Source organism: Mustelus asterias, chromosome 7 (assembly GCF_964213995.1).
Source record: "Mustelus asterias chromosome 7, sMusAst1.hap1.1, whole genome shotgun sequence".
Classification (NCBI taxonomy): Eukaryota; Metazoa; Chordata; class Chondrichthyes; order Carcharhiniformes; family Triakidae; genus Mustelus; species Mustelus asterias.
The window spans coordinates 72,220,628-72,292,716 of record NC_135807.1 but is presented as its reverse complement, the minus strand read 5'-3'; the positions used below and the strand labels follow the sequence as shown (position 1 = coordinate 72,292,716).

At 41.0% G+C, this 72,089-nt stretch overlaps 1 protein-coding gene across 3 annotated transcripts; it reads right to left on the bottom strand.

Moving 5' to 3' along the window:
* Positions 1 to 20,435: 20,435 nt before the first annotated feature.
* Positions 20,436 to 58,435, bottom strand: ythdf3 (YTH N6-methyladenosine RNA binding protein F3). Of its 3 annotated transcripts, XM_078216255.1 has the most exons (5): positions 58,114 to 58,435; positions 57,832 to 57,856; positions 52,613 to 52,692; positions 30,620 to 32,185; positions 20,436 to 21,395 (listed from the first exon to the last, which is right to left on the bottom strand). In XM_078216255.1, exons 1-5 carry the CDS (start codon positions 58,135 to 58,137, stop codon positions 21,375 to 21,377), a joined length of 1,716 nt encoding a protein of 571 aa, XP_078072381.1. In that variant the 5' UTR covers positions 58,138 to 58,435; the 3' UTR covers positions 20,436 to 21,374. The 3 variants fall into 3 exon arrangements, with proteins under 3 accessions (XP_078072381.1, XP_078072382.1, XP_078072383.1); XM_078216256.1 differs by lacking the exon at positions 57,832 to 57,856; XM_078216257.1 differs by lacking the exons at positions 52,613 to 52,692; positions 57,832 to 57,856; positions 58,114 to 58,435 and adding an exon at positions 42,278 to 42,380.
* Positions 58,436 to 72,089: the final 13,654 nt, after the last annotated feature.

Below are 72,089 nucleotides of genomic sequence, written 5' to 3'. Positions count from 1 at the left end.
GAAAGGAATTCGGTGAAAGTAAGGATATGGGCAGCAGAGGTTTGGATATGCTCACATTCATGGACCAATAACCTATTCACAGTAAATTTATTTTCCATTTCATCAAAGACAGGGCAATTCCTTAGCTAAACATTTTACTAATGTATTTTATTTAAATTTCTAAGTCCGAAGAATGCATCAAGTACAAGGGCATACGTTCAAAATTAGGCAGTCAGATGGAATTGGTAGGATATCTTTAGCTAAAAAAGCTAACAGACATGCAGATAAGTTATCAAATATCATTGAAACAAAGTATCACTGATTTGAGAAACAGTTGAAAGTCAGCAGAGTGATGCTAATATAGATTTTTACTGTAATGTCAATCAGGGAGATATTGTTGTGTGATTGATCACTTTTCCAATTTTTCACCTATTGTCAGCATTAATCACTCGGAGGTTGGGTATAACATGGGCTATGTGCATTGTAATGCTAATTGTGTTACACAGAAACTAGAAACAAAGAAGATAGGAGCAGGAGGAGGCCATTTGGCCCTTCAAGCCTGCTCCGCCATTCATTACATCATCCAACTCAATAGTCTAACCTTCCATTTTCCCCATAACCTTTGAACCCATTTGTTCCAAGTGCTATATCCAGCCGCCTCTTGAATACATTCAATGCTTTGGCATCAACTACTTCCTGTAGTAATGAATTCCACAGGCTCACCACTCTTTGGGTGAAGAAATGTCTTCTCACCTCCATCCTAAATGGTCCACCCTGAATCCTCAGACTTTGACCACTGGCTCTGGACTCCCCCACCATTGGGAATATCCTCCCTGCATCTACCCTGTCTAGTCCTGTAAGAATTTTATAAGTCTCTATGAGATCCCCCCTTATTCATCTGAACTCCAGTCAAAACAATCCTAACCTAGTCAATCTCTCCTCATACATCATCCCCGGAATCAGCCTGGTAAACCTTCTCTGCACTCCCTTGAGAGCAAGAACATCGTTCCTCAAAAAAGGAGACCAAAACTGCACACAATACATTAGGTGTGGCCCAACCAAGGTCTTGTATAATTGCAACAACACATCCCTGCTCCTGCACTCAAAACCTCTTGCAATGAAGGCCAACATGCCATTTGCCTTCTTTACCACCTGCTGCACCTGTATGCTTACCTTCAGTGACTGGTGCACAAGGACACCCAAGTCCCGCTGCACACTCCCCTCTCCCAATTTACAGCCATTCAGGTAGTAACCTGCCTTCTTGTTTTTGCTTCCAATAACCTCACACTTATCCAAATTATATTGCATCTGCCATTGATTTGCCCACTCACCCAACCTGTCCAGATCATTCTGAAGGATCTCTGCATCTTCATCACAGTTCACCCTCCCACCCAACTTGGTATCATCTGCAAATTTTGAGATGTTGCATTTTGTTCCCTCATCCAAATCATTAATATATATTGTGAATAGCTGGGGTCCCAGCACCGATCCCTGTGGCACCTCACCAGTTACTGCCTGCCAATTTGAAAAGGACCCATTAATTCCTACTCTTTGTTTTCTCTCTACCAACCAGTTTTCTATCCATCTCAATACACTTCCCCCAATCCCATGCGCTTTAATTTTGCACGATAATCTCATGCAGAACTTTGTTAAACGCTTTCTGAAAGCCCAAATATACCATATCGACTGGTTCCCCATTGTCAACTGGGATGAAGCTAGCAAAAGCATTTTGCTGAGAATCTGCAGTGAGCAGATTGACAGAACGTTCAATCTCACAGACCAAGATGGATCAAACTGAGATCTCAGGAGGTGAAATGATGGCATCCACTTCATTGCAGGCTTTCAAATTTAGAAGTAAAACAACTTTATATCTCAGGGCAATCATTAATAGATGTATAATGCTGGTCCGTAATTGAATCATTGTTTTGTTTTTGATTTTGTTGCACTGAAACATTTCTTTCAGCGAAACATTCAGCAATGTCAATTTGGCTCCCCCCTGTGCTGTTCTTGTGCAATTACATTTATAGCACTGAAAAGTCCTGATCATGTCCCACATTTGAGTACATCATGGATGAAGGAGGTGAATCTTTTCTGTTTGAATGCCATTTTGTACCAGCAATTGAAGGTCAAGCATCGGAGGCTAAGAAATATCACCACTAACACTGTTACATCCTTCCACAAAGCAAGCAATTAGTTTCCCTCTTCATAAAACAGCCAGAAATAAAAACAGAAAATGCTGAAATACTCAATCGGTCTGCGGAGAGAGAAACAGAGTTAACGTTTCAGGTTGATTGCCTTTCGTGAGAACTCAAGATCAAATAATCAGATTGGTCTGGGGCATTTGAGGGGAATTAACCAGAAGCCCTCTTAACACAGTTGAACACATCACCTGTTCTCTTTTGACCCTATGGGCTCACTACAAAGCAAAAATCCCACCCCTCACACTGCCTCCAATATAACTACCCTATCCCACCTGGGAGAAAGAGAAGTCTCCCAGTTAAACCAGCCTTCTCCTTATTCCCAATCTATATGCCAAGATTTAGTTTCCCTGTTCATCCATTTACTCTGTGGTACTGCAGTGAATTTAGCCCATTTAGCAATTCCCTCCCTAGTAACTCCAGGGACACCACATCTCTTGCTGTAGTGTTACAGCCATCCCAAAATGATAGAGCAGTATGATAGACCTTCATCAGTCTATCCAATCCCCAAAAGCTCTTCCAGTTTCTTATGAAGGATTTACATTTAAAACATAAATTCTATTTTTTTTTCAGATGCTGACTGACCTTCTGTTTGATGCCTACACTTTTTTTAAAATTTCAGATGATTTCTAATATTTGTGCTTTTTATCTAAAATCTATATACCATCCAACTTTGCAAGTAATTGCAGGGGGGGGGGGGGGGGCGGTGGGGAGTGGAATCAATATCCCATAACCGAGAGAAAGGTTTGATGTTTCCTCTGGGCAGAAAGATCTGGTGTAATATCTGTAACTGAAAAATGTAATTATGTCCATTGAACTGTTAGCAGTTTGTGTTATCATAGGAGATTCCACGAAACAGAGTTTGATAAAAGCCAAATCTGATGCCTTGCTGCATTGTTTAATTGGCGAAATAGTTCCCAATGTTGTTTTGGTTTAGTTCTTCCATGTTATTATTCAGAAGATGAATGAAACTAGACATTTCAGGCAAGACAGTGGGTTGGGTTTGGTGTCCAGCTGCCATGCATGTTATAGATAGAGGACGGGCGCATGTAAAATATGTAAGTGCCCAGCCCACCACCTTCCCACCGACTCACAACATGGTCCCCAAACTCTGGGAGATCAGTAAGGCTATCTACTAGGCTGCCCGCCTTTAGGTCTATTGACGTCCTTAACTGCCTAATTAAGCGGCAATTAAGGATCTCAATCTTAAAACGCTAGGCAGTGGCTTGTGGGACCGAGTGCTGAAATGACAGGGAGGAAAGCGGTGAATAAATTTCTCTATTCGTTTTTAGATCCAGAACCAGATTTTCACAGTAACTTCATTGCAGTGTTAATGTAAGCCTATTTGTGACTAATAAATAAACTTAATAAACATGGATTAAAGGTGGTTGGTAAATGAAGCAACAGTGAGATGCGGGAAAAACATTTTTTAATGCAGAGAGTGGTTAGGATCTGGAATGTACTGCTTGACATGTGGTGGAGGCAATTAAATTGAGCCCTTTGAAAGAGAATTGGATAATTATCTAAAGAACATGTTTGCAGGGGTACAGAGCCAGCACAGGCACAATGGACTGTATGGTCTTCTCCTCTTCCATTCAATCATTCAATGATTCTCCTATTGCTAAACAAATAGATCTGATACATTCCCCATATTTATTTTTGCCCAGAATAGTTTAAACTGTAGTATAAGGGTTTGGCACTTAAAGGGGTAACGTGGGCTCAGTTGCAATACCGCTCACATTGGAATAGTTGAATCTAGAGGTAAGAAAGGCACGTTTGAAGGTTTCAGCAGATAAACTGAAGCATAGAATGAGGTGGAGGTAGGCAGTTTTGATATTGTCACATAAACAAGTCCAGAAGATTGTCTCAGAATCAAATACAACACAAAGGTTGCAGGCAGTGTGGCTCACACTGTCTGAGAGATACCATCCACTGGACTATGATGGAAAGGGAATCACTGCTTAATGAATAAACCTCACCAGCTGCTATCGGCTGAAAATCACTGGTTCTAGATAAAAATTCTTCCAAAAAAAGCATTCAGTTGCCCAAATGCAGGTATTCATCTGTTTTTTCCCCCAGAATATCCAGTAGTATGCCAACATCTCCACTCAGTAGGAATTGATTGAGAACAACATCGAGGGAATCAGCAATCTATTGCTCCTTGTAGCATTGAGTGGTATTTATGCAACTTTTTATTAGAATGTTTGTGCCCCCTGGAGCTTGCAATTTAATATCTAATGGACAAAGAGGCATTGACAAAAACCATTTCCAATGATAAGTTAGATTATCAGCTCCAGTTTAAAAGTTGGTGTCAAAGCCTTTAACTTGCACTGTAACTGACCAATAGTCATAGATAAGATCATTTACTTCTTCTAGAAACTCTAATTTTTTCTGTCATTATTTCCATTTTCTTGAATGGAATTCATGAAATGGCTTTTCATAAGTATTCTTTTGTCTTCTTCCTCTATTAACATTGTTGTACTTACAAACGTGCTTGAAAACTCCAAACTTTCTGCACCGGAAGCATTCTGCCCCCTGCTGGGCAATCCTGGGATCAGTGTTGTTTCTTTGCATCACAGTGCAAGCATCTAAAAATAGCTGCTGTGGGGGTTTCCCACCATTTAGGTGGACTTCTGAGTGGATGATGCTGCCCTTGGGCCTATCCAGTTAATAGTTATCTAGAACAGTGGTTCACAAGCAGTGTGCCAGGTTACACAGGTCCCATAGAATCCCCACAATGCAGAAGGAGGCCATCCAGCCCCGTCGTGTGTGCACCGACTGGGCAAAAGAGCAAACCACCCAGAACCCACACCACCTCCCCAAAGCGTGCCAAGAAAAATAATTCAATAAAATTTAGACTTCCTGTAATTAAACTAAAACTAACCTTCATTGTCAGCTCTGTGGTCGGCGTCCCCCAAGGCCCAATGAACCTCAGGCCTCTCACGCATGCACTGGCTGGGAAAGAGCCGCAGACGCATGGTTTAGATTTTTTAAACATTGGTCAGGCTCATGCACCATGCTCTCTGACAGCAAACGCAGGCTGAAAGTTGCCCCACAAAAGCTTTTTGCTAGAGGAAAGTTCAGGGAGAATAGGAGGTGTGCCTCCATTTTGTTTTTGCAGCGTAGAGATGTGTCGTCGAAAACTCAGCGGCATGTAGGAAGCTGCCACAAACAGCATGTGATGACGACCAGTTAAACTGTCTTTGTAATGTTGAGGGATAAATACTGGGCGGAGATAAAGGATAACATCCCTGTTCTTCTTCGAAAATAGTGCCATGGGACCTTTTATACCGACCTGAAAGGGCAGATGGCTTCAGTTTAATGTCGCACCTGAAAGATGGCATGGCTGATATTTCAGCACTCCCTCACTACTGCACTGGAATGTCAGCCTTAACTGTTGTGTCCAAACCTGGAGTGGGACTTCAACATGCCGTAGCTGATATACAATTATATTATATGAAGAAAATTAGCACCCACCAATTTCCTGACACAATTGAGACCTAGATACATTTTCAATTTTAAAAAAAAGGTAAAATTGCTTTATCTGCATGCCAAACAAGATTTGATTGATTCACTCAAAAGTATGCATGAAAAAGGTTAGCAAAATGACAGTGTGAGCATAAAAGAATTAAAATCACACACATACCTCATGCAAGGTAGTCAACATGATGGTAAGCTGATCCAGAGGTCCTGAAATCCTCCATCTTTTCAAACTTGGAAAATAAACCAGAATAGACATTACAAATTCCTGAGACAGATTTGGGGATCAATATTAAGTTAGAATTAATATTGTGACCTTAACTAGACATCCTAAATCTTAGAAATCTTAATTGGAAATCAAGAGCATTACCTACCATGTGTTTCAAGAGAGGCAAATGTGTGTATTCATATCTATAATTTAACCAAATCAGTGGGACTTGCAGCATTGAATATTAGATGGCATAGATTCATTATAATTAAATACAACAACAGTACTCATGACAAAAACATTGAGAGTTTAGTCAGAGGCTCTAAACTAAGGCTACTGGAGAGACTTTAAACTAGAAAGGTTGGGGGGAGGGAATCGAAATGAGGGGACTGAGAGCGAGGAGGTTAGCTCGCAAATAGATAAGGAATGTAGACAGGGTAAGAGGGAGGTTAGACGAGTGATGGAGAAGGGAAGTGCTCAGGCTGAAGGTCTGAGATATGTCTATTTTAATGCCAGGAGTGTAGTGAATAAAGTGGATGAGCTTAGAGCGTGGATTGCTGCTTCGAATTGTGATGTGGTGGCCATTACGGAGACTTGGATGTCTCAGGGACAGGACTGGGTGCTTCAGGTGCCGGGTTTTAGATGTTTCAGGAAGGACAGGGAGGGAGGCAAGAGAGGGGGGGGAGTGGCACTGTTGATCAGGGATAGTGTCACGGCTGTAGAGAAGGTGGACGCCGTGGAGGGATTGACTACGGAGTCTCTGTGGGTGGAGGTTAGGAACAGGAAGGGGTCGGTAACTTTGCTGGGTGTTTTCTATAGGCCGCCCAATAGTAACAGAGATGTTGAGGAGCAGATGGGGAAACAGATCCTGGAGAGATGTAGGAATAACAGAGTTGTCGTGATGGGAGATTTTAATTTCCCAAACATAGATTGGAATATCCCTAGGGCTAGGGGTTTGGATGGAGAGGTGTTTGTTAGGTGTGTCCAGGAGAGTTTCCTGACACAGTATGTGGATAAGCCTACTAGAGGAGAGGCTGTACTTGATCTGGTGCTGGCTAATGAACCTGGACAGGTGGAGGATCTCTCGGTGGGTGAGCATCTTGGGGATAGTGATCATAATTCTATCTCCTTCACGATAGCATTGGAAAGAGATAGGATCAGGCAGGCTAGGAAAGTGTTTCTCTGGAGTAAAGGGAAATACAGTGTCATCAGGGAGGAAATTAGACGGGTAAATTGGAAGGAGGCATTCTTGGGGAAAAGTACCGAAGGAAAGTGGAGGATTTTCAAGGAATGTTTGTCTGGAGCTCTGCATGACAACGTTCCGATGAGACAGGGGGGTGTTGGTAGGGTACGGGAACCGTGGTGCACGAAGGTTGTGATGAACCTGGTGAATAAGAAAAGAGAGGCGTACAGAAGGTTCAGAGAGCTAGGAGGTGTTAAGGATTTAGAGGAGTATACGGGATGTAGGAAGGAGCTTAAGAAGGAAATTAGGAGAGCGAGAAGGGGTCATGAGAAGACCTTGGCGGGTAAGATTAAGGTGAATCCCAAGGCTTTCTACAAATATGTCAAGAGTAAAAGGATGAGATGTGAAGGCATAGGACCCTTAAAAGGTGAAGGGGGAAAAGTTTGTGCGGAACCGTTAGAAATGGCGGAGGTGCTTAATGAATACTTTACCTCGGTATTCACGGTGGAAAGGGATCTGGGTGGTTGTACTGCTGGTTTGCGGTGGACAGAAAGGATCGAGCATGTGGACATAAAGAAAGAGGATGTGTTGGAACTATTGAATGGCATCAAGGTTGGTAAGTCGCCGGGACCGGATGGGATGTACCCCAGGTTAATGTGGGAGGCGAGGGAGGAGATTGCGGAGCCTTTGGCGATGATCTTTGCATCGTCGATGGAGACGGGAGAGGTTCCGGAGGATTGGAGGATTGCAGATGTGGTCCCTATATTCAAGAAAGGGAACAGGGACAGCCCGGGAAATTACCAACCGGTGAGTCTAACCTCAGTGGTTGGTAAGTTGATGGAGAGGATCCTGAGAGACAGGATTTATGATCATCTAGAGAAGTTTAGTATGATCAAAAGTAGTCAGCACGGCTTTGTCAAGGGCAGGTCGTGCCTTACGAGCCTGGTTGAGTTCTTTGAAAATGTGACCAAACACATTGACGAAGGAAGAGTGGTGGATGTGGTCTATATGGACTTCAGCAAGGCGTTCGATAAGGTCCCCCATGCAAGACTTCTTGAGAAAGTGAGAGGGCATGGGATCCAAGGGGCTGTTGCCTTGTGGATCCAGAACTGGCTTGCCTGCAGAAGGCAGAGAGTGGCTGTGGAGGGGTCTTTCTCTGCATGGAGGTCAGTGACCAGTGGAGTGCCCCAGGGATCTGTTCTGGGACCCTTGCTGTTTGTCATTTTCATAAATGACCCGGATGAGGAAGTGGAGGGATGGGTTGGTAAGTTTGCTGACGACACCAAGGTAGGTGGTGTTGTGGATAGTTTGGAGGGATGTCAGAAGTTGCAGCGAGACATAGATAGAATGCAAGACTGGGCGGAGAAGTGGCAGATGGACTTCAACCCGGATAAGTGTGTGGTGATCCATTTTGGCAGATCCAATGGGATGAAGCAGCAGTATAATATGAAGGGTACCATTCTTAGCAGTGTAGAGGATCAGAAGGACCTTGGGGTCCGGGTCCATAGGACTCTTAAATCGGCCTCGCAGGTGGAGGATGCGGTCAAGAAGGCGTACAGCGTACTAGCCTTCATTCATCGAGGGATTGAGTTTAGGAGTCGGGAGATAATGCTGCAGCTTTATAGGACCCTGGTTAGACCCCACTTGGAGTACTGCGCGCAGTTCTGGTCACCTCATTACAGGAAAGATGTTGAAGCCATTGAAAGGGTGCAGAGGAGATTTACAAGGATGTTGCCTGGATTAGGGGGCATGCCTTATGAGGATAGGTTGAGGGAGCTTGGTCTCTTCTCCCTGGAGAGACGAAGGATGAGAGGTGACCTGATAGAGGTTTACAAGATGTTGAGAGGTCTGGATAGGGTAGACTCTCAGAGGCTATTTCCAAGGGCTGAAATGGTTGCTACGAGAGGACACAGGTTTAAGGTGCTGGGGGGTAGGTACAGAGGAGATGTCAGGGGTAAGTTTTTCACTCAGAGGGTGGTGGGTGAGTGGAATCGGCTGACGTCAGTGGTGGTGGAGGCAAACTCGTTGGGGTCTTTTAAGAGACTTCTGGATGAGTACATGGGATTTAATGGGATTGAGGGCTATAGATAGGCCTAGAGGTAGGGATATGATCAGCGCAACTTGTGGGCCGAAGGGCCTGTTTGTGCTGTGGCTTTCTATGTTCTATGTTTTAAACAGAAAATCATAGAATCCTACAGTACAGATGAAGGCCATTCAGCCCATCAGGTCTGCACTGACCACAATCCCACACAGGGCCTATCCCATAACCCCATGTATTTACCCTAGCTAGTCCCCCTGACACTAAGGGTCAATTTAACATGGCCAACCCACCTAACCCACACATCTTGTTACAGGTCTGAGCTGTATACAGGTTGCACATGACTATAAAACATACACAGCACAGGAACAGGCCATCCAACTTGTCATCTTTCTTCATCTAAATTGAGCATTGTGACTATCTTTTTCCTTCAATTACTTTTCTAGTTTCTGCTTAAATGTATCTATAATTATATATTCAATCACTCTTTGTGGTGATCAGTTCCACATTCTTAGTCTCAGTCTTACTCTTTGGGTAGGCTAGTTTCTTCCAAATTCCCCATTGGATTTCTTGGTGACTAACTTAGATTGATAGCTTTGAGTTAGGCTCCTCCCACAAGAAACATTTTCTCTACATCGACTCCATCAAAAGCTTTCAGAATTTTAAAGACCTCTATTAGGTGACCCGTCAGCCTTCACTTTTCAAGAGAAAAGAAACCCAGCCTGATTGATATGAATTGCACGTAGATATTTTCACACTTACTTTATGCCTTTCCCTTCCCCCTTGTCACCATATGCTTCTGCATTACCTAACACAGCTGAATATGAAGAAGAACTTTATTGATCCTCTTCCTTTGTTAACAGCTTATTTTTCCATCTTTTTATCAAGGATGACTTGCTTCCACACCAGTTGGTAGGTTTGGAGATGGCTGATCAATCCTATCCACAATCTGCAGATTCTGCCACACATGGGACAAGTAGTGCTTGAAGAGTTACACCATAGAAAGCATTCTTTCTGGTTGTATCACAGCTTGGTATGGCTCCTGCTCTGCCCAAGACCGCAAGAAACTACAAAAGGTTGTGAACGTAGCCCAATCCATCACGCAAACCAGTTTCCCATCCACTGACTATGTCTACACTTCCCACTGCCTCGGCAAAGCAGCCAACATAATTAAGCACCATGGACATTCTGTCTTCCATCTTCCTCCATCGGGAAAAAGATACAAAAGTCTGAGGTCGCGTATCAAGAACAGCTTCTTCCCTGCTGCCATCAGACTTTTGAACGGACCTATCTTGTATTAAATTGATTTTCTCTACACCCTAGGTACGACTGTAATGCTACATTCTGAACTCTCTCGTTTCTTTCTCTATAAACGGTATGTTTTGTCTGTATAGCGCACAAGAAACAATACTTTTCACTGTCTACTAATACCTGTGACAATAAAAAATCAAATCAAAGTTGGGTAGATGTGCTGTTTGGAGGTTTGTGCATTCCCTCTGATGGGAATCTGATGTCTCCACTTCACCTCTACACATTCCTGACAAAAACGCTCTTGGTATTGTTCTGATTCCAATTATGCGAATACTGGCCAAGTTGGACCCTTATTAAGATCCAGCTTGATACATCTTAATCATTTGTAAAATATAATGCATAGAAGAACCAAGGATAAGGAAATAATAATAAAATTGAAACGCCAAAAGAATCTTTACTATACAAACTTGAACAAACAAGCAAGCATAATGATTAAATGTGTACACTGAGAAAATAAGATAGTGATTCAAAATGATGTGAGCTTCTACCTTAAATTCAGTCCAATAGACTTAGCCTAGTTTAACCCTTTTAAGGTGGCATTTACTCTGATATGTTTTTAAGCATATTTATATCCTTTGCCCCTTTCCGCCCTTTATATTATCACCGTGCCAACCTACATTTGGGTAATTAAAGTCCCCTATTATAACTACTCTGTTTGCATCTGCAGATTTGCTCTACATCCTTTCCACTAGTTGGTGGTGGATAGACTACACCGAACAATGTAATTGCACCCTGATTTTTCCTTAGCTCTAACCAAATTGATTCTGTCATTGGACCCTCTGAGACATCCTCTTTCCCCAGAACTGCGATGCTCTTCTTAACCAATATCACCACCTCTCCTCCTTTATCTTTTCTGAACACCTTGTACCCCGGAATTGCTCTTCCTTTAACCAGGTCTCGGTTATCACCACAACATCAGATTTCCACAACACAATACACGCCTGCAATACCCCAATCGTATTATACTCTGTGCATTCACATACATGCACAGTAACCCTGATTTAGATATCATTACTTTCTCCATCTATTAACTTACTATTCTCTACACTAGTGCTATTGGTCCCTCCCAGAATTTTGTGCAACCTGCTATTCCTCTGATGTTTCCTCTTTGTTCCCATACCTCTGCTGAGTTAATTTAAAGCCCTTCCAATAGCAATAGCAAAATGTCCCACAAGGAACTCATTCTGAGCTCTGTTCAGGTGCAACCCATCTGACTTTACAGGCACCATCTCCCCCAAAGCCAATCCCAGTGTTCCAGGAATCTAAAGCCCTCCTTCCTGTAGCATCTTTCTGGCCACGTATTAATCTGCCATATCCTCTTATTTCTGTATTCACTTGGCACTGGGAGTAATCCAGATATTACTGCATTTGAGGTCCTGCTTGCTAACTTTCCACGTAGCTCCCTAAATTTTGATTGCAGGAACCCATCCCCTTTCCTACCAAAGTAATTGGAACCAATGTGGACCACAATCTCTGGTTGTTCACCCTCCCCCAGAAGAATGTCCTGCAGCCATTCTGTGACATCCTTGACCCTGGCACCAGGGAGGCAATATTCCATTGTGGAATCATGCGTATGACCGCAGAAAAACACCTGTCTGTTCACTTAAATCCCCCAGCACTATTGCTCTTCCCTTCTTCCTCCCTGCCTCTCCCGTACAGTTGACCTACTTGTGGTGCCACAAACCTGGCTCTGACTGCACTCCTCTGAGTAATCAGTGCCCTCACCAGCTTCTAGCTTTGTGAGCAAGACCCCTTCATGGGGACTCCTTCATGACCTGCCTAGTTCTCTGGACTGCCTAGTGGTCACCCATTCCCTCTCTCCCTCCAGGCCCTTAAGCTGCGGTGTGACCACCTCTCTGAATATGCTATACATAGCTCTCAATCTTGCTGATGTGCCAGTGTCTCCAGTCACCACTCGAGCTCGGAAACCCAGAGCTCAAATTTCTGCAGCTGGCAGCACTTCCTGCACAAATGGTCAGCTAGGACACTGTTAGAGTCCATGACTTTGCACATATTACACAACACACATTCCACTTCACTGAGCTGCCTTGCCATGTCTTAACTTTACTTCTCAAAGTAAACTCTATTCCATTTTGGATTACTTGTATTACCTTGCTATGATGGTCCTAACTTTCCCCTATTCCAGACACTAGTTTTTCACACACTGCCCCTTACACTGAGCACTTACCAACCAGTTTCCTGTGGCATCACAGTTGTTTATTTCCCCCCTCCTCTGCAGCCCATGAAATACTCACCAAATAACCAGCCTCTTCTCCTGCAGCATGCCAAGACCACTTCCTGAAGGGTGAAGTTAGAAAGCAAAAGAGCACCCCTTTTCCCCCTATGCACTAAGTTCCCACTTTGAACCAAATTCCCAAATATACTCACTCAGGATGAGTTTATTTCCTTCTGGGGTCTAGTCTCAGGCAAATTAACAACATACTCCAACCAGTGAACTGGAGCATTTTGATGCTGAGCAAATTGGCTTGGGAGAGGACAATGAGGAGCATAGACAAGGTAGATAGTCAATATCTTTTCCCAAAGGTAGGGGAGTCTAAAACTAGAGGGCATAGGTTTAAGGTGAGGGGAGAGATACAAAAGTGTCCAGAAGGACATTTTTTTCAGAGAGGGTGGTGAGTGTCTGGAACAAGCTGCCAGAGGTAGTAGTAGAGGCTGGTACAATTTTATCTTTTAAAAAGCATTTAGACAGTTACATGGGTACGATGGGTATAGAGGGATATGGGCCAAATGGGGGCAATTGGGATTAGCTTTTTAAAGAAAAAGGGCGGCATGAACAAGTTGGGCCGAAAGGCCTGTTTCCATGCTGTAAACCTCTATGATTCTATGACACTGCTCTTTCCCTGCCTTTCTTTCCACCAGATTTGAAGGATCTTACAAAGGCACCAATGGTAATACTTCTGTGCTTCTAGGTGCCTGCTGTAGGTTGTCCAAGTTTCCAAAGTATATAGGAGTGCAGAGATCTTTATTGCCTGGTAAAGCATAACTTTAAACTTGGTTTTCAAATACTCTTTCAGGCAGTCAAAGATTTAGGTGGCATTGCATCGTTTATGTTTGCCTTCTTCAAGAGGAGGGTCCCAAGATACGGAAAATTGAGCAGTCTTGGATTGAAGTTTCCCATCTGTTCTGTGGATTATTCCCACACTTGCGGATAATTTGCTATCCAAGATGGCTCAGCTTCCAAGGGAGCTCCTTGCCATGTCTGTCCATCCATGACCATCTGATGTTCTTTCTTGCCTCTTAAATCCTCACTTCTGCTGAAGTACGCCTCATGCTATGGGTGCATTTTAACCAAAACATCAAGTCTTTAACAGCTCCGATAAAATTGATTTGATTATTGAGGTCTCAGGCACTCCCCACCCCCAGATTCAGAGTCGGCATCCCTCCCCCACCCCTCTGCAAGCAGAGCAACTGTTAGTTTGAAGAGCCTGATCCTGATGGTTCAAAGTCCATTCCCTGATCTAGCTGGACAGCTTTGTTAAAAGATCTGGAAAAAAACTTGGCCATGGATTTTCTCTCAAACCTAACTCCTGGACTACTGGAAATTCCTGGACTACTTCACACATCTAGACCATGATTCTGTATTGGACTACATTGGGAAAAAAATACCCTGCTTCTGCCCAAAATCTGTAATTTTTAAAATGTTTCCAAATCTGCAACCTCTGGAAAAACCTAGATGTACATCTGCCTTCAAGCTTGGTTTCTAATTCCTAGATTCCTCTCGACAAGAAGATACAATTCTCAGCTCTTTATTGCAATGGCTAAACCACAAGACTGAAATGCTGCCTCTATCTTGCTGATCTTTTGTGATATTCCCCCACTCAATGATTCAGAGAATTCGATCGCCAACTGAGTCTGTGTCTGGTTACTGGTTTTTCAGCTTCAGTCTGTTCCTGTCCACAGATGACATACATGTGTGTGTGATTGTGCATAGAACATGCTGATGTTTCACAGCACAGGCTGGCCTCCAATCATTTTGAAACACCCTTGCCATTGGACCAATGCTATGCTCTGCCAAGACTATGTGGCAGTTGGCTTGCAACGACATCTCCACTCAATTCCACACAACAAATTCTCCACTCATCAAAATGAAATTTGGAACCTGAAACATCAAGACCCTCGTGGACAACCCCATTCGGGCACCTCAACCTTGATATTACCACTCTAAGACACAACATACAAAAGGCCAACTGAAGGGAAAAAGGCATCAGGTACACCTTTTACAAGGACCTTCCAAAAGAGGATCGACACCTCTAAGAATGAGCTTAATCATCAAAAATGAGCTTGTCTGGCACTTCAGCAACTCCCTCAACGGGATATGTGAACACTTCATAATTGCCTGGCTCACTCTAACAAGGAATCAGCATGCCACTGCCATATGCTCCTTGATGAGCTGGAGAAATCCTTAGCTCAAGACCTAACATAACAAACTGAACCCCCTCAGATTTTTCCACGGACCACAAAATTCACTTGTTCTGAGTTTACCATGTGGAATTTATGATTTCAAATCCATACCATTCCACACCAAACTCCTGCTTCTAAAAATGTGTTCAGACCTATCCTTTGCAATAAAATGGAGCAGATTTATCTGCAGTATGAAGTGGAAAATCAATTAACTTTGAACTGACCATGGCGGTTCAGTCTTCATACAACAGGTCAATGTTCAGTGAATCTGATTTGCCTTGCACCTCACCTTGTTAAGCATATTTCAGAAAACATTTTATGCAGCAATGTGCACAAACCCAGGTTATCCAAAATGTTTTACAACCAATATCACTTATAATAAACAGCGGCCAATTTACACAGAGCTGTCTCAACACAGTAATCTCTAGATCACGTTATTTAATGATACTAGTCAGGTGTTCCAGCAAAATTTAAGGTAGCATTTCAGCTAGAGAACAATCTGAAGTATGGGTGTGGAATTGTCTTTTGTTCTTAGTGCCCGAGAACAAAGGGAGCTTTGAGATAGAGAAGGCTCAATTTCCCTTTAGCTGCAACTCTCAGGTTAAGGTAACCCTTAAGCTAGTTGCTAGGAGACCCATATACCCAACATGCAAACCTTACTCTCATTTGTAGCATTCAGGCAGGTGTATAAGTCTATATCCCTCAGATATGTTCATGACTATCCCCAGCCAGTATTAGAGAATGAGGCTACCGCCATCTCATCGTCTGGAAAGTAGAGCTCGAATGATGTACTAACTTAATCCAGAAAGCAATAACAGATCAGTACATACATCCAAAGGCAGCCCAATAGTACAAACATCTCAAAGTTTGAATTCTCCAATACTTGTAAGTCCATAGCCATTGCAGGCAAAAGAGTGAAGTCTGATCAATCATGAGCCAGGTTGCATTATTTGCTTGTCATTGAATGTAACGGTGCAGAATAATTATACAAGAATTATTGATTTAATCTGTATAGAAGTTTTTGACTAAACCACTTGAGCCTGAATCACGTGGAAGCTATTGTTGAATGGCTAACAATCTTTCTTGTGCAAGAATAACCACAGTGCCTTTATCAGCTATCAGGCAAAGGTCACCATAGCGACAAAAATGAGAAATCAATAGCAGTGTGACATTAACAGGTTTCAGAACATTCTTATTAACCATTTTTTCAAAAGTACACAGCCAGAAATTGGGTGCAATGTTTCACTTTTTGCAATCAATTAAGGTTGAAACACAAGAGGAAACTGCAAGGGTACTTCCTAGTCTCAATGAAATAATGAACTAACAATTCAAGCCTTTGAAACAGGTAGTCTTTTGTCATAACTCCACTGTCAAGACTTTAGCCCTGTTTTTTTTTTAAAAAGTGTAATAAAGATTGAAAAAAAATGAGATGATTAGTATGATCAAGGCGTTCCAATATAGGAAATAAATTAGAAGGCAGGATTGGATTTGAAAATCAAGCAATCTGGACGACCGCCCCATCATTACTGCAGTTTGGGCAGGGAACATGGTGAAATGTGAAGCAGCCTCAGTAAATGAGGAGTTATTGGGATGAAACCAGGTTTTTAATGGCAGGACGTGTTGATACTCTCCCAAAGATTAAGTAATGGATGAGTTGAATGGCAAGACAGAAGGGAAAGAGGACCATAATTTAAGACACTGCACAGGTGGTGGTTAGGGAACTTGAGGACCTTGGGTGTTGATAGTAGGCTGCCTGCACATACCAAAAGACCCAGTGAGGATATACAGTATAGATTAAGACAGAAACTCCAGAACTCAGGTTGGCAAAAAGGCGCTCAATGTGAAACAATAGGAAGGTATAATGGAAAGGAGGAAGACAAGGGGAAGAAGTGCCAAGGATGGGTAAATAGTTGAGGAATTCAAAATGACATGCAAGTGTAATAAGAGGAAGGGGCTATAACATTACTTTTGACAGTTTCTGTTAGCCTGCACTCAGTGCTGAAATTCACTTCGGAATGGCAAAGGGATGAATACTGGTCTGATGGAAGGAAGATTGAAGTTGAAGTGCAGGAAGTGTGAGTATTCAGAGAATATGCATCCACAATCACATCTAGGCTTGCTAATTTTAAAATATGGTGTACTTCTGTAATATAATGAAGAATGAGAGAAAGTTGATGCCAAAATATTGTAATTTGTATTCTTAGCACTTGGAACAAAGATCTCCTGTGGAATTCTATAATTGCAATAAGTAAAAATTGACAGCCAATAAATCTTGACACACTGCTCAAGCTACCAGTAAGCAATTAGGCTTCCATTTTTATTCTTATTTTTCATTTAAGATTTGTCAGAAGCTTCTCATTTTTAGGACCAAGAGGCAGAACTGCCCAACATCAGAAGAATACAGCACTGAAATAGGCCATACAGCTCAGAGTCTATTCTGGGTCTTCGCCAATGCAATCCAGATAGGTCCCCCTGACACCCTTTCCCTATATCCAGGCAATTTTTTCTTGAAGTATTTATTCAATTACTTTTTAAAGGTTACTATTAAATCTACATCCAACACCTTTATCAGGCAGTGGATTCTAAATCCGAGCCACTCATTGCATAAAAATATTCCATCACCTCTAGTTCTTTTGTCAATCACCTTAAGTCAGTGCCTCTGCTAACTGACCCTTTAGTTATGGAATCATTTTCTCTTTATTTATGCTATCTAAACACTTCACGATTTTAAATACCATCAAATCTTCTCTTAGCTTTCTTAGAACATTCGTACCACACAAGTGCCAGGCAATGACCAGAGACTCTAACCATCGACCCTTGTCATCCAAAGGCATTACCAATGCTGAATCCCTCACTATCAACATCTTGGGGGTTACACTGACCAGACTTAACTGGACTAGCCATATAAATACTGTGGCTGCAAAAGCAGGTCAGAATCCCACATCTTGAACATTTTTTAAAAAATGCATGTTTTTCCAGTCTCTCAACAGAAACTGCAATCTCAGCTCTAAAAGTGAAGTATCAACTGTACACAATCAGCCCGTTCTTGCGAAACCCAAATCCAATATTGTTATGTTTTGAAGACCTGAAGTTTAGACTGAGGGGTTTCAACCTCATCTTACACCGGACATAAACATAACGCACTCGGCTGCCTGTATCTAAACTCACATTAAGTACAATTCAGCCTTCACCACTCTGACCTACACTGGTTCATGCTAGTGTCCAAATCCCTTCATGACCTTACTCCTCCCCACCTCTATAACTTCCTCCAACCCTATTACCCTTTCAGAGAACTCTGCATTGCTCCAATGCTGGTCTCGTGCTCTTTCAGCCCATGACTGATGAACACGCTTTCTGATATCTAGGGCCGAAAGTCTGGAAACACCTATTGCTCTCCACCTGTCGCAAGGTACTCCTTTAAAGCCACCTCTTGGACCAAGCTTTTGTTGGTCCTACGATGATAGCATTAGGTGTCAAATTTTGTCCAGCAACACTTCTGCAAAACACCTTGGCACATTTTATACTATGATAAAAGGTGCTTTGTAAAAGTAAGTCGAAATGAGTGAATACTTAACAGTAGAATGCACGAAGGTATGCAATCTGTATGGTGAATTCTTCTGAAAGTCTGACAAAACTATGTCTTGGACTGGTAAATTCAGCCCACTTCCATCCTCATACAACATTGGATATTAAAATAGCTTTCTTCTATAACTTAACACACTAACCTGCACATGGAACAAATCTGTCTATATACTATAACAATTATGATAATTCTGAATTCTCCATGTCTATCTCAATGTTAAGATATTCAGGTGAACTTTTCATATATACAACTGATAAGCTATGCACAAAAACTATGAATTAGATAGACAAAATTTATACAATCCAATCAGCACAAGACAAGATACAGGTTTTCCTGAAAGGTGAAACATCAAATAGCCATAAATTAATGAGGCAAGACACTTTGATCTTTTGATCTTTAATTAAACATGAAACAGCAATTCAAAATTTGTGATAGAGATTGGGAAGTGATCAATGGTGAGTGGGAGGATAAAGTAAATGGAGTAACATGTAACTTATGGTTTATTAAAGCAAGCAGAAAACAGCAGTGTGTGTTCTTTTTTAAAAGTAGTATAATAGCACAAGGCCAGTTTTTAATCAAGTTGCATATAAGAAATATCAGAAATAGACCTTCTAAATATTATGCAATTTAAATTTATGATTGCAATATTCTGTTTCTTGGATAATGGCCTGAATAATAAAAGTTCAGTTTTATAAAGCCATTCCAAAATTATCTTTACTGAACAAAAGTTATATCAGCAGTATATTAGCATAAGGGTTCCCATCAGGATTTTGAAAAGCTTCCAAATTTGACACTCATACGATAAGTCCGAGATTTTAAAAAAAGTATTGTTTTCTAAATCAAATCGTGTATTTTTGCATTCATGCAATACCTTCATTTCCTTTAATCATATGCACTTTTTAAAAAAACATTCCACTTCAGTTTGAAATTTTAAAACACTGTTACAGATCCACAATTAAAAAATAGGATTGAAGTAGATTAACATTTAAATTAAATTATTCTGACTAAAGTACACTCAATTCTTTTAAATCAGGGAACAGAACTGCAACATTAAAGCTCCCAGTTGAATATTCTTTTGCTGCCATTTAAAGACAACTGCATTGATAATTACTTTATAGAGATCTGCAAAAGATGCATTACTCCATGCAACATACAGAGTGAAAGACAGAGGTGCATGCAATGCTTTGGGTAATAAGGCTACTGTTCTAATAAAATAGTTTCAAAAACTCATGAAAGGAATCAGGAAATCACACTTTGCCCCAAACACTGGCAGTCTAATAATTTGGACAAGGAAACAAATAGACTTACTAAATCAGAGGGAAATCAAAAACAGTTCATAAAAAAATGCTGTTAAAAGACGACAATAAGAAATAGCTTGAATGGTTTACTAAATGTTCTATCTTTACAGATAGCTATTTTAGCCAGTAATGCACCACCTGATACCAGTATGGTAGTAAGAAACAAAATGTGAAACTTGAATCAGGGAACTCCATGATGTAAATGCATAGGAGCTAAACATATTAAGGCTAACTTACACAATTGTCTTTATACTAGTTCATTTAATTCAAATGGATGCAGGACTAAAAAGCAAAAGTAGCAATTTGTTATTTAGGCTTCAAGTACACAATACGGTTTAAACTACTTGGGGACCACAAATTCTAAATATGAAACCCTAACTTAATCTGATAGATTTAATTGACCTTGGACATTACAAACACACAACAAGATCACATTAGGCTACTACCAAATTTAAATACATTGAAAAAGTGTGCTAAAATAAATAGACTTCAAATTATGAACAATGATTTTAAGTTCTGTGCTTATAAAAAGTCCATTTTTCTCCTATTTATTAGGCTAATGGTACCTACTGAACATACATATTATAAATTAAGGCAATCATGTCGGAGACTCAATATAGTGGTCTACGTAAACAGGAGACTATGGGTTCAGTAGCTCCTAAGTTGGTTGATTTCCTGTGAAGTAGTTTGTGAAGATGTGAAACGCCATAAATTAACTCATGCCATAACACCTGCTAAACAAGTATTGGATTTATTAAGCTAGTGAATCACCTAGAGGAGAAAATTTTCCACTTCCATGATAGTAATCTGCCAGAAAGGCAAACGTTCAAAGCTAGGAAGTTATATTTAAAAGACATTACAGAAGTCTAAAAAGTTAAATGAAACCGAGGTACATTTACTTAGGACAGTGTCATCAATGTTTGTATCAAACATCTAGTATCTCCTCCATAGACAAATGCACTTTCTGAAGCCTATGTAATACATAGTACAAGAAAAAAAAGCATTGCATTCAACTGGTTGCACATACATTTTTAAAAATTATATTTCAAAACCAGGAATAATTTGGGGAAAGAATCTTGCATAACTTCTGGTTCGTTTCACATTTGGCAAAATATTAATTCCATTTATTTGCTTTATTTACTACAATAGTTTTCACATAGGTATTATATTGGATTTATTAGTTTGAACTAAAAATTACATGATATCCAAATGGTTTCTGCAGAGCAAAAATTAACTTAAAAATAAATCCTACAACACAAAAAGTATGTTGAAGAGCTAAGCACTGAAATCTCAGATCATTGACCAAACTACACTCATTAATTGTTAGTATTAAACAAATCCAAATAAAAGATTAATTGGTTTCTCACATTCATTCAATTTCTGGATTTCAACTAAGAGGATGAGTTTAGAAAGACAGCAGTTATTGATAAAAAGCTTTAGGAAGGCAAAAAGTGCTTGACATATAACGCTCAAATGTGTTTTGTGAGACAACAGTATAAGGGCAAATGCAGCAATGAGAACCAACAGGGAAAGCCAATCTTGTGTTCAAGTGTTCAAAAGAGGTTGCCTTGAGCAGTAAAGTTCCAATAACCATGGTTCCTGGAAGATACTAGTAAATTTCCAAGGTTCGTGTCATTAGTGTTGTAACTCTGGTACAGCATGTCCTTTCAGTTACTATTTGCTTCTGTTGCGCTCCTGTAAAAACAGCACAGAAATATAGGTGCTAAATATCTGTCTTCAACCACATTAACAAAACTTAATATTTGCAAATGGTATAAATATATTAGTTTTGAAATACATCGATGAGATGGATATACCAATAAATCATCCCACAGTGCTTCACAGGAACATTATATAACAAAGAATGATACCCAGCCACAGAGAGACATCAGGTCAGATGACCAAAAGTTGGTTAAAAAGATAGGGTTTAAGGAGGAAAGTGAAGTAGAGGAGTGGAGAGGTACACAGAGGCTATTTCAGAGCTTGGGGCCTAGGCAACAGCAGGCGTAGCTATCAATAGTGTAACTTGTAACCGGCACGCCGCTGTTCACCCTTCACCCCTCCCCCCGTGTTCACCCCTAAGCCTTCCCCCAGTGTCGGGCTGTGAGGGCCGCAGTTGGAGAACTCCCACTCACCTGACGAAAGGGCAGCGCTCCGAAAGCTAATGGCTTTTGCTACCAAATAAACCTGTTGGACTTTAGCCTGGTGTTGTGAGACTTCTTACTGTGTTTACCCCAGTCCAACGCCGGCATCTCCACATTATGATTAGATAGACAACAGAATCAGGTGAGGTCAGTCCCACCCAAATGGACAACAGCAGAGAAACAGTGGAGGAAAATGATGTGATCAACAGTGTCAAAGACTACACGCAGGTTAAAAAAGACGAGGAGGAAAGTTTTACCTACGTCGGTCACATAGGATGCCTTTGGTAAGTGCTATTTGAAAGTGTGGCACAGGTAGAAACTTGATTGAAAGGATTCAAACATGGAGTTCTGGGAAGGTGGGAGCAGAGTTTGGAGGGGAAAGGAAGGTTGGAGATGCGATGGGAGTTTGCAAGGACAGTGGGTTGAAGGATTAGTTTTCCGAGTGGGGTGATGATGGCAGCTGAAGGAGGGAGGGACAACACCTGACGATAACATCGTTTAACAATATAGAACAACTACTTCACTAATAACACATCCCCAAACGCATTTCACAATTTGTTAAGATCCAAATTTCATTTTCTCAGCCAAGGACTGGCTTTGGGTAACTTGGTACAAAACTAGATAAAATTACATTAGATAAAAGATAAATATTTAACAAAATAAATAAGGCATTGAAAAAGATAGAGAACAGAAAAATAAATAATCTACATCCACTTAATTTCACTACTACTGTAATTATAATAATAATGGCACTGTGATTATCAATGATTCCATAAGCACACAACATGTGGAACAAAGATAAATGGCTGGTTTTAAGACAGAGGTTGGGATAGTATAGAATTTCCTATTATAAAGATAAATATTTAGAACATGAATAAATGTTGCAAATCCATAATGGGTTAATCAACATTTAAAAAAATACAGGTAAATATAATCCTTCGATACAATAGGTATGAAGAACATTAACCCAGATTTTCATGTCAAAGTAGCAGTGAGGCTAATGGCATTCTGTTAATATGACAAAACAGTGGTTAGCACTGCTGCCTCACAGCGCCAGGGACCCGGGTTCGATCCCTGGCTTGGGTCACTGTCTGTGTGAAGGTTGCATCTTCTCCCAGTGTGTGTGGGGGTTTCCTCCGGGTGCTCCGGTTTCCTCCCACAGTCCAAAGATGTGCAGGTTAGGTGGATTGGCCAAGGTAAATGAACGGGAGTTACATGAATAGAATGGAGGGGAGAGCCTCGGTAGGGTGCTCTTTTGGAGAGTCAGTGCAGTCCAATGGGCCAGATGGCCTCTTTCTGCATCATAGGGATTCTATGGTTCAAACTACAAATAAGCTAGGAGTGTGGCCATTCGGGGATTTTCACAGTAACTTCATTGCAGTGTTAATGTAAGCCTACTTGTGACTAATAAATAAACGTTAAATAAACTTTTACTTCAGGCAAGTGGGAGATATGCTGTTAAACTCAAATATCCAGAAATTGTCGTCAAGAGTTGTGCCTCTCCACTGTTAACTTGATGCAAACAGTATCTTACTGTCTGCTTCACCATTGAAATGCATTGAATGGCATTTTATTTACTTGATAGGGAAAATCTAAACTCTCCACAGAAAGTCACATCTTGCCATTCCAATCTAAATATCCTTTTAATCACATGATACTTCTAATTAATGCTAAATTAACCCCTCTCGCATCAAAAACTAAGCATTATAATTGTAGAGTCTCAAGCTGGAATTTTACCACCTCGCCCGCCCCGATTCCGGGGCAGGCAAAGCTCACAGAACGGAAATCTCCGTTGGCCTCGGGCTGGACTTTACGATCTCACCCGAGTGAGATCGTAAATTCCCACCCTCATCCCTTCACATTTTGATGGTTGGAGATATTAAAATTGTCATTTGAAGAAAAATGGTTCCTTCTGTTTCTTTTAATCCAATCTCTCTTTCCCTCCCCATTTCCCTTTCTATACCCGATTTGACATTCATCTCATCCACTCTAATTTAGACTTCCTTATTGGCCCTCATGCTATTAATTTCACAATCTTGAATTTGATTGCGACATGCGATCGTGCTGTTCAATCAGGTCTCACATGCAACTTCTAACACTAAACTAAAAACAAACAGTGCAGGGGAAAGTCCATCTAACCATAAATGCTATCAGATTTCCTGAAAATGAAAATTTGGCCCATTTTGTTTCAGTTTTGGGTATGAACTGACTTAATCTGGCCATATTCTAAGGCATGAACTTGCTGAAGGAGGCGACTAAAGGAAGACTGAAGAAATGGAGCCCAAGAGGGAGAAAGAGAGTCATGTTAGACAATTTGAACCAGAAAATGGGAGGCTCTGACCAGCAACAGAAAAGGAAAGCGCAAGTCCACGAGGCAGAGGATTTGAGGCAGAGGAAATGAGGAAAGGGCCTGCCCTTAGTATAGTAGTGATCTTCCTATGCATTGATACAACTAAATATAATCTAATGTGAGTTAATTTCCATAAAAATAAGGTGCTCAGATCACTTGCAGGAATGCCTAACATCACTGAACCCTAGAGGCTAGCTACAGCAAACTCAAATTTATAATAATTTCTGATAGCTGCCAGAGTTGCAGTGATGATGAGGCCAATTCAAAGCAGTTAAAATTTAACAATATTATATAAAAATGTTTAAATGCAAGGCACTTGATCTCAAGACTGGCAGCCACAGAGCTTCAGTTAAAGAACATGTAATTCAGGCAGCAGGGTGGTGGTGTTGGGAGAGAGAAGGAGCAGCAACACAAATGATGCCATGAAGGACAAATAGTGCTAGCATGAGGCTGGAAATGTGCTTGCTTTTGAATAGAGAGAGAAATATGCAATAGCAATGAGTCTGCTAAGTGAAGCTGCAGAACCTGGGCCAGCCATTCTATTCAATCAAATTTTAGTCACCAATAGTCTCGATGATTTTATTGATGCATTTGAATTGTTAGCCAATTACTGTTAAGTAGAACAAAATAAATGGGTCAACCAACTTGCCCCATCGCTAAGAATCCTGGCATTATTTGTGTTAATAGTGCCTATTGTATGGGCCATGAAACAGTGTACTATTCTCAGACTTTACAATTTAATGCCCAAAGCATATGGAGACAAAGTTAACAAAAATAATCCAGGCACACTTAACAGGGAAATGACTTATGAGGGAATCCGACACTGCTGCCTGCCGCTCTGGGAGGATTACTGCTCCCGGGATGTCTAGTTTTCTGATACAAACGCAGCGGCAGGGGGACAGGCTGCACATCCTCAAAGACAGTGGCTAAAGGATAGCATGCAGAAAGATTGCTCAGGTGACTGGTATCTGGCATAAAAACCTGACCATGGAACCAGGGTTCTGGGACGTGAGGAGAGAGTCCGGAGTTGGATATGCAGCAGAAAGTGGCTCTGCTCTGTGGAGCTGGGGTACAGGGAAGCCTGGGGGAAAATGGTGGTTTGGGCGAGGTGGGGGGGCTCAGGTAGGGTGTTGGAGCTCAGAGAAGCTCATGAGCTGCTCGAGGTGGAAAGTGAACAGCAGCACCTGTGCAGCTAAGAAGCTTGCCTGCGTTTAAACGCTGGAGTGTAAAGCCAGGGATTCGACCTCAAACAGGCTAGCTCAGTTCAAGACCAGATGGCTGGATCTGGGAGTAGATCTGGGTGAGATCAGGAATAGTGTGCATTTTGTTGAGGATTGTACCTGTACATCTCAGGTTGAGAAGAACTGCCATCGGCTGAGGATTAGCATATTTGGGGTTATGGTCCTGGGTGGGATTGTGGTCGGTGCAAGCTCAATGGGCTGAATGGCCTCCTTCTGCACTGTAGCAATTCTATGAATTCATGTTTACCTCGTGTTAATTCTGTATTTTAGAGAATTAAATAGGATTGACTGCTTGCTTTGTGGAATCTGTACAGTAAAATTTATTGTTTGTTTAAAGCAGTTGAATCATGAGCCTTTATTCTCTTTGTAAATGCACAGAGTTTCAATTTTCATCTACTTTTATAAAAACTTACTGGTCGCTGACCAAATCATACACTATACAGTATGAAAAATGGATAGATCTAACTCAGAAGCAAAAATATAACAGTCTTCAAATGTCTTTTTCATTTGATGTTCTGGAGTTAGTTCATAAAACCATAGAATGATTACAGCACAGAAGAGGCCATTCAACACATTGTGTCCATGTTGCTCTCTGCAAGAGCAACTCACTGGTCCACTTACCCTGAAGTCATGCTAATTCTGAGGCATTTATTCGGTTTCCTTTTGAAAGCCATGATTGAATCTGCACCCACCACATTCTCAGGCAGTCCATTTCAGATCCTAACCACTCGAGTAAAAAGATTTTTTGTGTTGCTGTTTGTTCTTTTCCCAACCATCTTAAATCAATGTCTTCTGTTTCGTGGCCTTTCCATCCATGGGAACAATCATGGAATCATAGAATCCTTACAGCACAGGAGGAGGCCATTCAACCCATTGAGTCTGCACTGACTCAGAAAATCGCACCCTATCCCCATAACCTCATGTAGTTACTCCACTAATCCCCCTAACCTACGCATCTCGCAACATCAAGGGGTAATTTAGCATGGCCAATCCACCTAATCTGTACAACTCTGGACTGTGGGAGGAAACCCATGCAGACACAGGGAGAACATGCAAACTCCAGACAGTCACCCAAGGCCGACATGGTGGCAGTCGTTAGCACTATTGCCTCTCAGCACCAGGGACCTGGGTACAATTCTCAGCTTGGGCCACTGTGTGTGGAGTCTTCACGTTCTCCCATGCCTACATGAGTTTCCTCCAGGTGCTCTGGTTTCCTCCCAAAGTCTGAAAGACGTGCTGGCTAGGTGTACTGGCCATGCTAAAATCTCCCTCAGAGCTCACGAACAGGTGCCGGAGTGCAGCGACAGGGGATTTTCACAGTAACTTAATTGCAGTGTTAATGTAAGCCTACTTGTGACACTAATAAAATAAACTTAAACCGAACCCGGGTCCCTGTGAGCTGTGAAGCAGCAGTGCTAACCACTGTGCCACCATGCCACAATATCCTTCTATCTATAATATTCAGGATTTTGAGCAACTCTAGCAATCTCCCTTCAGTTTTTAGTGCCATGACTTGCTCCTCTTGAGATGTATTACCTCACACGTCGATGTTAAATTTCCTCTGTCATGCCCACTCCACCACCCTCACTATCTCTAACTCAAATCACTGACCTCCTCACAGTTCACTATGTTTCCAAATTGTGTATTATCTGCAACTTTTGAAAATGTGCCCTGTACATCTAGGTCGAAGTGTTTACTACACATTAAGAAAAGCAGTGTTCTACTACTGACGCTTGACACCTTACCTTCAGTCCTAAAAACTAGTGGTCACCACTATTCCGTCACCCAGCCAACTTAGCACCAATGTTGCACTGTCTTTTTTTCCCATGAACTTTAATTCAGCTGGCAAACCCATTACATGGTACTTTATCCAACAGCTTTGGTGAGTCCATGCATGTCACACCTTCTGCATTACCTTATCAAACCTCTGTCACCTCAAAATTCAACCAAGTTATAGACGATTTGCCTCAATACAAATCCATGCTTGTTTCCCCTTAATTAATCCACATTTGTCCAAATTGTCAATTCTGTTGCACATTACTGGATCCAAAATCTTTCCTACTACCAAGGTTAAACTGACTGGCCTGTAGTTGCACACTTACTTTTTGAACAAGGTTGTAATCTTTTGCAATTCTCCAGTCCAGTGGTAGGGAAATTATTGGAGAGGATTCTTCGAGACAGGGTTTATTTCCACTTGGAAATAAGTGGACGTATTAGCGAGAGGCAACATGGTTTTGTGAAGGGGAGGTCGTGTCTCACGAACTTGATCGAGCTTTTTGAGGAAGTGACGAAGATGATTGATGAGGGTAGGGCTATGGATGTTGTCTACATGGACTTCAGTAAGGCCTTTGGCAAGGTCCCTCATGGCAGACTGGTGCAGAAGGTGAAGTTGCATGGGATCAGAAGTGAGCTGGCAAGATGGATACAAAACTGGCTCGGTCAAGGTTGTTGGACTTCTTACTGTATTTACCCCAGTCCAACGCCGGCATCTCCACATCGGTCAAAGAATACAGAGGGTAGCAGTGGAAGGGTGCGTTTCTGAATGGAGGGCTGTGACAAGGGGTGTTCCTCAGGTTTGTAATATATATATAAATGATTGAGGAAAATGTAACTGGATTGATTAGTAAATTTGCGGATGACACAAAGGTTGGTGGATTTGCGGACAGCGATGAGGACCATCAAGAGGATACAGCAGGATATAGATCAGTTGGAGACTTGGGCGGAGAGATGGCAGATGGAGTTTAATCCGGACAAATGAGGTAATGCATTTTGGAAAGTCTAATACAGATAGGAAATATACAGTAAATGGCAGAACCCTTAAGAGTATTGATAGGCAAAGGGATCTGGGTGTACAGGTACACAGGTCACTGAAAGTGGCAATGCAGGTGGAGAAGGCATACGGCATGCTTGCCTTCATCGGTCGGGGTATTGAGTTTAAAAATTGGCAAGTCATGTTGCAGCTGTATAGAACCTTACTTAGGCCGCACTTGGAATATAGTGTTCAATCTTGGTCGCCACACTACCAGAAGGATGTGGAGGCTTTGGAGAGAGTACAGAAAAGAATTACCAGGATGTCGCCTGGTATGGAGGGCATTAGCTATGAGGAGAGGTTGGAGAAACTTGGTTTGTTCTCACTGGAGCGACAGAGGTTGAGGGGAGACCTGATAGAAGTCTACAAGATTATGAGAGGCATGGACAGAGTGGATAGTCAGAAGCTTTTTCCCAGGGTGGAAGAGTCAATTACTAGGGGGCATAGGTTTAAGGTGAGGGGGGCAAGGTTTAAAGGAGATGTACGAGGCAGATTTTTTTTTGAACAGTAGTGGGTGCCTGGAACTCGTTGCCGGGGGAGGTAATGGAAGTGGATACGGTAGTGACTTTTAAGGGGCGTTTGGACAAGTACATGAATAGGATGGGAACAAAGGGATATGGTCCCCGGAAGAGTAGGGGGTTTTAGGTAAATCGGGCACCATGGTTGGTGCAGGCTTGGAGGGCCGAAGGGCCTGTTCCTGTGCTGTAATTTTCTTTGTTCCTATTGCACTACCCTATATCTAAGAATTGGAAGATTATGGTCAAGACCTCCTGCTACAAATGTGGGACCTTATCAGAGACTGTCTACTTTAATTTAAGGTAAAGCCAGAATATCTTGGAATGGGGGGATAGTGAGATCATACTAACTCTGGCCATGACAGGCCCATATGATTTGGTTGTCGTGGGGAAAGAAGCCCGGGCTGAAATCTATGAAAATCAAATGCCAGTTTTCACATCTTGACACGAAAGACAGACAGCTGGCCTATCACACCATGGCTATCTGGGCACAGATTCTCAGACTCAGGTCTGGAGAGGGAGATCAAAGCACCAAAGCGCAGCATTAGCAGAGGAAAAGACTTTAATGTTAGCCACTCAGCAGGCCAAGGAGAATGGATTTTCTTTTCATGCGGAGATTTAAAGACCAAAGTCTTGTCAGAGTGGGCCTCGTAGGTGAAAGTCAATTCAAGGACACTTAGAAGACTGAGTTAAGGAACATTCAAAGTATTTTTGGTTGAATTAATTAATAGGGAAATATCTTCTTCTAAAATTTGGACTACACATTACTTAGTAGGCAACTACGTTGATTTTAGCTTGTTTGTTACAGTAAAAATCTAAAAACATAAAATCCTGTTGTGCGATTCTGTCAGTCACTGGGAAACTCATCACTCTAATCGCAACACTCTACAATTTCCATCTTTACTTCCCTCAGCATCCTTGGATGCACTCCATCTAAATTCAGGAGACTTTGCAATTTTAAGTACAGCCAGCAATTCTAATTCCTTTTCTATCAATTTTTAGCCTATCCAATCTCTCAATTACTTTCACGGTGACTTTGGCAGCATCTTCTTCCTTGTTAAAGACAAGTGCAAAGTACTCATTCAGTACCTCAGCTATGCCCTCTGCCTCCGTGTGTGCACTGCAACATGGCACCAAAATTGTTGATCAGTTCTGAGGGGTTGTCACAGCAAGCTCCTTACGTTTAATAAATCTCGCACATCACAAATGATCAGATTTTTAAAAACTCTGATATTTACATTGTGCCATATAAAGAATATGGCAATGTAATAAATATTATAGCTGCCTAAAATCTCCCAGACAGCACCATAGCACATCAGTGTTTATCTGAATATGGAAGAGCATTTGATGTGTCTTTTATTTGTCTTTTATGTGCATCGATGACACTGAATTGTTTTGGATAACTACGATTTGGCTTGAAGGTGGTTAATATTTCTAAGCTTCTTTTAGGGATAATTTCTGAGTAACCAGAAGTTCAACCCTAAAGCAAACATAATACATTGAAGAAACATTAATTGTCAATTGCACCTGAATGCTCATTCAAGTTCAGTGAGATCTATAGAGCTGTGTCAATTTTGAAAATTTTCAATGGATAGAATTAATGTGCCAATTGAATTCAAAGGCTAAAGACAATTATCTGAATCTTTAAAAGTGTTCCAAAGATCTGAGACCAGTAACTGATAATGTGCAACACACTGAACAGTTTCTTGTACAGTACGGGTTTCTGATTTACATTTAAATGCATTTATATGTTATAGCATGTTGTACGCTCATGTGCTAGATATCAGAGACTAAAAAAATTAACCAGTACTCATATCAGAGCTGCAGACTATATCAGTTCAATAATTATTTTATACTTACCCTACGTATGGCTTCCTCCTCCTCTTGACGCTTTTCATAATGTGCAAAGTCATCAAAGATTGAAGTGGTATGCTTGTAAGTAGCAATTATTTTAAGCACTTGTTTGGCTTTTTCCAGGGGCACCTCTTGTGTGTCCCTTGAGTTGGTAACTGGTTTGTTATCATTGTTTTCCAATCGAATATGCCGTAGCTGGTTGTTGGGTACGTCTTTCACAAAGATCCACTTCACTTCAAACTTGCCCTTCCACTTATCCTGTGACCATACTCCAGCAAAAGCATTATAGTCCACTGCTGACTTCATCTCAGCCACGCCACAAAAATGTCCACTTCCATTTACACTAAAGAGCAAATAGAGTGGTCCTTTACCATTCAGGGAGCGGAAAGCAGCATCCAAACGTTTATTACCATGCTCAGTACTGCACCAAATAGAGTACTTGATAGAACGGTGTATATCATCCTCAGAATAGCTTTTAATTATAAATACTCGGCCTGTCTTCAGACTCCAGTCAAAATCTTTGGGGTTGTAGTTGTGTATGCCCTTTAGTTTTTCCAATACAGGATGTACTTCTCCTCCAGATGGTGAAGTGCTTAATGATGCTATACCCAACACAAAGCTCTCACTACTTGCTCCACTGGCCTGATTGAAACCACCTCCCCGATTGCGAGGAGCCACCCAACGGTTTTGTGGCTGCTGCTGACCTTGAGATTGTGGTTGCTGAGGTCCTGGGTGCTGCGGTTGTTGATTTGATGGGTGGGTCTGAATAGCAATCGGCTGCTGCGGAAGCTGATGCTGTTGAACAACAACTTGAGGAGGCATAACTTGCTGTGCAGGTGGGACTTTGGGCACATTGCCTTTGTCTTCCCAAGTTCCAATATTCATGTTGTGTTTTATAGGTGGAGGTGGCACTGCAGGCCCACCTATTCCCATGTTAGTCTTAGGCTTTAGTTTGGGCTGAGGCTTTGCTGGTTTCCTAGCAATAGCAGCCCAAGATGTAGGTTTAGGTGCTGAAGTGGTTGTTGCTGGGGTGCTATTAGCAACAATGCTACTGCACATACCTGTATTACTAAGAGCAGAACCTACAGTTTTAGTGACAGCTGTTGTCATATCTCCTCCAATCTTCAGTCCAGTCATGCCTTGCTCAATGCTATTTATGCCAGGCACCTTACTCAAAGAGTCACTGCCAAATCCAGCTTGTCCGTCAGCTATGGCTCTTCCAAGAGAACTAGGTGGGTATCCATAACTGTTGCTGTATGCAGAACTTTGTGTTGACTGCCCTTGAGATCCACTTGCTCCCCAAGTAGAAAAGTCTGCATTCCCAGGAAAAAAGTTAAATCCATGTTGATTCAAAAATGGTGGGGTGCTCCCCAAGGCCCCTGGCTGACTAAATACACCATCCGGTATAAAGTGATGTTCACCATTACTCATTTGTCCATAAGTTGTTAAGTATGGCATTGGAGGATCTCCCCCTGTTGACCAGGGGGCTTCACCCAGTGAATATGGAAATCCAATGGAGGGAGCATAGTAACTGGGCATATATGGGTCGGACATTGGTGGGTAGCTGTTGCTCTGCAAGAAATTAAACAAAATTTAGCTATGAACATATAAACAAAGATGATACATTTTTCATATGTACTACCAGAACTTCTGTAGAGCCATTCATGCAAGACAGAAGATGCACCAGTTTATAAGGACATCAGCAATTGTACATTCTTACATACAATTACCAAAATGCAGCTGCATTTATCTTAGTGTTCCTTTAAGACCTCAAGGTACCTTCCTGGGTATGTTAGGTGTCAAGTGACATCAGGCAGATCCTCCGGCCAATTAAGAGGTAGATTTTATTATTTTTTAATTAATAAATCAATTCAAAAATATTGTCCGTGGTTAAGAAAGTTTATCCATAAACTGGAGCAGACTGATTTTGTTTTCCAGACATAGCACAAATTTACTTGCAAGATGATTAAACCTTTGGTTCGACTTCAATGGCAAGTAATTATATGCAACTTTCACACTAAACAACCCCACAGTAGTGTCTATCACAACAAATTTAATACAAAACAAACAAAAACACTTGATTATTTTGCAGAAATTATCAGCCATATTAAAAAGTGATATACTTTAAGTATTTTTTTAGTTACACATTCACAACTCCTAAACGGTTTCAAATTGTCAATTCAAACAAAGCTGAATCTGAAACAAAAAATGTCTATTCCATTCAGTAAATATGCACTTCCCAGATCCAGGCGAAGTGTAATAGACCCAAAACCCCAACCAGAAAAACTGATCTGCCTCAAGGGAGATTTCTACAATGATTTCCAACAGCACATATTTGTAATTCCAAAACAAAAATGACATTTATTAATTTTCACCAGGCAAGTGTTTGGAACCTCGAAGAAATTTTTTCGATAAGACTATATAAATGCAGTTCTTTTGAAGAGGCTTGCTCTTTAATAGATAAAGGCCTCCTAAAAACATATCTAAAACTGCAACATAACAACAGCGAAATGCCCGCACTACTTTCCTTTTATTTTGATACCCAATGTTTTTCCTTTTGATTTGATAAGCAGCCGTTCACCCCTTGTCCAACTAGCCAATCTTCATCTGAAAATTTGAGTGATAAATGCTGACCAAAAGGTGCAAGTAGGAATTATATCCCCAGATGCAAATTTTCAAGTAGGTATTAGTGGCTAACATTCAAAACAAGACCACTGGTAGATTTTTTACAATTCCTCATTTAAAAGGTAGAGGCAACTTTAGGTGATCTTAAGGGACAAAACCTGGGGCTTTCTTGGTCTGTGCAGCTTACCAGTAGATTCTTCAAAATCATAAATTACAATACAGAAGACAATCATTTTACCCATTGCCCTCATGTCTGTTGCTGCTGGCATTTCCCCAGTCACATAAAAAGCTCATATTTTATCATTTAGATTTCCAGCTCAATAAACTACATTTAAGATTATAGTGCCTGTGCTCACTAATAAAGGTTTCAGAAATTAAGATTGTCAAAAATAACTCTAACTTTCATTTTTAAAAATGCTTGGGTCTGAAGATAGATCAACAATGCTTTGTACATGGCATCAGGCCAAATGAATTTTCCCAAGATCTCTTTCAGAACCATTACGGTACCACCATCACCTTAAACACCCTTGTTGTATTTAAAACATGTAACTAAAACTATCACACATAACAGACTGTTAAAACAGCACTTTCTAGTCACTTGAAGTACAGAACTGGAGTATTGCTTAAAAAAAGATGTGAGATGTCAAAGCTTTTCATCATGCATTCGTCAGGACAGATGCAGAAATGTCAATTTTCAAAGGGAGCAATAATTTCCATTGCATGAGAAAAGGGTGCTGATTGGCTGGCAAGTCAACTGTGATTGGTTGAAGCTTTGCCATACAGAATGAACCAGGGAACTAATGGCCCCATGCTTTAATTTAATTGTGCCCATTTCCCATGCAATAAAAATTGTACTCCCATTGAAATTTGACATTCTTGCATATCTCTTTTTACCAGTAATATTTCACCTTCTAAAATATAGAGGCCCCAACTAACTTCTTCCTTCTCCCTCCCTTCAATAAATGCTGTACTGAAATTGGAAGCAGTTGCTACCCTTCCCTTCAGCACATACAGCGAATTTAACTCAAATGACTGGAGATAGTTGCTAGATAGTTGCTAGATAGTTGCTAGATAGTTGCTAGATAGTTGCTAGATAGTTGCTAGATAGTTGCTAGATAGTTGCTAGATAGTTGCTAGATAGTTGCTAGATAGTTGCTAGATAGTTGCTAGATAGTTGCTAGATAGTTGCTAGATAGTTGCTAGATAGTTGCTAGATAGTTGCAAAGCAAAAGAACTACTGTGCTCGACCTTGAATTAAATAGAATCTTGGGATCCTTCACGTCCACTTGATAGCACAGATGAGATTTCAATTTCAGGTCTTAATTTCACACCTTATCTGAAAGACCCACCACTTGTCATTCACCACTCCTTCAGACTGTCAGCCTGGATTGTTATTCAAATCTGCGTTTGGGTCTTGAACCCAGAATCTTGAGGATCAGCGATAAGTGCTACCACTGAGGCAAAGTTGACATTCAACCCCTTATTACTATCTTATCATCAACCAGAGTCTAAACTGGGGGCTTTCCTAATCTGCGTGACTCAGCTCTACACTGGCTCCTCCATCTACTCACTGAACTGCGAGATTAGCTCAGATCATAATTCTATTTACATGAAGTTCAATATACAGAATCTGACTCAGTAAAGAAATCAAAGATATCCTTTGATAGACTTACAAACGCTTCAATTATTTAATAAACTCTTCAAGTAGCCTTTGCACAAATAGGTTTCCTGAAATTTCCAACATCTGTTGCCAACATATTTTCTTTCCACGACAGTGAATCTAGTTTTCAGGCATGTTTTTGGCTCCTTGTTCTTATTTGAAAATTATTCATAGATAATATATTGCTCAAATAAAGACCAAATAGGTTCCACTGGAAACAAAGTTGCAAAATCCAAATAAGAAACTGAATGAAAAATGGTCTTTGACATAAGAGTATTTGGACCAAAAGTGAATCACAATATTAACTGGGCTAATGTACTCACTTTGTTCAATGTCAGGTTTTAATAACTAGATCAATATCAACCTAATATTGAATAATGCCGTTGCAGTGTCAGAATCACTAATGCTCAGCTTGTGTGCATGATGGCACAGCAGACAACTGATGTTATCAGATAACACCAATACAGTACTCTTCGCATGATGCACAAGGAAAATACAAGGATCAGGGCAGGATTATGAGAGGGCAAGGGTATAACAGACTGGCAGCTGACATAAAAGCAAATGCAAAAGTCTTCAATAGGAATTTAAATAGTAAAATAGTCATAAAAGGGGCAAGGGTGGGGGAGCAATAAAGGCCCAAAAATAGGGTCAATGCATGGAGGCAGAGGGCATGATTGATGTACTAAACGAATGCTGTGTGTTTGTCTTTACCAAGGAAGAAGATACTATCAAAATCCGAGTGAAAGAGGAAATAGTTGAGACAATGGATGGGTTAGTAACTGATAGAGACTTATTAGAAAGGTCAACTAGACTTAAAGTTGATAAATCACCAGGACCAGATGAGACATCAGAGGATGGTGATGGGAGAAAAGGTGTAAACAGCAGAGATACTGGCCATAATCTTTCTACCCTCCATAGATAGAGGGAAAGAGGACTAGAGAATTGCAAAATATTATAATAGTTCAAAGAAAGGTACAAGAATAAACCCAGCAAGTATAGGCCAGTTTAACCTCAGTGGTGGGAAAGATTTTAGAATCGATAATCAAGGACAGAATTAAGCAATTTGGATGAATGTGAACTAAAGAAAAGCCAGCGTGTATCGTTAAAGGCGAGTTGCATTTAACTAATTTGATGAGGTAGCAGAGAAGGTTGATGAGGACAATGTGGTTGATGTAGTGTACATGGACTTAAAAAAGACATTTGATAAAATATGGCATAATCAGCTCACCAGCAAAACTGAAGCCGATGGCATAAAAGGGACAACAGCGGCCTGGGCAGAGTTGACTGAATGACAGGAAATGGGAGTAGCGGTAAATATTCCCTTTTTGGACTGGAGGAAGGTATACAATGGAGTTTCTCACGTGAGGGTACGAGGAATACTGCTTTTCCTGATAATTTAATCACTCAGAATTGGGTGTACAGGGAACAATTTCAAAATTTGCAGATGACAAAACTTGGAAGCATTGTCAACTGCGAGATAGATAGTAATGGATTTCAAGGGAAAGTGTGGTGGAACAGGCAGACATTAGATGAAATTTATTGCAGAAGTATGAAGTGATATTTTAAAAGGAAGAATGAGGGGCCGCAATAAGCGTACAATCCTAAAGGAGTTGGAGGTATAAATGTGCAAAAATTGATGGAAGTCACAGGGCCTGTCAAGAGACTGGTTAATACAGCAAACATGATCCCGGGCTTTAGAGTCAGAGTGTGTAAAAGAAAGGGAGTTACAATGAAACTTTCTACAACGCTAGTTTAGCCTCAGCTGGAGTTTTGGGGCCAATTCTGGGCACCACACTTGAGAAGGATGGGGTTTGGAAAGCATGTTGAAAAGCTTTAATATAATAATTCCAGAAATGAGGGACTTCAGTTTCATCGATAAATTGGAGAAGTTTGGATTGTTCTGCTTAGAAAAGAGAAGGTTGAGAGTGTTTTTACAGAAGTGTTCTAAATCATGAAGGAGAAGCTGTTCTCATCGGCAGGAGAGTCAATAGCCAGAGAACACTGATTTAAGGTACTTGGCAAAAGAATCAACAGCAACAGGAGAAATAACTTTTTTTTAAAAACACCAAGTGATTAGGATCTGGAATGCACATGCAAATGTGTGGTGGTGCAGATTCAATTGTGACTTTCAAACAGGAACTGGATAAGCACCCAAAGAGAAAACAAATTACAGGGCTACAAGGAAAATGGAGGGAAGAGTGGGACCAGTAGTTACATTTACAAAGCTGGCATGGACATGGGCTACATATCGTCTTTCTGTGCTGTAACCATTCTGATTCCATATCCCAAGTTTTTCTTTTTAATAGAACGGTTTTAAGGGCTAGCTGGAGCTTTTCTGAATGGATGCTGAAAAGGCAGAAATAAGGAAGTACTATATGTCCATTCACCAGACTTGGCTTCAGAGGTACTGCTCAGTTTATAAAAATGGTGGATTTTTGGAGAAAGGGATCACCCCTCCAGCATATTAGGGAGTAGAATGCATCATTTTTCAAATTGGCAGGCTTTGACTAGAAGAGTGCTGCTAAACCCACAACAATTACCATTAAGGACAAGGACCTTGAGTGCATGAGAACACCTGAAGTTTGCGGTTTTACTACAAATCCCACATCATGATCTGGGAAGATTATTTTGGGTGGCACAGTGGTTAGCATCGCTGCCTCTCAGCGCCAGGGACCCAGGTTCGATTCCCGGCTTGGGTCACTGTCTGTGAGAAATTTGCACATTCTTTTCGTGTCTGCATGGTTTTCCTCCGGGGGCTCCAGCTTCCTCCCACAGTCCAAAGATGTGCAGGTTAGGTTGAATGGCCATGTTAAATTGCCCCTTTGTGTCAGGGAGACTAGCAGGGTACATATAAAGAACAAAGAACAGTACAGCACAGGAAACAGGCCCTTCGGCCCTCCAAGCCTGTGCCGCTCCTTGGTCCAACTAGACCAATCGTTTGTATCCCTCCATTCCCAGGCTGCTCATGTGACTATCCAGGTAAGTTTTAAATGATGTCAGCGTGCCTGCCTCCACCACCCTACTTGGCAGCGCATTCCAGGCCCCCACCACCCTCTGTGTAAAAAACGTCCCTCTGATGTCCGAGTTATACTTCGCCCCTCTCACCTTGAGCCCGTGACCCCTCGTGATCGTCACCTCCGACCTGGGAAAAAGCTTCCCACTGTTCACCCTATCTATACCCTTCATAATCTTGTACACCTCTATTAGATCTCCCCTCATTCTCCATCTTTCCAAGGAGAACAACCCCAGTCTACCCAATCTCTCCTCATAGCTAAGACCCTCCATACCAGGCAACATCCTGGTAAACCTTCTCTGCACTCTCTCCAATGCCTCCACGTCCTTCTGGTAGTGCGGCGACCAGAACTGGACGCAGTACTCCAAATGTGGCCTAACCAGCGTTCTATACAGCTGCATCATCAGACTCCAGCTTTTATACTCTATACCCCGTCCTATAAAGGCAAGCATACCATATGCCTTCTTCACCACCTTCTCCACCTGTGTTGCCACCTTCAAGGATTTGTGGACTTGCACACCTAGGTTCCTCTGTGTTTCTATACTCCTGATGACTCTGCCATTTATTGTATAACTCCTCCCTACATTATTTCTTCCAAAATGCATCACTTCGCATTTATCCGGATTAAATTCCATCTGCCACCTCTCCGCCCAATTTTTCAGCCTATCTATATCCTGCTGTATTGCCCGACAATGCTCTTCGCTATCCGCAATTCCAGCCATCTTCGTGTCATCCGCAAACTTGCTGATTACACCAGTTACACCTTCTTCCAAATCATTTATATATATCACAAATAGCAGAGGTCCCAGTACAGAGCCCTGCGGAACACCACTGGTCACAGACCTCCAGCCGGAAAAAGACCCTTCGACCACTACCCTCTGTCTCCTATGGCCAAGCCAGTTCTCCACCCATCTCGCCACTTCTCCTTGTATCCCATGAGCCTTAACCTTCTTAACCAACCTGCCATGTGGGACTTTGTCAAATGCCTTACTGAAATCCATATAGACGACATCCACGGCCCTTCCTTCGTCAACCGTTTTTGTCACTTCCTCAAAAAACTCCACCAAATTTGTAAGGCACGACCTCCCTCTTACAAAACCATGCTGTCTGTCACTAATGAGATTGTTCCGTTCTAAATGCACATACATCCTGTCTCTAAGAATCCTCTCCAACAACTTCCCTACCACAGACGTCAAGCTCACCGGCCTATAATTTCCTGGGTTATCCCTGCTACCCTTCTTAAACAACGGGACCACATTCGCTATCCTCCAATCCTCAGGGACCTCACCCGTGTCCAAAGAAGCGACAAAGATTTCCGTCAGAGGCCCAGCAATTTCACCTCTCGTCTCCCTGAGCAGTCGAGGATAGATGCCATCAGGCCCTGGGGCTTTGTCAGTTTTAATGTTCCCTAAAAAACCTAACACTTCCTCTCTTGTAATGGAGATTTTCTCTAACGGGTCAACACCTCCCTCCGAGACACTCCCGGTTAACACGCCCCTCTCCTTCGTGAATACCGATGCAAAGTATTCATTTAGGATCTCCCCTATTCCCTTGGGTTCTAAGCATAATTCCCCTCCTTTGTCCCTGAGAGGTCCGATTTTCTCCCTGACAACTCTTTTGTTCCTAACGTATGAATAGAATGCCTTAGGATTCTCCTTAATCCTGCCTGCCAAGAACATCTCGTGACCTCTTTTTGCCCTTCTAACTCCCCGTTTGAGATCTTTCCTACTCTCTCTGTATTCCTCCAGAGCTCCATCTGTTTTCAGTTGCCTGGACTTAACGTACGCCTCCCTTTTCATTTTAATCAGATCCTCAATTTCCCTGGTTATCCACGGCTCTCGAATCCTACCTTTCCTATCTTTCCTTTTTACAGGCACATGCCTATCCTGCAGCCTTATCAATAGTTCCTTAAAAGACTCCCACATGCCAGACGCGGACTTACCCTCGAACATCCTCTCCCAATCAACATCCACCAATTCCTGCCTAATCCGGCTATAGTCAGCCTTCCCCCAATTTAGCACCCTGCCCGTAGGACAGCACTCATCCTTGTCCATTACTATCCTAAAGTTAACAGAGTTGTGGTCACTATTTGCCACATGTTCCCCTACCGAAACTTTGACGACCTGACCGGGCTCATTTCCCAGAACTAGGTCCAGTATAGCCCCCTCTCTAGTCGGGCTATCTACATACTGTTCCAAAGAACCTTCCAGTACGCATTTTACAAATTCCTCCCCGTCCGGTCCCCCAGCTCTAAGCACTTTCCAGTCTGTGCCAGGGAAATTAAAGTCCCCCACTACAACAACCCTATTTTTTCTGCACCTATCCAGAATCTCCTGACATATCCTTTCCTCCACTTCCCGTGGGCTGTTGGGTGGTCTGTAGTACACCCCCAGCATAGTGACTGCACCCTTCCTGTTTCTGAGTTCCACCCACAGCGACTCAGTACATGACCCCTCTAAGTTGTCTACCCTCTGTACCGCGGTAATATGCTCCTTAACTAATATCGCTACTCCCCCACCTTTTTTAGCCCCTCCTCTGTCTCGCCTAAAACACTTATACCCCGGAATATTCAGCTGCCAGTCCTGTCCTTCTTTTAACCAAGTTTCCGTCACCGCAACCACATCCAAATTCCGCACAAGCATTAAGGCCCTAAGTTCGTCTGTTTTACCCGTTACACTCCTCGCATTGAAGCAGATGCACTCCAGACCTCCAGGCCCAGTCAGGTCCTCCTCCTCCAGAGTGCTCATCTTCTTAGCTAGCCTTGCCCTGGCCCCCAGCTCGACCCCAGCCTCAGTATTTACTGACCTCCTGTTTTGTTCCCCACCCCCCTGCCACACTAGTTTAAATCCTGCCGAAACACTCTATGTGGGGCTTCAGGAATAGGGGCTGGGTGGAACTGTAGTCAGTCTAGACACGATGGGCCAAATGGCCTCCTTCTGCATTGTAGGGATTCTAATGAAAAGAAATCCATCACTTCATTGGGCTAAAATCCTGAAACTCCATAATGAACTGCAGCAGAGCAAAGTGGCAGCTCACCACCACTTTCCCAATAGCAAATAGGAATGGGGAACAAGTGTTGGGCCATGCCAGTAGCACCCACACCAGGAATGAATTTTTTAAAATGAAATATGCATTTCTTTTATTCACCCACTCAGCCTAATATTGCTGCAACTACGCCCCACAATTCCACATTTAGGAAACAAAAACAACCTCTGGGAGTGAGCCGATAATCCAGAAAGAATACCATGCAATCACCCAGTAAATCTATTCAGCCAGTCTGTTTAGACCCTTACATGAAATAAATACTTGGAATGAATAAACCAGTGGAACAAAAACATTGTTGAAGAGGGCACTCAGTACAGCCCATATCTCTGACATGCTGTTTTAACTTAACATTACAATTGTGCAGCTCTTTCTCAAGGCTTTTCCTGCCAGGAAGATGTTCTAACTAAAAAGCTGAAAAAAAAACAATCTTTTTCATTAAATGGGCTTCTATCTCACTTAGGCGGCTTCAGGTCAATCTAAATCAAACAACCTGCTGTGAAAACTCTGCTCAGATTTTGGCAACTGTGACAAATCCCAACACAGACAATCCACGACATTCAAAACAAAATAACCCATAACATTCGCAATTAATACACCCTTTAAAAAAATTCCAGGATTCCTCCAAGCCTTACTCAAATACATAAACAAGCTTTATACTTCAGAACCAACAAATCTATTCATTTTATAAATGTAGCAAATGTGAAACACTCCAAAATGGTCAGCAAGTTGCAAACACCAAGTGTTTGGTTTTGCCAAAAGTAAATGCAAGTGTGAATGTGTGCAGCAAAATAGTGATTTTTTTCTAGTTATAACTGTTAGCAGTATTTGCCAATTGTTTATTCAATGGTTTAACAGTATTATTGGTTGATTTCATAGATTAAAAAGTGTGTTTCTTTTTCAAGTGGTATAACTACACTAATCTTAATGAATATTCAGCTTTCAGATCAACATAAAGAATGAAACAATATAACTCAGTTTTCCTAGGATCTCAATCTAGGTTCTAATATACAAAATGGAGCATGAACTACTGCACTGTAAAGTTTTCAGTAAACACTGAAGAGTTTCTCCAAACAATTTGGAGAGAGGGGGGCAGGAAATGCGTAATTTTTAAACATATTGCTGGAGGAGATTACATTCTCTAATAGGGTGCAAGGAAGCTTATATCACTATAGAAATTAACGAGCACATATGAAAAAATGTAGCTTCTATAAAAGAGTTAATTTTAGTTGCTCCTGTCTGTAGGAATTATACGACTGTTCTTCCTATTGCTATTTTTAACAACATAAATCATCAGTTTTACTAAGTGAAGCAGTTTGCTTACTAATTTCTGAAGATCAAAGTCAAAGCAGAGTCCAGTCAATTATACAGAGCAAAAGTTAGACTGGTAAATGCTGCATCAGTTCCAGTTAACAGAGCCATTGGATCTTAGCAAAAGTAAAATAAAAATCATCAGTTCCAATAAGGAAAGGAAATTGTTAAAAAAAGACAAGAAATTATTTAGACAACCTTTCCTTCAAGATATATTATACAGTACGAGATATGCAAAATCAGGAAACTTTAAAAAAAGGTTTTGTAATAGAGGATTTTTTTGATATGTAATAGCAGAATTTAACTTTAAACATGCTAACACTGCTAGCAATCTATTCATTCAAATTACGTAAAAGAAAATAGCAGTTCAGAAGGTTGTGTTTATTTAAGAGAGTCAGAATAGAAGTCATAAAACAGCAAATGGGCTTTATTAGCTGGAGAACTGGAGACACGATGTCTACATTGTTTGCAAAGAAGTGCAGTCCAAAGAGATGTTTTGCAAATTAAAACTGTATTAGATTTGGGTGAACCCAGAAAGGCTATGTTGCCATGGAGTGTAGCTTAAGAAGGTTACCTGGTTTCAATTTATTTGTGTTAGCTCGGAGGGGGGATTGGTTGCTGTTTGGTTAGCAGCACAGAGGGAAACCCTGGGAACTGTTTGGGCTCTGGACAAGTCCTGAGGTGGTGGTGATGGAAGATGGCTGGTTCCATGTCAAGCGGGTAGAGCTCAGAGAAGCCCAAGGAACCATTTAGAGCTCAGTGCAACCAGGAGACAAGAGTTGAGAAAAACCCCAGGGCAGTGCCAGAGTAGTTTCCCAAAGAGTTGGAACTGTGCCAAGAATTAGATGCAGGAGTGCAGCTTTGTGAATCCCATGGAACGTCATCTCAGATGAACAGATCAAATCATCAGGTGGTGAGCAGTTATTGAGGCAGTTCATGTTTGAGCAGCTTTTGAGGGAATTCAGTGACGATATCTTTAGAAGAGAAGAGTTGAAATTCCTTGTGAGGAAGATAAGAGTTTTAATGAGATTGAGAGACTCAATGGTCACTAACGTCTGGGTGAATTGCTAAGAAATTTGTGGGATTTGACTTGGTCACATTTAATATGTAGCAGTATGGTTTGCCTGGTAATTCATATTTACTTCATGTTGATTCTCAATGTTAAAGTACACGACAGACATTGCAGATTGTTTTATTTTCTGACTTTGCATAGTCGGTTTGTTTAATACTTTGGAATCTTATAGCTCTATTCTCCCAGTGGGTAACTGAGATTTCAAACTTTATCTACTTTAAACAAAAAGTTACTGGTCCATAACTGGATTTGAACAATATATATCTAATACAAGTAGAAAAGCATCCCACAAAATGTCAGTTCCCAAGTGCTGATTGTACTGATGAAATTATATTTTCCAAAATGAATTTGAATGTTTCTGTATGTCACCATAAGCTACGATGTGCATATGCGTAAATTTACTGACAATACAGAGCTAAAAGAATGCAATTAATTAAACCTGCAATTGTTATACTGCACCACCAAATTTTGAACAAAAGCAACTTTCATTTACATAGTGCCTTTAATGCGGAAAAACATCCCAAGATAATTCCAGAAGTGTAATCAGGAAGAAAATGAGGACACATTAGGAGTGGACAATAGATGGGTCTTGGACAGAAAATCCAGAACATAGAGCCATGCTGGCTATATGTATAGCACCAATGATATGGTGAAATGAATGGGAGATGTGTCTGATGTAAAGGGTCTCAGAAGATCATAAGCCTGTAATAGAATACAGAAATAAGAGTCATATCCATGAATGTATTTCAACATGAGAACGAGGATTTTAAATTGGTGTTGGTGGATCAGATACCAATGTAGTTCACATCTATGATGCATGAGCTGTACTTCGTATGGACTACAATGCTTATAGCAGTATTTTTGATGAACTTCAGGTTATGAAGGTTGGAGGATAGTGATTCAGGAGAACCTTTGAATAATCAAGTCCAGATGTTCAAAAGCATAGATTAGAGTTTTAGCGGCAGATGGATTGAGACAGTATAGAGTCGACAATACTACAGTGGTAGAAGTGATCAATCTGTGTACTGGATGTTCAGATGCTGGAAATCTGAAATAAAAACAAGTGCTGGAAACACCCAACAGGTCAGGCAGTATCTGTAGAGAGGCAACCTGAAACATTAAACCTACCTTCTCTCTGCAGATGCTCCCTGACTGACTTGTGTTTCCAACATTTTCTAGTCTTATGCAATACTTACATACAAAAGGCCTTCACATAAAAGGCCAGATGAAGGTTTTCATGTAAAAAGCCAGATTTGATTTGAGACACAATTTCTTAAAATAGGTAAACTTGGGCAAATTTAATAGGTATAACATATTACTATGTGATCTTAAGTTACAGATTTTCTCATCATATACTGCAGATTTATCTCATTTCCAGTGAGTCACATTGGAAAATGTAATCTTTTTCTCAAAGGGGTGACAAAGTCTCTTTTCTAAAAAAGTAATCATTCTTCTCGCGATCTAGCTTTGACAATCTGTATTGGCTTCAAAATTCAATTCTCCCAAATTTCATTGTTATTGGATGACATCAAAGACACAACTGAACCTCTGTACAAATATTTACTATGAACTTTTAAATTCTCATTATTCTAATTTTTAAGTTGCTTGACTTTTCCCATAACTTTATATTTGGATTAATCACTTAACCCACTATCAAGCGTCAGGAAAATGGTGATCTCATGAAAATATCAGTGACATGAAAATATCAGGGAAATCCAAGAAATTTGAATATTTTCTACTGGTTATATATTTTAAAAACTGAAAATATACAAGTTAATTGAAGTAGGGATAGCACAGCTGTTACTGGAACCAGTGGAACGATTTGGGAGGTGGCTCTGAAGGTGGTTAAATTGAGCTCGTTTGGAACTGATTAAAATTAGCGATATTGTGTATAGCTATTGTCTTAGTTAAGTGTACTTCGAATTTACTTTATTGTTGCTTATTTTATTTCCTAATAATCATTAATTTTACTTAAAATCATCACAAAATGTCTGGGACATGGTGGTACGGTGGCACAATGAATGCTACTGCCTCACAGCGCCCGGGACCCACATTCGATTCCCAGCTTGGGTCTCTGCCTGTGTGGAGTTCGCACATTCTCCCCATGTCTACGTGGGTTTCCTCCAGGTGCTCTGGTTTCCTTCCACAGTCCAAAGATGTATGGGTTAGGTGTATTGGTCACATTAAATCACCCCTTAGTGTCGGGGGGGCTAGCTTGGGTAAATGTATGGGGATAGAGCCTGGTGGATTATGGTCGGTGCAGGCTCGATGGGCCAAATGGCCTCCTTCTGCACTGTAGGTATTCTATGACAGCATACTTTGGATTTCAAGCCTCTCCTCACGTTATAACAATGCACAATAATCTTTTAAAAGTGGTTCTGGTTTTTATTAAAGTAACTGCAACCCACTAATCCTACATTAGACTATGGCCAATTGACCATCTGAAATTCCTCATGAAATGGATTACTTGTATGTTATTTGTTTTGGTATAAAGTCATTTGATGCATTGCTTTACTTTGAACAATGCTGAAATGGGTCATAGCCATTGATCAACTTGCTGCAAAATGTTCTGAAACGCCATTTTTCTCCATTTAGTGCAGACCAGCAGATGCAATTTACTTCCCTTACCTGTTCTTTCCTCTAGTCTGCTGCATATACCAGGAACAGAAGTAACCTGAAAAAATAGAGTACCCACCTGCCGCCATGGTCGGAATTGGGAATTCCCTTTAACTGGGCAGCACAAGCGATCCCATAAGGCCAAGCGAGGCACCAGCTCTTTGCAAAAGCAGATGGTGACTCACTCCTTCATTTCAAATCAAGGGCGGGGCAGGGCCTCACGGATTATGCAGACACCCCACAAGAGGAGACAAAATAGCATGGAAAAGAAAGTCCAAATCCCAAAGTTCGAACGCTACTTCCTTATGATTTCTCTCCTGGATCATTTGCAACAGTATCCTGGAGATAATTCCCAATTCATGGAGACGTCCAGACAATTCTAGAACGTTGGAAACTCTACTTCTATTACACCCAAGCCGATCTTGCTTTTACCCAGCAACTGCATATATACACTTCCAGCAAGGATTGTTAGATAGTCACTAACATTGGGAACCACTGTCAATTCCTACACCAATCCCAGCTAAAATCGGTTAACTCAGAAGATTGGGGGCTTAGTCTAATCTGTACAGCAAAGTTACTCAACAAATCAAGATCAAAATCCTATTTTGCCCATGCTTGTAATGTTAAAATGAAAATACACAAAAAAATTGAAACAACTCTGGCCTTTAAAAATCAATGAACAGGAAAATTTGATTGACATTGATATTTGTTCTCAGATGTGGAGCTTGCAGGATTTTGACCTAGCGAAGAAGGATTGGAATTATGGTTTGAAGTAAGGATGTTACATGGAGATCATGGTATTTTTATGAAAATGCTGCTTTTATCCTTCCCCAATGGTACCGTTGACAGGGCGAGGAGTAATGTTAAAATAACGTCAGCAAATTGCTATACTGCACTTGGTTAATAGTACATACTGCAGCCACAAAGAGCCTCTGATGCAAAGGGACGGATATTGATTATAGTGGCAGAGACGCCAAACAAGTTGTCTGCTGTTAAATAATGATGTTCAGTTGGAGTGTTATGGCTGCATCCATATAATCAGGTGCTAAACATTCCATTATACTCCTGAATTCAGCCCTGTAAATAGTGGTTTAGCATTTAGAGATCAGGAAACAAACAACCTGGCACAGTCTTGCACTTGTGGCCAATGTATTGATATGGCTGCTTCTGGTCAATAGTGGTCCCCAGGTTATTATTGGTGAGGGACTTGGCAATTATGGTACCATTCAAAGTTCAGGCTAATGAGTTTGGGTCTTTTATTCAAAGGGATGGGTCACAGACTGGCATTTATGTTGTGCAAATGCTACCTGTCACATGTCAGCTCAAGTCTGCTTCATCCAAGATCTGCTTGCTGAACTCATACCATAGATCTGGAACTGCAGTAGCTGCGTTCCAGGAATCTCAGCCACCTTCCTGTGCATCAAGTCTGGTTCCAGCTACTGGTCCTCTCCTCCATTGACTCAACAATAGCATTGTTCCCTATAACATACTCAAGTAAAAACTGTTTGAGGGCAGCTGCTTTCATTTCTCTTCAGGCATTGAGCTTCCGTTCATGTCTAAATCAAGATTAAGATGATATCCAAAGCTTCGTGACTAGCAGAACCCAAACAGAGCATCTAAGAACAGATTATTGATTTTGCTTGACAGCATTGTTAATGACTTTTTTCCATCACTTTACTGATGATTGGGAGGAGGCAGATAAGACAGTAATTACAACAGTTTGCATGGATATAGTGCTTTAAACATAAAATTCAGAGCACAGTTATGAAACAAAATGTGACACTAAGCCGCACAAGGTGATAAAGGCAAGGTTTTAAGAAATGCTTTAAGAGAAGGAAAGAGAGGCGGAGATGTTTAGAATGGTAATTAGAGCTTAGGGACTTGATGGCTAAAGGTACAATCCAACAGTGGCAGTGAGTTACTGGGGATGGGAAGCCTTGGTGGGATGCTCTTTCAGAGTCGGTGCAGACTCAAAGGACTAAATGGCCTCCTTCGGCATTGTAGGGATTCTATGGATCTATTCTATTAACTGGTGTATTCTCCCTGGTAACACCTCTACTAATCAGAACCCACTTGTCAACCAATGAGCACTCTCTTCCCAGAGTATAAAGTTGCTGTTCCCCTAACATTGGTATTCTTGCGATTGTCCTGATGAATGCAACATGAAAAGCTTAAGTCTTTTTTTCGGCAATACTCAAAGCTCTGCACTTCCTAACAACTAATGACTGACAGTGATTAGAATCAAGGATGCTCAAGAATTGGAGGAGTGCAGGTATCACAGAGGGTTGTAAGGCTATAAATGGTTACAAAGATAGGGAAGGCCACAGTCACGGAGGGATTTGAAAACATGGATGAAAATTTTAAAACTGAGACATTGCTTAATCAAGAGCCAATGTAGAACAGCGAGCACATGGTGATGGTGAAGGGGACGTGGTGCAATTTAAGACAAAGGCCAGGATTTCCAGATGACGCTTTCCGTTCTGTCATCAGAGGAGTTGACGGCGAACACACCCCAACAGTACTGCCTGCCCCACAACCATTTAATGCTTTGAGTGTTAATCGGCTGGAGGCAGCATTTCCGGTCCTCACTCAGGAAAAACTCTGACCTCAGAATGCCAGCCAATTTGAATGACCAGCAACTCTCTGTTGGGCACCCTTTTAATCACCTATTGGTTTAATGTTAAGTTTAATTTGTGGTTTGTTTTTGTTTCAAGCGGTTCTCCTTTAAAGGGGCTGCCCCTTTCATTTTATCCCTCAGTTTGTTTAGTTTAGTTTAATTGTTTTTCACAAACGAGTAGGGCAAGGACGGCAGGCTGATTAGCCTAGGCCTTAGCTGTCCCGGTATAAAATTGCAGCGAGGTTGGGACGGGTGGGTGTCTGTGGAAGGCCAGCTGAAAGACCAGCCCTGCCTACAAAACTGCTGGCAGTGGCCCATGGACAACAGTTTTGGATCAACAAATTTAGAGGATAAAATGTGAGAAGCTGGCCAAAAGTGCACTGGAATGGTCAAGTCTAGAAGTAACAAAGGCATGAAAGAGTGTTTCAGCAACAGATAAGACAAGGTATCTTTACTGATGTGGTCATAAATTCACCTCAGGGATAAATGTAACATTAAGTTTGTGATCAGTCTGGTTCAGTCTCAGACGAGGAAGCTGGGTTGGAGTCTGTGGCTAGGGACTGGAGTTTTGACTGCAAGCAAACCAGGGGCTTCAATTTTTCCAATATTTAAGTTGGGGGAAATTTCTGCTCATTCCATGTTGATAGTCATTGACAAGCAGGCTGACAAGCTAGGGATAGTAAAAAAAACAGGAAATGCTGGAAAAACTCAGGAGCTATAGCAGCACCTGGGGAAATAGAAATAGAGTTAATGGGCAGGATTTTCCAGTCATATCTGTCCCAAGACCAGATATTCCCATCTGCAGACAACAGACCTATAAATGATCCGTCAAATTGTCCGCCCGCCTGCAATTCCCATGGCAGACAAGACCAGAAAATTTACTCCAATGTTTTGAGTCCATATGACTTCTTCAGGTCGTGGTGGGGTCGTGAGAAGTGATGGCAAGATATTGCTGGGTGCCTCAGTGCATGTATGGAAACTGATGCTGTACTTTCTGATGTCTCTTTAGGGCAACGTCTAGATGGAAAATGGTGGTAGGTGGCGGGGATTTTTGGGGGGGTGGGGTGCGGGGGTGGACAAGGATAGACCCTGACAAGGACACTTGAGGTAATTGCAGAAGGAGGAAAAGAAGCTGCTTCAGATGATCCTCTTGCTACAATTGGATAGATAAGAATAGGAAGAGGAATTTGCAGTCCCACCCAACTGAACGCTGGTAGAGAGGTGTTGGTGAAGAATGGCATGGTCATCTGTACCAAGGGCTGCAGTCAGGTCGAGCAGGAAAAGGAGGGATGATCTATCAATGTCACAGGCAGAGGAAATATCATGCAACTTAGAGGCATTTCACTACTGTGACAGGGTGTAATCCCAAGTGAAGAGATTCAAACAGTTCTGGGAAAGATGGGTATATGTAGCAAGCAACAACACGCCCAAGGACTTGAGAAGGAAGGAAGTTTGGAGACAGTTTGCAAAGATAGAAAACAAAGGCTGGCTTTTTGAGGGTGGCGGTGGTGGGGACAAGGGTGATGGCATCAGGTTTGAAAGGGGTAGTATCTGTGGACAGAAAGCCAATATATATTAATTTGGGGACCAGGAAGGGAAGTTAGGTGGTCAACATTTTAGTGGCAATGGGGTCAAGGGACCAGAAGCTGGGTTTCATGGACAAGATGCTCAGACAGCTTTTGTTTTACTTCTTGGTCAAAAGGGCATAACTAGGATATTTCTATACTGTCAGGTAGGTAGATGCCACATGTTATAAATATTATAACATAGCGAAGCAACCAGCTGGTTCAGCTGCACAAGTTGTTAGTGCTACAACCTGGATGCATCTAGCAGTTCCTTAAACATAATGTGGAGTGAAGCAAATTGGCTTGCAGGATGGTGGAGAAGTGTCTTTCTTTCAACTTCATTTTACACCTAACTGCTGCATCTCACCCAATTCTAGACAGTACTTAAAACTGAAATTTTCTCACTCCCCAGTGCCAATATGCTTCACCTTGATCCTTAATTACAATCTCATCTTTCACATCCATCAATATAAAGCATTAAAATCCCAGGAATAAATCAGCCAAACCAATGAGCATGCACGAATGTGAGTACTACAGACAGAACGAGGGAAGAAGCAACAAACTTGCATTTATACTATACTTTGCAGGAGTCTCCCAAACCAGTTTATAATTAACTCCACTTTAACGACTGGCAAGATCAACAAACATTGAGCCAATTAGGTAAAAAGTTCCACATACAGCAACTGACATGACTAGTTTTCTTAAAGGACATAAGCCAGGATACCAGAACTGATAGTGTTACAACAGTGCTATAAAATCTTTTACAACCATCTGAGTTAGACAGAGACTTAGTTTTAACAGATCAACACTTAAAGCTGCATGTTGTACAATGTCTGTAACGAGTCTTGAGCCTTCAACCTTCTAAGTGTACCAGTTATTAATTCTTTGTAGGCAAAACCACGGCTATTTCAGAGTTGGCGACTGAACAGTTCAAAACATTTTATACCCACAACCCTTTTAATGATTTAACAAAAAATTAAACCGAAAATGCACCTGTAATTCATTGGCAAGTGCCATTAGATAGCACAGTCCAAGTTGTGATGACTGATTTATCACATTATCCAAGTGCCATTACGTGCATCAGAGCGGTTGATGTATTGAGTATCACCCCTTCTAACACTACATAACTTTTTTTAGATTCATATACTCAAGGCTTGGAATGGTTTTAAGCTTGCCTGCAGAACTTTAGCATAGTCTGATTGAACTTCAGTGCGGTACTAAAAAAATTCTGCATTGTCGGAAGTGTTGCCTCTTGGATAGATTATAAATGTACCCCATCTGCAGATTGGGTGAAAATAAAAGTTCCATGTCACTATGAGAAGAAGAGCAAGCAAACTCTTCTGAGGACCTGGTCAACACCCACCACCATAAACAAATAAACAGATCATTCATCTCTGTTCATAAAGGCCTTGCTGATTGTATATTAGCTGCCATTTTAACTGATATATTTGGAATTGTACTTCATAATCCAATGAATTATTTTTAAGTGTTTTCAAGATTGCTCCTAAAGTGCTACATAAATGTAACGTATTCCATTAATAACTTAAAGGAATGTGTAATAAATATCTGAAAATAAACCAAGTTGCTCTCAACTTAGATCGAGGCACGGAACCCATTTATTTTCAGGTCAAACTTTTCCCCAATTCCTCTGTTCCCTCCGAACCAAGATTTTCCAAGCACTGCCTGCTATCCAGCATCTCACCAGACCCATCTTTAGGGCACCAAAAGGAATTTACAGTTGAAAATTGCCATTTGTGCTTTGGATTTGCTTTCTTTTGATCTACTCTCAAATCCACAAGTATTAACTTGTCAAATGCCTTAGTATTGAACTGATTTAATTGCCAATTATAACAAGTACTTAAAAATATTGTGCCAACCTTACAGAATTGTTGCCTCCAACTTCAGCAGCAGCACTGAAATGTAAGAGAAGTGGTGCAGACCCAACTTCAAGATACCACGTAGGTAGCAGAGTTTATGCAGCAATGTTTAATACTGCTACCAGCTGCAGCTCTGATGGGCCACTAACCACACTGGTTTCCGAAGAGCTGTGTACCTAGTACCACTGTTTCCACATTGGTTCTTCCCCAAGATCAAAAGTCACGATTGCAACTTTCACATAACTTGTTTTGTGTTACTAAAGATACTTTCCTAGCAAAGTCCTCTTGAATCATGCTGAACTAAGTAAACGGAGGAGAAAATAAGGCAAAACCTTGCAGAATAAGCAGACTTCACACTTTGGCCTTACAGTAAACAAAATATAGATTGTCATTACTATTTACTACTTAAGACATAGGAATAATATCTTGCCAAAAAAGCTTGATTGCTCTGCATTTAGTAATATTACATTAGTCTTTGGCAATTCAAACCTATGAAAAATTATGGAAAACATTCTTCTATTGTGTACATTTCTGATTTTTAAAAATGTATACAAAGCAAGTTAATGCTCAGTGAAGCTTTTGAAGATTAAAAGTTACTTACCTGATTAGTCTGGCTGGTTAAATAAGGTTCAAAATCATCATCATTCACTGTGTCTTTTTGATGCATCGAACCGTTCTGAACTGTAATGAAAAACATTCAGTTAGAAAATGCTCTTCAAACAATGCGGTCACCTTTAAAAATTCAACTTAAGTAGTTCATTTTATATTGGACAATGTAACAGGATACAACCACCAGAGTCAATGATGAAAAGGACAGGTGGCTCATGAAATGCCAATGAGTTCATAAACACACAGTTTCAGAACATACTGCATGAACATATCTAGTACTCAGAATTAGAACATTCAGCAGTCCATAAGTTGCAGATCATCGTCTTTCTTTTAAAAAAAGTTGCATTACACTACCCAAAATATAATTTAAAATGATTTAGCAAAACTATAATATGGATCCAAAAGATCCTTAGGATAACTACATTACAATAATTTACCAATGCTCATCTATCATGTCAAAACAGAGGAAAGAATCTTGAATGATTAATATATTTAAACTATCACCCCTCCAAAAACGACAAACAGGAAATCATTCCCTGAAAAAAACCACTAAATTGAAGGATGCATGGTTTTACCATGGCATAAATATTGAACTATGTGATGCACAATATACTATTCTGCTGGTTAAGGTGCAACATAAATACCAAAATAAGTCTAACTGCACAGCCTGAGGTTAGATTTTAATTATTTGCTCAGTGAACCATGTGGATTGGAATGTGCAACTCTGAAAAAGTAAGCATTCTGAGATTGTTTGTAACAGACAAAGTGCGGCATAGGCACATACAATTTTTCATAAATACTAGATCTCCTGAAACATTGCTCAAGTTAAATATTTATCTTTATAAAAGACAGGATTTTTATACCACGTGGCAATTAGTTTATTCTGCTCGAGTCATGGTGTGTCACATTAGGGATAACAATGTTTAGTTGTTAAGTAAACACAAAACTCAGATCTCAATGTGGGCAAGAACCTGGCAGATGGAATAGAACATGGCAAAGTGTGAAGTTATCCACTTACGTCAGAAAAATTTAATATATTTTCAAAATGGTGACAGAACTGGGAAAATGTTTGCATCCAGAAGAACCTGGGTACCCTTGTATGAGTCACAAAGTTAACATGCAGGTACAGCAAACAATTAGGATGACAAATGATATGTTAGCTTTCGTTACAAAAGGAATACGAGCAAAAGTACTACAATTATGCAGGGCACTGGTGAGGCCAAGACTAGAGTACCATGTGCAGTCAGTTTTGGTCTCTGCTTGCTTTAGAGGGGAGGATGAAGGAATTATCATATGAGAAAAGGTTGAGTAGACTAGATCTATAGTCCTTTGAGTTTAGAAGAATGAGAAGTGACTTGTTTAAAACATAAAATTCTTGGGAGGATGCGTACTAGAATATAAGAAAATGATTCCTCTAGCTAGGGAATACAAAACACAGTATCACAGTCTCAAAGTAAGAGGGTCAGTCATTTAACACCAAGATGAGGAGTAATTTCTTCACTGAAAGAATTGTGAACCCTTCCCGGGAGCTATGGATGCTTAGATTGTTGAATATATTCAAGACCAAAATCAATAGATGCTTTGGTACTAAGGGAATTAAAGGATATGGGGATACAAAGGAAAGGTAGTCTCACTCAAAAGAAAATTTTAACGAATGGCAGAATCGATCTTGAAGGGCCAAATGGCCTACTTTCAGCTGTTTAGTCAGATAATTTGGCAAATAGCTAAACTTGGTGGACAATTTCAGCTACTGGTCAGAAGTGCCCAGTAATAATTAGCATTTTTTTAAAAAAAAGATTATTTACTGATCCGTTGAGTGTGATGGATCCATATACCATTTTTCATTAAAAATTAAAGAATCCCCATATGATTTACCAAAATGACAGGAATATTATAACATTTAACAGATAAGTCATTATTTAACAATAGGTGTGCTTACAAAGTCTAATTAAGTAATCATTGGGTGATGTTAATACACTGGTCAATTTAGAGCCAGATACAATCTGCACCTTATATGACTGTCATTGCTCTTTTCTTTCTTCATGTGATATAGAAATTTGCATAGAGTGTATGACACTTAAATATGAAGTGTATGCACATGTAATATTCCTAACAATCTTGCTTATGTTAAAATTAAAAACTTTATAAAGATAAAAACATATTGCGCTCTTCTAGTAATGTTTGTCTGAGCCTCCAAAACTGAAACACAAGTTAAAAATGGATTGGTTCAGGATCAATTAAGAATCTGTTATTGATACCAAAGTTCATGCAGATGGCAATTAAGAAGCTGCAATCATTTGGGTTTCAGCCTTATTTCTTCATACTTCTCTTTGAAGTGGCACTCAATTTTTTGAGTGCAAGGCTTGAAGTGTTACAGCCAGGAAATGTGAACTAGAACAGTTTTATCCAATACATTAGCCACTAGCCACATGTACCCAATTGTATTTCTATTCTATCAAATGTTAAAAAACAGAAATAGATTCCATTACTGGACATGCAATCTCAATATTTATATTTACTTCAACTTTTTTGGATTTGTTGATAAATGATAAGACAAAAACAGTGTGCAAATGTTTTGCTTGGTTATTAAGTACTGGTAGAAGTATGCTAAGTAAATAGGTACATGCAAGTACACTTGAACAATGCAGATGAAAGTATGCAAGGTGCTTTCTACTAAAATTAGTGCATGTGGATAAAACATACCTGCACTGCGGGACAACACTGCACAAAATATACTATTTCCATATTATACATATAGGCTGGACAAATAATTAACGCTGTTTTTGATAAGTTTTTGTGTAGATATCAACCATCAATGCAGTTAAGGCCGAGAAGAGGGACAATTAATGTAATTATAATTCTAATAGGAAATTTGCAGTTGATGACTAGGAAATCCAATGTTCAGAATGTAGTGCTCAAAGGGCTATTATTCTCCTTTCTATAAACACACATCTTCTACCAGCTAGCAAGAAGATTGCCCGAGCTGCAGATTTTGCTTCTGCTACATCAGACAAAATGGCCATATGGTGAGTCAAACAACATCACCTCTCCTCCACTCCAATCAGACCTGCTACTTCCATGTGGAGTTCATATGGTTGCAAATTTAAGAACCTTTAAAACAGGCATGAAGGCTTTCAGGCCTCTCTGCAGCTGGAAATCGGACAGTAAACCTTTCATCCAAATGTCAACAGCTCAACCACTCGAGATGCCAAGCAGTAAAGAATACACATTACAATTAGCCAGGTTCAGCAAATGTGCACAAAGGGAAACAAAGTCAGAATTTGGTACATTCTTACACAGCTTGTTTTATTGCAAAGTGGACACACAGTCAAAGCACTGGTTTTATAATATTGCACAATGTGGGCAGAGTCAAAGCACTGGTTTTATAATATTGTACAATGTGGGCACAGTCAAAGCACTGGATTTATAATATTGTACAATGTGGGCACAGTCAAAGCACTGGATTTATAATATTGTACAATGGGGGCACAGTCAAAGCACTGGATTTATAATATTGTATAATGTGAGCACAGTCAAAGCACTGGGTTCATGGGATTGCACAAAGTGGGCACAGACAAAGCACTGGGTTCATAGGATTGCACAAAGTGGACACAGTCAACACACTGGATTTATGCTATTGTATAATATGGGCACAGTGAGGGCAATGGATATTCCTGGAGAAACTGCAAACATTTTACAATTCTAAAATAATTCCATTGTGGACTCATTCTCAGTGCAAGCAAAATGGCTCAAATTTTTCTGTCAAAATAACAGTGAGGCTAATGGTGCTTATGATCCTGCATGCGCAAATGGCAAAGCAACTTTAGACAAAGGCAGATGTGAGACTAAACCTAATTAACCAAACATTGCTCTATAACCTGTGCCAAGCCGCCATTATTTTTGCAAAAATGTATCTTGCCGTCTGCCTCACCTATAAAATTTAGTAAGTGATATCTATATAAACTAAACGTGCTACTGGAATTGACAATCTCAATCCTTCAGATTTTAATTGTTGCTGGAGACTTGAAAATATAATGTATTTATTTTTTTCTTTCTTTCAATCCAATCTTTTCTCTAGTTCTCTTTCTACACCTGATTTGCCAATTAACTCACTCTAGAACAACCGATTTCACAATATTCCAACTGACTTGGTTGGGATAGAGTTGCTTGTCCTTTGATCCCAGATGCTATTTTCCTTGCTGCAGCATTCTCAGCTCACACTTTTAGAAAGTAGCCACACAAAAAATTAAAAGCCTATACACACATGCCTAATTAAAGGCAGTTGCCACTGGATGCACAGCCATAACAAATTATGGTCAATGTCAGAGAATACAGATAATCAGCGATTAAGGGAAAAAATAACTACTACTGCAAATTTAATACAACCCAATATTGTGCAATCAAGAATTGAAGCTAGGTCAGCATTTTTAAGACTTCAGGCAGATTTGCTAGTCTTCAGGTCATCAATAGTTCAATCAAATAATTTAGAAATCGAGTATCTAAAATTCCATTATTAAATGTATTTGCATATAAACACAAGGCTTGGCTACATTTTTTTTACCCTTGACTGGGTGCCTCAAATACTGTAAAATGATCCAAATGTATCAAGCATTTCATAAGAAATGTTGGTCACATCAGTAAATTTTGTATGTTAAATCAAACACTATACTGCTTTCAGAAACAATCAAGGCCTCAGGCTTCTCTTATTAGCACATTATGCCAAATCAATATTGAAAGAATCAATATTGTGAAATGTATTTTATAATTTCACTCAAGACTTTGAAACAAGGAAAAACTGAAAATAATTTGAAGACTTAAAGTGCAAAACAATTCCAAAGTATAGTAGTAAAGCATCATGAACTTCAGATCGAATTATTTTGTTTCTGGGTTCATATATAGAAAGTCAAGGTAAGTTTAAACTTGATTCAGTTAAGAAAAAGGTGGAAGCTCATTTGCCCTGCAGGGGCAAATTGTCCCAAAAGTTAGAAATCATGTCCTGCAGTATGGATACTAAAAAGTGTTAAGTTTGACAGAAGTGCAGAAAACATTTAAAAGTTTTCAAAGTTTGATTTAATGAGTTCAGAAATAAGAGGTGTTGATGTTAGGAAAAACGAGTTAAGCGCGCTCTAGCAAAGCAAATAAAAAGACACAAAAAAGTCAAAGCACTCAGTCTGTATGAAATCAAACAGATTGAGTAACGGACCAACTCACCTTTACTTCCCTGGCCTTTCGGTCTCTGATGTAGTACCGTGTTTAATAGAAAGCAAAAATACAAAAGAAAAGGAAACAAAAAACACACAAAAAGAAGAAAACACCCGTCAGTACCTTATGGAAAATCGGAATTAAATATTAACAAGTTTTCTTTAAAAAAAAATACACCTTGTTATAATATTGCAAACGACAGGAAATGTCAGCGAGAGAAAGAGGAGTGACGGCCTGCGAGGCGGTGGTCGGACTCAGCACTCACTCTCCAGCTGGCAGCCAGTCTATTACCTGATCCACGCTGGTAGCAGACATTCTTCATTAAAGAGCAGCAGCAGCGGCGGCGGCGGGGGCTCGGCCTCCGGCTCCGGCTCGGCCGATTCCTGTTTAAACCGCGCTCCCAGCAACGGGCCTAAGGCAATGCCGGTAAATCCGAGGACGATGGCGCCGCTGTTTATCTGTCGGCAGCTTTCCCGTGGCCTTTGTATTTGCTGAAGCGGCGGCGGCAGCAACGGGTATACGTGTCTGTAAAGGTGCGATGATTATCTCTCTCTCATACACAATGGCGGAGAGCTCCAACACTCACTTCCGTTCGCAGCCTCTGACCTTCCGGCACCTGACGTCATTGCGTGAAGGACAACTGAAGAAAAGGGGGAAGACATCGGAAAGAGAGCGAGGCGACGCCAGTTGCAGTACACCCCTCCAGACCAGGGGGCGCGTGCAGCCGGAGGACCTCCGCCCCCAGAGCTGGCCGGCCGCGTCCCAAACACTGCCATCTACCGGCACATACACGCCGTACAGGAAGACCGAATGTTATCACTGCGACACCACCATGTACGCGTGCGCAGCCAGTGCGCAACCTAGTGGCGACAGCAGAATTAACATTTCAAGTCACTGACTTTTCATCAGAACTGGGCAAAAAGCTATAAATAGATTTGAAAAGAGAAGCTGGGAGAATAGAATAGTGTTACAGGAAGTAGAGTGGGAGGAAATGTATATGTGGAGGCTTTCAGTGGATATTGGTTAATAAACTCTCAAAAATGGAGAGAGTCGAGAAAGATAAAGAAAGAACAAAAGCAGAAAATGCTGAAAATCTCAGCAGGTTTGACAGCACAGAGCTAACATTTCAAGTGTGGATGACTTTGACACATTCGGGGGGGGCTGCCTCACAGCACTGTGTGAAGTTTGCACGTTCTTCTTGTGTCTGCGTGGGTTTCCTCTGGGTGCTCTGGTTTCTTCCCACAGTCCAAATATGTGCAGGTTAGGTGGATTGGTCATGCTAAATTGCCCCTTAATATCCCAAGATGTGTAGATTAGATGGATTAGCCATGATAAATGTGTGGGATTACGGGGATAGGGCCTGGGTAAAATAAAAAATGATTCAATGCAGACTCGATGGGCTGAATGGCTTCCTGCACTATAGTGATCCTATGATTGTCATAGAGTCATAGAGGTTTACAGCATGGAAACAGGCCCCTCAGCCCAACTTGTCCATGCCGCCCCTTTTTTAACCCCTAAGCTAGTCCCAATTACCCGTGTTTGGCCCATATCCCTCCATACCCATTTTACTCATGTAATTGCCTAAACACTTTTTAAAAGACAAAATTATACCCGCCTCTACTACTACCACTGGCAGCTTGTTCCAGACCCTCACCACTCTCTGTGTGGAAAAAATTGCCCCTCTGGACCAGTTTGTATCTCTCCCCTCTCACCTTAAACCTATGCCCTCTAGTTTTAGACTCCCCTATCTTTGGGAAAATATATTGACTATCCAGCTGATCTATGCCCCTTATTATTTTATAGACCTCTATAAGATCACCCCTCAGCCTCCTACGCTCCAGAGAAAAAAGTCCCAGTCTATCCAGCATCTCCTTAGAACTCAAACCATCAAGTCCCGGTAGCATCCTAGTAAAACCTTTCTGCACTCTTTCTAGTTTAATAATATCCTTTCTACAATAGGGTGACCCAGAACTGTACACAGTATTCCAAGTGTGGCCTTACCAATGTCTTGTACAACTTCAACAAGACGTCCCAACTCCTGCATTCAATGTTCTGACCAATGAAACCCAGCATGTCGAATGCCTTCACCACTCTGTCCACCTATGACTCCACTTTCAAGGAGCTATGAACCTCTACCCCTCTTGTTCTATAACTCTCCCCAACGCCCTACCATTAACTGAGTAAGTCCTGCCCTGGTTCAATCAACCAAAATGCATCACCTTGCATTTATCTAAATTAAACTCCATCTGCCATTCGTCAGCCCACTGGCCCAATTGATCAAGGTCCCATTGCAATCATAGAAATCATAGAAACCCTACAGTGCAGAAGGAGGCCATTCAGCCCATCGAGTCTGCACCGACCACAATCCCACCCAGGCCCTACCCCCACATATTTTACCCACTAATCCCTCTAACCTACACATCCCAGGACTCTATGGGGCAATTTTTTAACCTGGCCAATCAACCTAACCCGCACATCTTTGGACTGTGGGAGGAAACCGGAGCACCCGGAGGAAACCCACGCAGACACGAGGAGAATGTGCAAACTCCACACAGACAGTGACCCGAGCCGGGAATCGAACCCGGGACCCTGGAGCTGTGAAGCAGCAGTGCTAACCACTGTGCTACCGTGCCGCCCCACTGCTACCGTGCCGCCCCACATCCTAGATCCTAGATAACATTCTTCACTGTCCACTATGCCACCAAACTTGGTGTCATCTGCAAACTTACTAACCATGCCTACTAAATTCTGATCCAAATCACCAATATAAATGACAAGTAACAGTGGACCCAGCACCAATCCCTGAGGCACACCACTGGTCACAGGCCTCCAGTTTGAAAAACAACCCTCTACAACCACCCTCTGGCTTCTGTCATCAAGACAATTTTGTATCCATTTGGCTACTTCACCCTGGATCCCGTGAGATTTAACCTTATGCAACAACCTACCATGTGGTATCTTCTCAAAGGCCTTGCTAAAGTCCATGTAGGCAACATCAACTGCACTGCTCTCATTAACCTTTTTGGTTACCCCTTCAAAAAACTCAATCAAATTTGTCAGACATGATTTTCCACTCACAAAGCCATGCTGACTGTCCCTAATCAGTCCTTGCATCTCTAAATGCCTGTAGATCCTGTCTCTCAAAATACCTTCTAACAAATTACCCACTACAGATGTGAGGTTCACTGGCCTGTAGTTCCCAGGCTTTTCCCTGCAGCCCTTCTTAAACAAAGGCACAACATTTGTCAGCCTCCTATCTTCAGGCACCTCACCTGTGACTATCGATGATCCAAATATCTCTGCTAGGGGACCTGCAATTTCCGTCCTAGCCTCCCACAGTGTCCTGGGATACACTTCATCAGGTCCTGGAGATTTATCTACCTTGATGTGCTTTAAGACTTCCAGCACCTCCTTCTCTGTTATCTGTACACTCCTCAAAACATCACTATTTATTTCTCCAATTTCCCTAACATTCATGCTTTTCTCAACAGTAAATACTGATGAGAAATATTCATTTAGGATCTCACGCATCTCCTGTGGATCCATGCATAGATGACCTTGTTGATCCTTAAGAGGCCCTACACTCTCCCTTGTTACTTTTTTGTCCTTTATGTATTTGTAGAAGCTCTTTGGATTCTCCTTTGCCTTATCTGCCAAAACAATCTAGTGTCCCCTTTTTGCCCTCCTGATTTCTCTCTTAACTCTACTCCCACACCCTCTATACTCTTCAAGGAATCCACTTGATCCCAGCTGCCTATGCATGTCATGTGCCTCCTTCTTCTTCTTGACCAGGGCCTCAATATCCCGAGTTATCCAGGGTTCCCTACCTCTACCACCTTTGCCCTTCACTCTAAAATGAATGTGCTTACCCTGAACTCTGGTTAACACAATTTTGAAAGCCTCCCACTTACCAGACGTCCCTTTGCCTTACCACAGACTCCCCTAATTCATTTTTGAAAGTTCCTGCCTGATATCATCAAAATTGACCTTGCCCCAATTTAGAATTTTAACTTTTGGGCCAGACCTATCATTCTCCATAGCTATCTTAAAACTAATGGAATTATGGTCACTGGTCCCAAAGTGATCCCTCACTAATACTTCTGTCACCTGCCCTTCCTTATTTCCCAAGAGAAAGTCAACTTTTGCCCCCTCTCTACTCTGGCCATCCACATACTGAATGAGAAATTCCTTCTGAATACACTCAACACATTTCTCTCCATCCAGGCCTCTAATACTATGGCTGTCCCAGTCAATGCTGGGAAAGTTAAAATCCCCTACTATTATCATCCTATCTTTCTTGGAGCTATCTGTAATCTCCTACATATTTGCTGCTCAATTTCCCACCGACTATTTGGGGGTCTATAGTACCTCTGGACTTGACTATTGCAATGGATGATAGATCATCTCCTGGATGATCTCCCGTATTCTACTCTACATAAATTTGAGGTCAACCAAACCTCTGCTGCCTGTGTCCTAATTCTCAGCCAGACATGTTCTACTGTCATCGTTGTGCTCTCAGATCTATGTTCTTAATCAGGCAAAGTCTTGATTTAAACATTTTCATCCATGTTTTCAAATCCATCCATGGCCTTGCCTCTCCCTTTCTCTGTAATCTCCTGCTACCCCATAACCCTCTGAAATTCTGCGCTCATCTAATTCTGGCCTCTTGTGCATCCCCAGTTTTAATTGGCCCACCATTGGTAGCTTTTTCATCATTTGCTTAAGCCCCAAAATCTGGAATACCTTCTCTACACCTCTCCAACCTCACTATCCTCCTTGGAGCACTTCTCAAAACCTACCTCTTTGATTAAGCTTTTGGTCACCTGATCAAATATCTCATTCTGTGGCTCAGTGCCATAATCCATTTTGTAACATTCCTGTGAAGCCCCTGGGATATTTTATTACATGTTGATTATGTTACCATGAGATCGCATACAAAGTGTGAAGTGGATGGCACCAAGCATGGATTCCAAAAATAAAATGTTCACCTGTTATGCTGAATTCATCCAGATTTAATCTTCACTTCATTTAACACATGCTGAATTCAAACTACTGAATGATTTATTTTCTAAGCAAAAATGATTTCAAATTAACAGTAAAGTCTATAATAGCCTGCTTCCATGAGGCAAAGAACAATTTGTATTGAATGAGTGGATATTTTATTCTGCTTATTTTAGGCAGTAACAGTTTCATGATCTTACCTAAATATAATGTGCCTGATGCAGAGTTTCCATTCATTGGCTGAACACAATACATTGGTAACAAGGGATCCCAGAAGCATTCCCTCAGAGCATAGAGATGCAAAAGTGTGGAAAGTGCATGGGCAAAGCTTACCTCCAGTGATGCCACCCAGTTAAGCTTTTACCTAAAGACAAGGAAAGCCTTAGTCTCACATGAACATGGCACTAACCTAACCCTCCACATGCTGATTCCTCGGCATGATGAACCAGTTGGAGCAATTTCTGCCCAACCTGGTGAGGGTCACAGAGCCCTCTGTGGCACCTTCTCAAAAACAGCCAGGCATAGTGCTGGGATACATGCCAAGAGCAAGCATTCAGTCTCTCAAGAACATACTATTCTCTGTTTTTTCATGGCTCATTACAACCCCTTCTGGCCCACTACAGTAGAAGCTGTTGCCTCCTCCAAAGGGCTTGGGGCAGTTTTATTTCAGAAACAACCAGATAGATGTTGTGTATGACACATCTAGAAGACTGTCAGATTCAGAGATACAATATGTCATTAGAGAAAAGGAAGTTCTTGCAGTCACGTGAGTTTGCAAGAGGTTCTCTCACTATATTATTTGCCTGAAAGTCACCATTGAAATAGATCATAAGCCACTGGTCTCACTGTTTGATGAGGAGGAACTTATGAAGATGTCCTCTCCTGCAAAAAATTCAGAGATTCCACTCAGGTCTTATGTGCTTCACATATAATCGTGTTCAAGGAAAACACCAAACAACTACAGACACCTTATCTAGGGCCACAGTCGATCTTCGTGCGATACATGATATCCACCTGGTTTATGAGCTCAAGTTGTATTTCCAATTGGTGAGAAAACAACTGCTGGCTACCTCAGGGAAATTTCAGCAAATACATGAGGAGCAGTTGTGAGATGATAAGTGTGTATACATTCATTATTATTACCATCAACAGTGGACAGCAGATGCAACGTAGCAACATCATGAAAATTTTGCAGAAACACTTCACTGTGATAGATGATCTGATAGTATATAACATTGCACATTCCTGTCTCCTTTCAGCTGAAGGTTCACCAACACATTCACCAAGGCCACCTGGACATTGCAAAGTGCAGAATATGAACTCAGTCTGCAGTGGGGTGACCAGGAATATCAAGGGTAATTGAAGAAATTATCTCAAATTGCCAGATGTACGCACTGCACAAACTTTTCCAGAGGGAGCCCCTTATCTCCATACAATTCCTGCCCAAAGGTGGTCATTAACTCCTTGGAGTGATTGCGAGTCACGGCTTTCTGAACCAGGTGGTGTCTGATAATGGCCTGCAATTCACAACTTAATGCTTCATTAAATCTGCCATCAGTTTTGGCATTCAACACCTTACCAGTTCCCCAAGGTATCTACAATCTAAAAGTGAGACAGAAAGTGGCATCAGCAGCATTCAAACTTTTTTTTAGAAAAGACAAAGACTTCTCAATGCTGCTTTTAACGTATAAATCTATTACAGTGCGATGCGGATTGGCCCCATCAGAGCTCTTGGTCTAAAGAAAACTTTGCATTCAACTCCCAAAGCTGCCAAAAAAAAACAATCCTAAGGTTAGTAATCAAAGACCACCAGAATGTTCAGGACTGAGAATAGTTCTACAGATAGAGATAGGCTTCAGCCTACAATATAATATACCACACTAGAAACCTGCCCCAGTTACACAAACATGACAAGGTTTGCATCAGGGATCTTGAAAGAGAGGGTGTCATTCTCCAAAGAGATGATGATCAGCCAAAGTTATATCTGATACAAACCCCAGAAGGCACGATCGGGTAGAACAGGAGGAGTCTCCTCCTCATCTCTCGAGGCAAACCTCCTGTTATAGATTTAAGCAACTCAGATAGAGTCAACCAAGTTCTGTAAACATAAAACACTAAGATTTCGACTGCAACTCAACGAAGCTTGCCCAATGCAAAAGAGCCTACCACTCCTCCAAATGCAGCCAGAACAAGATCTGAAGAATTGTTAGGCCTCCAGCTGATCTGAATTTATAAAGTTGGGGAAGGGGGAGAAGTGGTAGAACATAAAGAAGGATTGTAGTGTAAATATATTGAGTAAAGACTTATCGGGGAAGTGTGGTATAAGGGTGTTTGGCATAGCAATGATTCATGTAGAACTGAAGAACAGTACCGCCCGCAGTGTGATGCAAAGGGTTACATGATAAGGGACAGTCTCAGAGCATGCAGAGACCAGCATAGAAGGAAGCATGGAGTTTGCTCATAACCTGGGCTATACCTTGTATGTGTATAGTTATGCATTGTTAATAAACCTTAGAAGCCTCTGAACTATTTTGTGAGACCTATTGAACAAACAGAATGAAGGATTGCAAATGTTACAACCCTATTCAAAAAGGAAGAGGCATGAACCCAACAATTACAGGCCAGTCTTTCTAACATCAGTGGCAGGGGAACATTTAGCAACAATGATTCAGGCCAAAATTAATTTATTTTTATTTCAGTTGATTTTCCTTTACCTCCTTTAGAGTCTTCTTGGTGAATGCAGTGCAAGGCATTTGCTAAATGGAGCTCTCTGAGCTCTCCACTGAACTTTGTCAGAGGGCAGACTTCATTGATGTGAGACATCGATTGCGGTGCACCTTGGCTGCAGTCTGGGTTCCCTGCCAGGCTCCACTTGTCCCAGTTTGCTGTACAAAGGCCTTGGCCAGTGTAGGAATATTTGAGGAGTGCCCAATGTTGGCATAGCAAGTTGAAGCCGGGTAGGGGGACTGTGGTTCTTAACGGTGTTGTATTGCTTCTGTTCCTGCTTAATGATGCTGTGTTGATTCTGTTCCTGCTTTAATTCCTTGATTCTGTGTTGATTCTGTTCCTGACTTCTGCTTTTATTCCATGGCACAGTGGTCTTAGCCATTCAGGTTGACGTGATGGAAGGTGAGCAACAGGTGGATTGTAAGGTCCTTGTATAGTGGCAGGGTTAGGTTGATGTAAAGGTGAAGTTGCTATTGTCCCAGATGACCATAGGCTGCTCTTCCCTTTGAGGGAGAGAGTTGACTGGTGGTGATTTTAACCTGGACGTCACCACACTTCAGGGACAAGGTTGAGAAAGCGGGCCTTCATGAATAACCACTGCCAGGATGGGAATTGAACACGCATTGTTGGCGTCACTCTGCATCACTAATCAGTCATTCAGCCAACTGAGCTAAAGGTTGATGCAAACCTTCTCCAGGAACTTTCTTGTTACAATCTCCCTCCTTAAGTGAAGGTGATGGGATGAAGCTCACGACAGGGAGCCAGGGGTGTTGAGCTAATCAGTGGGTACCCCAAGGTGACATGCATTGTTGTTTTGAGATGGGCATCTATAAGACTGGTATGGGATGAGTTGTATCATACAGGAGCACAGTACTCTGCAGTGGAGTAGACAATGGAAAGAGCTGAGTCCTTTAGTGTGGAAATGGCAGAATCCTCATCTTTTGTGGAGACTAGATGCAAAGTAGTCTTTTACAAAAAAGTCTTTTACATAGTCTTTTACATTCACAAAAAGTTTCCCTGTATTTGTCTTTAATCGGCCCATCCCTCTGACTACTCTTTTACAATTTATATGTTTACAAAGGATATTTACTTTCCTCTTTATATTGTTCATTAATCTATTTTCATTTGATCTCTTGGAAAAAATAGATTAATAAGCGAAAGCCGGCACAGATTTGTTAAAAGCAAATTGTATTTGATTAACTTGATTGAGTTCTTTGATGAGGTCATGGAGAGAGTCAATGTGTGGTTAATGTGTGTATGGACTTTCAAAATGAATTGATAAAGTACTTGTTGGCGAATCTGAAACTGATGAGATTAAAGAGGTAGTGATTGTACAGATATGACATTGACCACTAGTGGTTAACAGTTATTTTACAGACTGCAGCAAAGTTGCAGTGGTGTCGCCCAGCAGTCGATATTGAAACCACTGCTCTTTCTGATATATATTAACAATCTGGATTTAGGTATACAGGATACAATGTCAAAGTTTGCAGATGACACAGATCCTGGAAATAGTGGTAATGAGAATAGTAAACTTAAAGAGGACCCAGATTGATGAAATGGGCAGACATATGGCTGATGAAAATCAGAAGAGTGTGCGGTAATTCATTTCAGTAAAAAGAGGCAATACAAACCAAATGGTACAACTTTTAATGGGGTTTTTACCAGACAGATTTGTGGGTACATGTATATGCATTGTTAAAGGTGACAGGACAAGTTGAGAAAATTTCTAAAAAGACATACAGAATCCTTGGCTTTACAAATAGATCATGGAGTCTGAACCAAGAAAGTTATACAAATGTTTATAAAACACCTATTAAGCTTCAGCTAGATTGTTTTGCCAAATCCAAACATCACACCATTAAGTCCTTAGAGAGAGTACAAAGGGGATTTACCAGAATGGTACAGGGATGGAAGACTACAGTTTCATGAAAAAACTGGAGTTGTTCTTGGAACAGAGAAAATTTGACAGGGGTGTTCAAAACTATGAAGGATTGATAAAATGCAAAGAGAAAGTGTTTTTAGTGGAAGAAGGATTAGCAACCCAAGGAGGACACAGATTTAAGGGAATTGTGAAAAAAGCCAGAGGCAACATGAAGAAAAATTAGTGCATGCAGTGAGTACTTATCATCTGGAATACTCTGTCTGAAAGGGTGGTGGAAGCAGGGGGGATAATAATTCCCAAAAGAGAATTGGGTAAATATCTAAAGGGGTAAAATTTGCAGTGTGTGTGAGAACAAAAAGGACAATGGGACGAATTGGATAGTCCTCTCAAAAGGTTGGCATGGCCAGATGGGCTGAATGTCTTCCTGTGCTGCATCATTCTATAATTCACGTGGACAAAATAGTTGCTGTATACACATTTCACTGGTTCCAACAGCCGAGACTGAAATTGACCCCATTATTTATTAAATGAATAGTTCTGAGCTATATATGTGCACATATATTTCAAACACAGTGCAGGTACATTTGCCTGTAATATGTCAACTAATGAGCTGAACAATGCATCTGGCATAAATAGGATTTATAGCTATCCAGGTGGCAGACATGAATATGGTTGGCAACAGTCATTGCACTCCAGAACAATTCACTATTGAGTAATTTTCTTGGTCATACTGTGAAACTAAAAAGAAAACAAAGTTACAACATCTTTAAAAAACAGGATGTTATTAATGGCGAACTTACTGTTAGGTTTGTATGATTCATTATGCTGTCAGCGTACTGGACTTGTGGCAGTAATGACAGGAATTTTCACAGCATGTGATTGTTTTGGGAAGAAACTTTGAAATTAAATTGGTGACAAAATCTTCTACATTTAGAAATATACCGCAGGGGAGATTATGTCTGATATGACAAACGAGAGCCAATCATACAAATCCTACTGTTTCATGGGCTACTACTTTTAGGTGTGCGTTATTGGGCATGTTTATATTTAAAGAGGTTCTAAAATTACAGTAACAACACAATTAGATGAAATGAGGTTGGAGTGGGAGTATGCTAAAATATCAATAATTAGACTGGTATTAATGATTATGCAAGTATTTCAAAAGTCATCACAATACATACAGTAATTATCAGTTGCAAACATAGCTTTGGTTTCTGATGGAGTTTCACACAGTAGTAATAATTACATTCAGAAGTCAGACTTGTTTTTTAATTTTGTTACATAGACACTTTTAGAACAGGGAGTCCTTTGCCACATGGAATGGTTGAGGTGGAAACTATTGCGTCCTTTAAGCAGAATGTGAACTCTATTGTGAATGATTCTGTCCTTATTTACATAGAATCATAGAATCCTACAGTGCAGAAGGAGGCCATTCGGCCCATCGGGTTTTCACCGATCACAATCCCACCCAGGCCCTATTCCTGTAACCCAAAATATTTATCCTCCTAACCTCCCCGCTAACACTAGGGTCAATTTAGCATGGCCAATCAACCTAACCCGCACATCTTTGGAATGTGAGAGGAAACCAGAGCACTTGGAGGAAACCCACACAGACACGGGGAGAATGTGCAGACTCCGCACAGATAGTGACCCAAGCCAGGAATTGAACCCGGGTTCCTGACACTGTGAAGCAGCAGTGCTAGTGGAGTGCCATACCCATCTTGGTTTTTGCAACCTAAACATATAAGAATAGTATCATATTTTACATTTATTTTTATTTCTAACAAAACTCTAATGTAGAGGGAATTTGTTTAAATTGTGCACTGGAAAAAACCTGTCTATTCCCCTCAATAATGTTGATGATATCAAAGAATGATAAATTTGAGAACCAGGATTCTGTAAAGTGGTACATATGCAAGACTTTAGAGGCAGTTATGTTTTAAACTGTATCTTTCAATTTAAAGCAGATTGTGCTAGAATGGGGATGATAATCATAGTGAACTCTGCCTGGAGACAGGCCCGTGTGATTTATTGTCATGGAGCAGAGGCCCAGGTTGAAACTCACAGAAACTCAGGTGCCAGATTTCACACCTTGACACAACAGATGGGGAGTTGGTTTTGCTGGATCGGCATAAACATTTAGACCAAGAAAACAGAGAGACTGCGAGAGGAAGACCAAAAAAACAGCTGTTGCTGTGCCAAGCAGGGGGAACGGGAGTTTTTGTGTTTACCACCAAGTGGAGTACTGATGAGAATGCATTCCCTTTTTGAAGAGATGAGTCTTGTAAAGATTTAAGCCCATAGAATTGCCAGAGGACACTGTGCTGTTCAATGGTGCTTCGGAGATTGAGTGAGGGTCTTTTAGAAGGATGTTGGAAGACTTGCCTTGTTGTGGCAGCATAAAGGGATCATTTTAAAGCCAGTAAGAGTTTGTAACTTTACCTACAAGGCTATATATTTGTTGGGAATTTGGTGTAATGTAAAAATGTGCCATGGGTAGTCGATTATCTTAATTAGTTAATGGGAAAAGTATATTTTTTGCAAATGCATGGGTACACCTGCAAGTTCCTGTCCAAGCCACATGCTATCCTGACTTGGAACTATAGTATTGTTACTTCACTGGTCACTCAGTCAAACTGCTGGACCTTCCTTCCTAACAACACTATGGCCAAACCTAGTCCACATAGACTGCAGTGGTTCATAAAGGCAGTTCACCACCACCCTTCTTGAGGACAATTAGGGATGGGCAGATCCTGTGAAAGAAGTAATGGCTGGGATTTTGTGGTTGTTATGACAGCAAAACTGTCAGCATTCACTGTCATTACTGTGTACACTCACCTGATGAAGAGGCAGCGCTCCAAAAGCTTGTGGCTTGTGCTATCAAATAAACCTGCTGGACTTTAACCTGGTGTTGTGAGACTTCATACTGTGATTACTGTGTAGAACCAGCAACAATGTTGGGCTATTTAAATGTGTATTCAAATGCCATAATCCTGAATTTGCTACCAGCGATTCGATGCTGCTCCACAGGGGTGCTGTATTAGCCTCCAACAATTAAATTAATAGAGAGATGAACATAATGACATGAACTTGGGCTAATAACCCACTTCTTCGGAATTTAAGTCACCAGAACATTTTATGGCTTGTAAGAGGAGTTACAATAAAATTGCAACATTTAATGAAGCCAGGATTCTGCTGGAAGCTTTTTATTTGAAAAAATGTTGCATAAAATTGAGGAGATACTCAGGTATCAGATTTTCTTCAAACTTTCTTCACATCCATATGCTTTTTAAAAAATGATTTTCAGATGTACCGGAACTGTTTAAAGAGAAAGCCAAAAAGAAAAAAAATGCTTTTCCCACAAGTGGTCTCAATGTCATATGCTTTGTACAAAAGGGAGTTCGATGCAGCAAATAATGAAGAAAAGTCTGAGATAGTAGTAGTGTAAAGGCCAGAAATGGCTGATAGTTCCGAGAGTATGTTCAGCTACATTTCCTACATCAGTGTGTTTCCAGGTCAGCAAGAATGGGGGATCTGGTTTTTGAGAATGGCATAGGTCAAGTGGGTGACGTGTCGGTGGGGGGAACATTTAAGGAACAATGGTCATTTTCTCAGAAGGCTTAGGTTGGCTATGGAAAAGAACGGAGGACAATCCAGAAAAAAAATTAACTGGGGGCAAAGCCAATTTAAATGGGATAAGATTGGATCTGGACCAGATAAATTGGAATAAAAGATTGGCAAGAAAAATAGTACCTTAATAATGGACCTCTTTTAAAGAAGAGATAATCTGGGCACTGTCAAGGTATATTCCCACAAAGGGGAAAGGAAAACAAATCCAGAGTTCCCCTAGATGATGAAAGAGATAGAGATTAAGATGAAGATGAAAATGTATGCTTCTGATAGATGGCAGGTGGATAATACAAGTCAGAACCAGGTTGAATACAGAGAGGAAGTGAAAAAGCAAATGAGAGAAGTTAAGAGAGTATGAAAAGAGATGGGCAGCTAACATAAAACTGAATCCTAAAGTGTTCTAAAGGCATATAGATAGTAAAATGGTGGTAAAGGGAGGAATAGAGCCAATTCGGGACGACAAAAAGGATTAACACGTGGAGGCGGGAAACATACTGAGGTACTAAATGCAACTGCCTCTGTCTTTATCAAAGAAGAAAGTGCTGCCCATGTCATGGTGAAAGAGGAGATAAATCAGATACTCGAAGAGTGTAAAATTGAGAAGGAGGAGGGTCTCTGTCTTGGTAATGTACCAGACCGGACAAGATGCTTCTGAGATTGTGATTAGAAATTTCTGAGGTACTGGCCACAATCTTCCTTAGACTTGGGGTAGTGTCAGAGGACTGCAGAATTGCAAATGTTACACTCTTATTCAAAAAATGGTGTATAGATAAGCAGAGGAAAATTTACCATTTGTGGGGCCACACACTCCCCTTCATTTTTGCCCCCCAATCTCATGCCTCTCCTGATCCCACCCACTCTCCTGCCACAGGACGCAAGGGCAGGGTTACAAAAATACACAAATTGATCATTGCTTTATAACTTGTAAAAACAAGCATGCATGAATAATTGCCCCATCATGCAGTTAAAGTTAAAAGTTTACTTATTAGTTACAAGTAAGGCTTACATTAACACTGCCATGAAG

Excerpts from the sequence above, each read along its gene's own strand:
- ythdf3 (XM_078216255.1), bottom strand. The coding sequence starts at position 58,137 with ATGTCTGCTACCAGCGTGGATCAG. Across the intron at positions 57,857-58,113 it reads CTGCTACCAGCGTGGATCAG|AGACCGAAAGGCCAGGGAAG; the intron begins GTAATAGACTGG and ends GTACTACATCAG. Across the intron at positions 52,693-57,831 it reads GAAAGGCCAGGGAAGTAAAG|TTCAGAACGGTTCGATGCAT; the intron begins GTGAGTTGGTCC and ends TTTTCATTACAG.